We start from the raw sequence: 72,089 nt of genomic DNA on the forward strand, positions 1-72,089 counted from the left end.
CAATCAAAAAACAAAGCCACCGAAAGCACTTGTGAAGTCAACAAAGTCATGGTAGGTGCCCATAACAAAACACACACATGCCATCAAATTTAAGCCAATTCCAACACAATTGAGTCGCCTAGACTTAAATATAATTTTGTTGGGTTTAATATATCCATGAATTTCTTCAATACTTATTTTCCTTCCAACTTTCAGAGTTGTGCAGTGGTGGTGTTTTGGTTGGGGCGGAGTTTTGGTTTCGTAATTGAAGCCAATACCAACGAGAAGAACGTTTTCTGAAATCAAAGATTACGGTATATATAATATTCATCATTAGAGCATCCACAATGGGCTCCCTAAACTATCTCCTTAGACAAATTTTAAGAAGGAATTGGAAAAATACAACTTCAACCATGCTTCCTATTCACCTCCTAAAATAAGGAGACTTCAGAGCTTTTAAATCTGAGGAGAGAGAAATAACTCCTAGTGACTCTATAATCAAGGGCGAAACTATCATATGGGCTAGAGTGGGCTCTAGCCCAGGGACGTTTTTTTTTATAAAAAAAAAAATTAGATGTGGTCGTGCTTAATTTATGAGGGCCAGCGTGGGTTACGTGGCCAATGCATTGGACCATTGGTGGCTGGCTGCTGTTGTCTTTTTATTATTTTTTTATTATTTTAAGTTGTGTGGTCTATTTCCTATACAATAAAGTATTCTAGTTTCCCATTGAATAAAGTATCCTAGTCTGATATGATGAAGTATCCTATTCCTAGCCTAGTTTGTCCTACGCAACTTTATAAGTATCTTAGTCAGTCTAATAAAAAAAGAAGAAGACGATATTCAAATTTATGAAACTTAGCCCTAGCCCTAGCAGTCCCAAAAGAATATTTGCAGCGTTTTGTATTCTGTGCTACCAAAGTCGAGTTCATCGTCAACAAGCGTAATAAAGGTATCTAACTCTCCACAATCTCGAATTATTATTATTTTTTCATTGATTTGTTTAGTATAAAGTAAATTGTGCTGTTTTTGATATGTGTTATTAGATTATAATGTCACATCAGAACCAAGCAAGTAAAAGAGCAAAAACTATTGATTCATTCTTCAAGAAAAAAAATGATGGTGATAAATTAGACAATGACAAGGCTTCTACATTCAATGATAAGGCTTCACCATCAATTGAGTCACCTCATCACACATCTCCCCTAGTTGAACCTAACCAGTTTGATGTTGCTTTTTTGGAACGAGACCCTGGGAAACGTATTCAAATATCTGAATACCCTATTAATCAACGTGATGAGGTTCGATGTGCTTATATCAAAGTTGGGCCTTACCAACCAAAATTATTAGAATATCCAAGGTCTCAGTTTGGGTCGCAATATCGTCGATTTCAATATTCTTGGTGACAGGACCCGTCCCGAATTTCCGGAACCCGAGATTTAACCTGCGGAGACCCCGCATCATACCCACGCCGGGTTCACTCCTTAAATCTATGTCCTCGCTACTATAGAGGATTAAGGGCACGAGACTTTCGTCGAAATTTCGACAGAGTCTCCTGTAAATTGAACATTTCCCCAAAATTTCCACATGCATAAAACACATTTTATAACCCATCCGGCAGCACGCACAATATAATCTCATGCAATTTACACAAATGGCCTTCGACCTTCAAATGATTCTAGCAGAACTACCCACAATGTTTTTACAATAATTTAATGCGTCAAACATGCATAAAACAAATTCAAAATCTATTTACGCACACCTTCACTCACTTAGTCCACAGGACAAGCCTCAATTCAACCAAGTTTTGGGACCAACAACGAGGTCCAAACCAATCCCACTAAGACCACTTAAGTGGGGTCTAATCTGTGGCTGCACCTAGTAACTTCAGGCTGCCTACGCACTCCTACTAAGGGATCAAGCCAGACGTAGCTCTTTCGTATTTATCCTGGCTTATAATATCAAATAAACCATTACCGCCATACAAATTCATACATTCTAGGATTTATCCATCCCAACACACCAAACACAATCACAACATAATCCCCTCATACGACGGGACGCACCCGCCTCAGATGGGTCCAACACGCCGGCTAATCCAAAGACGCGCGACCACACCGGGCTCGCTACATTCTCACCAGCCCTCACACAATCATATCTCCCTTATACGCCGGACGCACCCGCCACGTATGGGGTCCGCAACACGCCGCTAATCCAAAGACGCGCGGCGACCTCACACCGGGCCTCGCTACATTCTCACCACCTCACACAATCATATCTCCTCATACACGATGGGGTCCGCCAACACGCCGCTAATCCAAAGATGCGTGCGACCTCACACCGGGCCCGCTACATTCTCACCAGCCCTCACACAATCATATCTCCTCATACGCCGACGCACCGCCACGATGGGGTCCGCATCAACACGCCGCTAATCCAAAGACGCGTGCGACCTCACACCGGGCTCGCTACATTCTCACCAGCCTCACACAATCATATCTTCCTCATACGCTGGGACGCACCCGCCACGTATGGGTCTGCCAACACGCCGCTAATCCAAAGACGCGCGGCGACCACACCGGGCCGCTACATTCTCACCAGCCCTCACACAATCATATCTCCTCATACGCCGGGACGCACCCGCCACGTATGAGGTCCGCCAACACGCCGCTAATCCAAAGACACGTGCGACCTCACACCGACCCGCCATATTCTCACCAGCCCTACGGGTTTAAAGGCCTCAACATGATCACGACATGGGGGGGTACGTGGGGTAGTGCATATAGCACTGTGAGCTAACATTCAATCGCTTTATTTACCTTTATACATCAACACAATTTAATATAAAATGTAAAATTTCTACTCCTATATAAACCTCAACCCTGGCATAGCATCTGATAATTTCGCAATTTAAATCATATAATAATATTCTAAATTCACGTATAAACCATTTAACTCAACAACGCTCAAGACCTGTCACTAAGGTCATTCTAACCCTTCTGGGATGGTAGAACTACAACAAAAGTCTAGCGGTCAACCTAGGGTCAAACTACCCAAACTTGGTCAAACAGGCCCGCGGGGCCCACGACCTCCAACTTCCGATCCGAAAGTTCCTATAGGTTCTACAGGCTCTAGGACACACGTCCTGCAAGTTTGGTCCAGATTGGACGGTCGGATCGCTAACGATCTCACGATCGGACGGTCACTAAAACTTACCCTTAGGGTTGGCATTTCCGGAGTATTCGGGACTCCGTTTTACGATCCGTTAAATCCTATACGATCCTGGTAATACCTAGATCAACATATTATAACTTCAGGATCATCCAACGGTCCAAACCTAGCGAACCCGGAAAATACGCGATATGCGATATCCGTTCGGAACTCTAACGGTATCCAAAATGAGATCCGAGGACACCTATGCGCTCGTGACATCGAGAGGATTGCAGTGGGACAAAATGCCCCTCAGCTACAGTGCCCACGCGCCGCCACACGCTGGCAGCGTGGGTGTCAAAGCGATACCCATCGCCGGAAAACTTCCAAATCGTGAGCCAAGACTCCTACCCTAGGTAATATACCTAATTTGGAGTCACTTTTGTTCTTGGGCATACCCCAAAGATTGACCGGAGGTGGCCGGGAGTCACTTTTGTTCTTGGGCATACCCCAAAAATTGACCGGAGGTGGCCGGAATCGCGATCGCAAAACCGGCCGAAACCTAAATCGAAAATCAGATGATCTACACTCAAAATTATGCAATCCTACCCAACCATCAGCTAGATCATGAAAAATAGGTAGGAATCCATACCTCAATCACCAGAAACGGTGGCCGGAGGAGGGAGATCGAGCCAGTGAAGTTTCGGCGAAACCGCCAAAACCTGCATTTTCCGGCGACCGAGCGGCGGCCGATGTCGGGAAGGACCAGTCTTGACGGCGGGCCGAGCCGTCCTTTAGACCGGTCCCGCCCACCGCCATGGACGGTGGCCGGAGTTTCAAGAGAGAGAGAGAGAAGCTGCCGTGAGAGAGAGAGACGCGCTGGGAGAGAGAGAGAGAGAGACGGGGCAATTCCGTCTTTTTAACCAAAAATCCATTTTCAAAATATTTACGATTATGCCACTGAGCTTCATTTGATCATATCTCTCTCGTTACAACTCCGATTCGAGCCCACTATGTGTCTACGGACTCATCTCACCGTGCTCTACGCAACGATACAACCGGAATTCCCAAATTCCTTCCGGATAAGAAAATGATTAAAATACCCCTATCCCACGGGTAATTTCTCAATTCCACTTAAATAAATTAAAACATGGGATAAATTTGGGGTCGGGGTGTTACACTTGGTTCTCTCAATTTCCATGGTTAGAATATTCCCCTTCAGAAGATAAAGTCTATTGTTTTCCTTGTTTTATTTTTGGTAATGGTCGTCCTGCATTAACTACTGAGGGTTTTAACAATTGGAAAAGAGTTAATGATGGAAAGAATTGTGTATTTTTGACTCATGTTGGAGGTCCATCTTCATCGCATAATACTTGTGAAGGATGGATGGAGGATTTGATGAACTCATCTCAACATGTCGACAAAGTTATTAATCGACAATCAAAGGAAGACATTTTGAAAAACCGGTTACGGCTCAAGACAACGATAGAGTGTGTTCGATGGCTTACATATCAGGCATGTGCTTTTAGGGGTCATGATGAATCTTTGGATTCTAAAAATCGTGGAAATTTTATTGAAATGGTCAAGCATACAGCAAAGTTTAATGATAAGGTGGCTGGAGTTGTTTTAGAGAATGCCCCAGAAAATGCAAAATATACCTCACCCAAGATTCAAAATGAGATTTTAAATATTCTTGCAAACAAAGTGAGAAAAAAAATTCGTGAAGAAGTTGGGCATGCTGCTTTTTGTATCCTTGTTGATGAATCACAAGATACGTCAAATAGAGAGCAAATGGCTATTGTTTTAAGATTTGTTGATAATGATGGTTTTCTACGTGAACGTTTTTTTGACATTGTGTGGGTTGAAGACACTACTGCGTCAACACTTCAAAAAGAGATCAAGAAAGTACTTGATCTCCATGAATTATGTATTGACAAGATGAGAGGTCAAGGATATGATGGTGCTAGTAATATGCGGGGTGCATGGAATGGGCTACAAGCATTATTTCTTAGAGATTGCCCATATGCATATTATGTACACTGTTTTGCTCATCAACTACAGTTAGCATTAGTTTCAGCATCAAAAGAAGTAGCTACAATTTGGTTATTCTTTTCATCATTGAATTCAATTGTCAATGTCATTAAGGCTTCTCCAAAACGTCATACTGAGTTACAAGTTGTTCAATCAATGAATATTATAGAGCTATTGATTGCTGGTGAACGAGAGACTGGTAGAGGAGCTAATCAAATTGGTACCTTGCATCAACCTGGAGCTACTCGGTGGAGTTCTCATTACGATTCTGTTTGTGACTTAATAGAAATGTATGATGCAGTTTGTACGGTTCTTGAGAATATAAAGGAGGATGAATCCACAGGCTCCTTATGTGGGGAAGCTACTGGTGGATACAATGCGATTAGACAATTCGAATTTGTATTCATCTTGCATCTATTGAAAGAAATTATGGGACTCACAGATATCCTTTGTCGAGAACTAGAACAGAAGTCTCAAGACATCGTGAATGCTATGAACCTAGTTGGTACAACAAAAGATGTCCTTGGAAAATTGAGATTAAATGGTTGGGAAACTTTTATTGGGAAAGTTGATTTGTTTTGCAAGAAACATGACATTGACATGCCTGATATGAATGCTCAATATAAAGTGGGAACAGGTCGTTCTTGTCAACAAAAGGACAACATTATAGTTGAGCATCATTACCACTTTGACATATTCAATGATGCAATAGATTTTCAATTGGCAGAGTTGAACAGTAGGTTCAGTGAAGGGGCAATGGAACTTCTTATTCTTAGTTCAGCTTTGGACCCTAGTGATTCTTTTAAATCATTTAATATTGATAAAATTTGCAGCCTTGCAGAGAGATTTTATCCTCAGGATTTCACTCCAAAAGAGTTACATATTTTGGGATGCCAGCTGAAACTTTATGAGGCGGACGTACCTCATCATCCTGTACTTCAAAACGTGTCTACACTCTCTGAATTATGTCGGGGATTAGTTGAAACAAAAAGGTCAAAAAGATATCATTTGATTGATAGGTTGATCCGTCTTGTGCTAACTCTCCTTGTTTCTACGGCAACTACTGAACGAGCTTTTTCAACTATGAAACTTGTTAAAACAGCTCTTCGCAACAAGATGGAGAATGATTTTCTAGCAGATTCTATGGTTGTCTACATTGAAAAAGAACTTGCTGACAATATCAATTCAGATGTAATAACAAAAGATTTCAATTCTCTCAAGGATCGCAGGGCACAACTTCAATAAGTACACTTTTAATTATGTTGTTGAACATATTATTTAATGCATACTTTGCTTGGTTTATACTTTTATTTGATTTAATGTATACTATTAGCATGGTTTATATGATTTAATGCATAGTTTTATTTTAGTTAAAAAATTTAGCTAGCCCACCGGTCCAAAAATTCCTGGTTCCGCCCTTGCCTATAATTTAATGCTGCTTTATTTAATGAATATTTCAAATATTTAATTAATACTAAGTATTTTTTATATTATTCTTTTAATAGAGATTACTTCAGATTATCTAGCGGGCTTGTGAAGGTTTACATTCCTAGTCAAGCCTGGAGTTGTTATTTGGAGAAGAAAACGAAGCTTATGTAGAACGAATAGAAGGAATGGCAGATAAGATTCTTGTTAATAGCAAATTCACAGCATCTATGTTTGCAAAGACATTCAATAATCTTAACGCATGAGGAATTCAGCCAGCTGTTGCTGTTAATGTGACCAATTCGTATAAGTAACGAGCATGTTTGTATATGGTTTACAGTTTCCTTGATGATTTTCATTTCCTTTCTGTCGATATAGAGGAATAAGAATATAGACTTGGTAAATTTGAGCTTTTGCTATGCTTCGTACCCTTGAATCCTAGCTGTTTCTTGATCCAACTCTGTTTGTATTCCTTTGCTTTCGTCTCTGTTTTGCTCCTTCCCGTTTGGATTGTTCAATGACATCAGACTTACAGAGAATTTGTTGACCCCAATCTCTGGTTTAAAGAGATGTTCCCTGTGCTGATCTAAAAGCCATGAAACGTTCTTTAAAATAGTTTGAAATGTCAAACTTTAAATCTTGACCACATATTCAGATATGATTCTGCCCAATCAATAACCTTAATTGCTATAGTTCGACAAAAGAACGTATCTAGGCAAAAACAAACATGAAAGATTCAGCTCCAAAAGTCCCTCAAGGCTTTCAAATGAAAAATTGCATCCAGCTATCTAGCCGCAACAGAGAACTATATGTACCCAACAGACTGTCAGACTCAAACAATCACTATTGACAGAACTATCTCAAAGCAGTTGTAGACATCCCCCTAATTTTTGCAAACTCCGTTATCACGAAACTCATTTTGACAGATTTATTTAGAAACCGAGTGAAAACTTTGAAGAAAACTAGCATTACATATCACCTGCATTATGTGAAGGTTGCAGAACTCAGTGAAGTGATTGCCTCATGGTTTTAGCTACATTATGTGAAGTTAGAAGTCAGAACCTCCAATTGATTATGCACAAGCATCCGAGGATGGTTGAAAGGAAGCATGCTGCAAAATCCATGACATAACAGTAGAAAACTACTGAACTCTCACCGCCCTATGAATCACTTACATATCGCCCATTGTCATATTGGCACTAAGTTCCAATTTCATTAAAACTTTAAAAACATGCTTGTTTATATACTTGAAGATGGTTTAACGTAGCATCTACACAAATACAAGGTCAACTAACATATAATTACAATCTTCAAGAGCAAGTTGTTCTGATAACCAACAAATAAAATAGTGCAGTGTATGACTATCCAAATTGAATAAAAGCATGCATGCTATGGTATTTCTATGGAGAACCCCAAGCCACCTTATGCCAAAGCATCTTAGATAAAGACTGCCTGAACTCTTACCTAGCATTATTCACAGATGACAAATTCGCCTCAATTTGGATTAGAATCCACAGCTTCAATAGACATACATATTCTAAGATGAGAAAGCTCTTCAGTACTCACAACTGCGCGCGCACACATACGCACACACCAATAATCTCACCTTCTTACTCAATATCAATAATTTCGCTATTTGAGTCATCCTCAGGAATGTTGTATGCTACCCGAATCAAACTATAAACTAGAGAGAAAATGTCACAAAACATTTCGCTATCCTAGATGCTGTTATCTGATTTGGTATCAGATGGCTCTTTTAAAGCAAACTTGTCTGACATACCTGCGAATCGAAACCCTGGATAGATGTTCAAATTTCCTTTGTTATTACAATATATTAGTGCTTAGTTAGTTGTGTGTGTGTGACATATGTCAAGATATATAGAGATGTCAAAATGAATTTAGTTTGACTGAAGGAGCTCAGAAGTTTAGCAGAAAAGGAAGGAGTGTCCAATCAGGTTAACTTCATCACATCTTGCTCAACAGCTGAAAGAAATGCACTTCTCTTCCAATGCCTATGTGTCCTTTATACGCCAAAGGTCCAAATTACACTGTTTTGTTCCGTTTGATGGGATATAGGTTGGAAAATAAAATTGATATGAGATAATCTGATTGAAGACCTGTAGATGGCACAGAGGGTTCTGCTTGGCTATTGCTAAACTGATCGAAGACCCACAGATGGCGCAGAGAATGGGCATCTATGCGCTACGGCATGTGACAGATTCATTCCCCACAAAAATATTTGGTTGGCATTTGAATCAATACCTTGTTGACGTTGCTGGGACGAAAGAAGGCTGAAGACTGCATGACCTTGTAGTATAAATTGTTCAATTTAATCGCCTAGACTTAAATAAAATTTTGTTGCGTTTAATATATCCATGAATTTACTCCGAGTGTGTCATCTTTTATGCCTTTTGTCTTTTGCATGATGTACCATTTTTCTAAAGTTCATCTGTTTGGTCATGTAGTTGAGAGATGGTTGACATGTGAATGAAGAGCGAAGAATGAGATTTTCTGCGAAGGTTATGCTTCTCCTGCAGTGTAACATGAATAGGATGTCAATGTATGTAATGTTAAGATAAGGCTTGACCAGCACTGGAACTCTCAAGCCATGTCTGGCATGCATGCCGTATTAAATAACACCATATATCACTACAAGAAAAAAGGTCATTAGTGACCAATTTCCTTGTGACCACATTAATAATGGTCACAAATACAGTGAATTTAATGACCAATAATACTATATGGTCAGTAAATTGATTAAGACATATTTTTTAATTTTTTAATGACTAAATTTTCTGACCAGTATTTAAATTAGTCACTAAAAACAACTCAAAAAATAAAGCTAGTGACCAACACATATATGCCAAGCTAGCCTTACTTATGCTATTTAATACATCAGTGACCAATTAACTTTTTTAAACTTTATTTTTTGTTTTCAAAACGCGCGTGTTCTGAGCGAGAAGAGCGAAAGCATCCAAGGAAAAAAAGGGAAAAAAGAGCGATCTCAGAGAGAGACCAGCGAGACTAGAGAGAGCAATACCATCTTCTTCGACGAGCGTCGTCCTCTTCGTCTCTTTCGTTTCGATTTCTAAGTTTTCTCCCAATATCATGTGAGCTTTCTATTTCTCTTTGCTTTCAATGTTAGTTTTGATTTCATTTGAGCTAGATTTGAGTACGATTGTGACTCTGAGTCTGATTCTCTATTCCCGAATTCCCTAGTTCTCTAGGTTTGATTTGGTAAATAAAGGCTTTAAGCAAAAACTGTGTCCTTAAATCAGCTAGGTTTTCTTTTGGTACTCAGGCAGAGCTTGATTTTAGGTTCAATTTTGATTTCAATTCTGATTATTGCATTTTTTTTTTATGTACTGCTTGTGTGAATTTCAGTTTGCAGTGGACATGTTCTGATATAAAGTAACAATGCATGTCATGATTAGACTGTTATATATTGTGTTGAATTTCACATTCCATTGATTTTCTGACCAATTTTGTTTGCTTTAGGCTAGTTTCATTCATCTACCTGTAATGCAGTTGACCATGAATTTAAACAGCTTGGAAATGTGGTCCTTTGAACTGATTGTTCTTCTATTTGGTCTTCTTCCAAACCCAAAGTTGGAAACCTCAGTGCTACATTATCATCCCCTCGCCAAGATACAGTTGAGGGTAGGGTGGCATTTTAAACCGAAAAACCGAAAAACCGCAAAAACCAACCGACAATTTACCGCAATGAAACCGCAATCGCGGTAAACCGAACCGCATTTGCGGTATTAAGAACCAACCGCATTTGCGGTTGCGGTTGCGGTATTTGATTTTCAAAACTTGCGGTTACCGCAAACCGCAAAGTATAGTCATACGGATGATGAAGTTGAATTTTACAAGGAAATAGAACATATGACAACTTGTAAGTAATTAGTTTATTTATACTAATGTTATTTTTGCTTCTTCTTATAATAAAATGTACTAAACTATGTTGTTTTATTTGTAAATAACATTGGTGCTCAAACAACACAACGGGGTTCTTCAAATCCACTCACTACCAACACTTGAGTTTGTAACATTGGTGCATTGCATTTTCCTTTTAGTTTGTAACTTTAATTAACTTTGAATTGGATTTTTCGTTTTTGTTGTAACTTTAATTCATTTTGTTTTGCATTTTCCTTTTGGTTTATAACTTTAAAGGATTTGGAATTGGAATGCTTGAGAAGTTTAACTTTAATTGGAATGCTTGGAATTGTAACTTTAATTTTCTTAGGTTGTGAATGCTTGAGAAGTTGAGGAGATTGTGAATTTATATATGTTTGAGAAATTGAGGTTGTGTATTTATTTGGTCTTCTTCCAAAATTGTCATGGGCTATTGTTTCTTTGTGCTGGGTGTGCCAAATTAGGCCCAAACAACACCACATGAAGAGGCAGAAATAAGTAGGGAGATAATTATATAGGGGTGCAAGCTTATTATACGTACAGTGCTAAGTGATGATCATGCAAATTTGCGGTTCGGAACCCAGACAATATGATCGGTGGGAAGGAAATGGCAGATGGGAATTTTTCCGGGCTTAACTTTGAGGATTTGGAAGGCCAAATGCTTTGGGTTCCATTCTGATGTGTCTAGATGGCAGATGGCTACTGCTTTAACCTTCACCCCATCATCGCCTTTCAGGGGGAGAACATAAGCTGCTATTGGTTTTATTGCATGGTAGTAAAACATAGCATAGGGATAGTTCTGTTTATGACACACAACGACATTGTCACCTGCCAGCTTCTTCAATCCCGGCATTGTTGTATACTAGTGCACGGACATGGTGGCTCCTTTTTCCAATACCTCCGTCGAGATTGCTTGAACATTTCTTGTTCTAAGCTTCGAAGTGCTAAAATCAACCATTGATTCTAAAGATGTGGCGCAATATTTTTCCTCTCCCTTAACGCCTGGAGCTTCACACGCTTCGATTGTTTGCTTAATTGTTTTGGCTTCCACAGATGTTGGCTTCACTGAAAAATGGTTGAAAATTTCTGATAGTTTGTTAGAGGAGAAGGGGATCGATTGAGCACTTTCGCGTGGCAGGAAAGTAGCCGTGTTTGAATTTCTAGCAAATTGGAAGTTTGTTGTTGCACCAGGGCGCATGTCCTTCTCCAAGAAGAAAATAGCTACGTTTGTATAATGGAGTTGATTGTCAGTGGGATGATCATATCTCTTGTAATAAAGTACAAGTGCCAAGGGGATATTTTCAGGTTTGCCCTTGTGGTCAGTTGGCTTTCCATTCCCAACAGCATTCATGATATTTGTGCTCTTTTCTTCATTTGTGGAGTCTGCAAATTATATATTGACTTCATAATGGAAAATAAGTAATCAGCCGATTGAAGAGTGAGTGACACATTTGTGAATATGTTGCCATACGTACTCTAGTACCATACTATAATTTCTCATGTACGTTCTTACATGCTATGAAGAGATATCTAAGATTCTAAAGTGCTTAACACAAACCAGGATGCAAAAGTTCACTGATAGCTCTTGGCATCTGTGTGTTTGGCAGGACGGAGTTTCAGTAAAGTTAAGGTGCTGGTTGAGCAGCATGGTTTGCCAATGCCACCACTGCTAGCTGCAACATTAATTCAAACTCTAAATAAAATCGAAGAGAATTACAGGAACACAAAACTTTCGTTTATATAGAGTACAATGAGAGATAATGGAAAAGTTAATCAAATTGCAGAGCTTACACTGAGAAGAGCAAAGATGAGTGGGAGATGAAACCCCATTAGGACTGAAATTAACATAGCAAGAGATGTAGCTAGTGGATATGAAGCAAGAAATTAAAGAAAGTCGGAGCTGGCTCTTATGGTAACAATAGCAACTGGCTTCACCATTTTATAGAGGGGGAAGGGAATTGTTCCCCTGTACGGACGAATTATGAGTGGTACCCAGAAGTAATACTCCACCCACCAATATAGAGCTTAATTACTTCTCACTGCCTCACTCACTTAAATTCATTTGAGGCAAGTGGCACGATGTGATGTATTAGACATAATTGTGAGGGTATACTAGTGATTTACCCTTTGAACTTATACCTAACTTTCGATTAACTCCCTATCTTTTTTTTTTTTAGGAAATTAAAGATATGAACTTCTTTTTTTCACCAATTTCCCCCCTGTTGTCTACATCTCAACATTTCATCCAATTCCCTGTTAAATCATTTTTAAAAAATACTAGTGATTTATCCTTTGAATTTGTACCTAACTTTCGATTAACTCCCTATCCTTTTTTTTTTAGAAAATTAAACATATGAACTTCTTTTTTTCACCAATTTCCCCCCTGTTGTCTACATCTCAACATTTCATCCAATTTCCTGTTAAATCATTTTAAAAAAAAAATTGGAAAAAAGAAGAAAAAAGATAAAACAAAATAAAAACCTTATCTCCTCAGTTTTTTTTCCCTCCTCTAGTTTTTTCTCCCCTCCCCTCTGCCTGATGCTTCTCCCGAGGCCAACCAGCCCCGCCCCCGACTCACCTCCTCCCGCCTCCTTCTCTCTCTCTCTCTCTCTCTCAGCCCTATTCCCTTAGGCTTTAAGGTTTTGATCTACTTTTTTGTATTTCTTCCTTTTGTTCTCTACAAAGTGTATCTCTCTCTCTTCTCTCTTCCCCCTTCTCTCTCTTCACAGACATCAGCACTGCCCACCTTTCACCCGCCCCCACCTCCTTCTATCTCCCTCTTTCTTCAACATCCACAAACTCACCTCCCGTAAAACCCAAAACAGCCACCCAAAAAAAAAAAAATAATATTCAGGATCAAAGCCCTAAATAGCCACCCAAAAAATTTCAAGATATTTATTATTAACCTCACCTTACTCCCTAGGAAACCCAAATAGCCAAACAGCCACCAAAGAAAAAAATTTCAAGATCAAAATTCTAAACAGCCACCCAAAAAATCTCAAGATGTTTATTATTAAATTTTGTTTTCCTCTCTATAACCTTGGCAGGGAGAGAGAGAGAGAGACGCAAAAAGAGAGAGTGGGAGGGAGAAGGAGGAGGGGGTGGGCACATGGGGGAGAAGAGACAGAGGGTGGAGGGATGGTGATGTTGGTGGATGTTGAAGAGAAGGAGGGGGAAAGTGATTGAAGAGAGGGTGGTGATGTTGGTGGCTGCCAAATAGAGGGTGTATATATCATTATTATTTCAATTTTCAATATTTTTAATTTTAATTTATGTATTTATTATTTTAACGTTTGAAATGACCAATATGCCCTCATATTTAACGGAAAATTGGATGAAATGTTGAGGATTTAGACGGTAGGGGGGAAATTGGTGAAAATAAATCATATCCTTAATTTTCTAAAAAAAAGGATACAAGTTCAGGGGGCAAATCACTAGTATACCCTAATTGTGAATCAAATACAATTGTTGCACATGGGAAAAAGGTACCAAAGGTTTTTGAGATAAAACCTCACAGCTGGATTGGTCCATAAAATAAATAGTTAATCATAATGGACTTAAGTGGTTAAATTTGAGAAAATATCGATGGGTATCTTTCCCTAAGAATGGGTGGACGTGTATTGCAACAAGTGGTAAGAGAGCAATAATTGGCCTGGGACACTTGAGTTTTAGGTGCTTCATTAAGGATTGAAGATTTACACAATAGGTTTTCAATCGAGAGGGGGTGGAGAGCCCATTAGGAACAATAATTTTAGGACGACATGTCATCAAAACAAAAAAATTTCGGGCTGAAGCTCTGATACCACTTGTTGGGAAAGATGACGAAAAATCGAAGAGCCAATAAATAAATATGGCACTCCTAGGATCTGACTTCTCCCAGCCTTGTGTAAATAAAATCGGCAAAAATAATACTCTATCTTCCACTAAGAAAAATAATGGGAATACAATAATAATCTCACCAAACACCGGTGGCTAAACTCTCTCTGTTTTTTCTCTCAAGAGGATTTTCTCTCTCACACAAGTGAGGTTTTTTTATCTCTCAAAACTGTCTAAGTTTTGGTTTTCTAAGGGATGCATTAAACTGAAAGAAGGCAATTGCTTTTATAGGCAAACGTTCCTAACTAATTGGTGGCCGTGCATGAAAGAGAATTCTTCTCATTTTCTCTTCCATTCATTTTCTTCAAATTTTCCCGTCCTTTCTTTCATTTTATTTTAATATTTATTTCCTTCTTTTTCTCTCCTCCACTAACGAGGGAAACCCATCAACTATTTCTCACTGATTTTTTTTAAAAAAAAATTAAGTATGGCTGCAGGAATGGCAGATAAGATTCTTGTTAACAGCAAATTCACAGCATCTATGTTTGCAAAGACATTTAAGAATCTTAATGCATGAGGAATTCAGCCAGCTGTTCTTGACGCAGCTGTTAATGTGAATCAGTTTGATGAACCCACCAATTTGTTTAAGTAGCAAACGTACGTTTGTATGGTTTACAGTTTCCTTGATGATTTTCATTTCCGAATTTTATGTGGTAGCTTACTGTTGTTTTCCTGCTTTGATATTTTCCTCCTTGTAGGATAAATTCTGTCAATAAACCGTTTTGAGAGGAAAAAGAATACAGACTTGGCAATTTCTGTTGAGATTTGGATTATCAAGGGAGCTCAAGATTTAGAGAGAGTGAGAGAGGTAGCTAGGAAAACAGAATTTTGGAAAAGTTTTCTGGTGTGATCTGCTGAACCATTGCAGAGATCACGCCCTTTTTCTATTCATTCTAATTCTTTCATTTACATCAGCCAATCATTACCATTGTGAATGTGACACATGGCAGTACAAGGCCTAAGAGCCGTTGGACACTAACTGACTGTTTTACACCTTACACTTGGCATATGAGCTCAAGTCACTTAACTAACATAATGCTTAATGAAGCTAAGAGTAAAAGCAGACTAATTAAATTACTAACTAACAAGAAATTAGCTAGTCAATTTACATTTCAACACTCCCTTCTAAAGTGCTAGCTGATTTCACACCAAGTAGACTTCTCAAGTAGCAGAATCTGTCTCTGTGCAGAGCCTTGGTGAATATGTCGGCAATTTTCTCTTCTCCTTTACAGTAGATCAACTCAATCACACCCTTTTGAATTTCATCTCTAATGAAATGAAACTTCCTGTCAATATGCTTGCTCTTTTGATGAAGTACCGGATTTTTAGCCATTGCTATAGCTGAGGTACTGTCACATAACAGTGTAGTTGCTGTGGTTTCCAAAGTCTTCAAGCACGAATCTAAGCCAAATAGCCTCTGAGGTTTCTTCAGCTGCACTCACATACTTTGCTTATGCAGTTGATAATGCTACACTTTGCTGCTTGACAGAAGCCCATCCAAACGAGCCACTTCCAAACGAAAACGCATACCCAGAGGTGCTTTTTCTATCATCCTCAGATCCACTCCAGTCACTGTCACAATAGCCAATCAATAGTGCAGATTTTCCAGCCAATACTCAATTCCATAGTAAATTGTTCCTTGTATATACCTTAGAACTCTTTTGGCTGCTCCATAGTGCTTCTCAGAAGGGTTATGCATGAACCTTGCAAGTAGACTAGCTGAGAACATAATATCTGGTCTAGTTGCAGTTAGATATAGCAGGCTTCCAACAATTTTCCTGTACAAGCTTTCATCCGCAGCTTCACTTCCATCCTCTCTTTGCAACTTATCAGTGGCAACTAATGGAGTGCACACTGGCTGCAATCTTTGAGTCCGAATTTCTCCAAAAGAGTTTTAGCATACTTCTTCTGGTGTATGAATATGCTCCCTTCAGTTTGTGTTACTCCCATGCCAAGAAAGTGGTGTAATAAACCCAAGTCTGACATTTCATACTTGCACATCATCTCTGTTTTAAACTCTTCCATCATTCTTGTACTACTCCCTGTGTAGACTATATCATCTACATAGATTGATACTATCAAGGCACCAATTCCTTCTTTGTTTCTCACATATAGAGTCGCTTCACTTGAGCTTCTATGAAAACCACAGTGAATGAGATATGTATCAATCTCACTATACCAGGCCCTTGGTGCTTGTTTTAGACCATAAAGAGCTTTTCTCAATCTATACACTTTATCTTCAGCCTCTTCAACCACAAAACCATCTGGTTGATCCACATATACTTCCTCTTCAAGCACACCGTTCAAAAATGCTGATTTAACATCCAATTGCCACAGCTTCCAACCTTTCTGTGCAGCTAGTGCAATGAGTGTTCTAATGGTGTCTAACCTTGCCACGGGTGCAAAGGTTTCATTGAAATCAACCCCTGGTTTCTGTGTGTAACCTTTGGCTACAAGCCTTGCTTTGTGCTTTTGAATGGAGCCATCAAGATTTAGCTTGGTTTTGTAGACCCACTTCACTCCCACAATCGGTTTGTTACTTGGTCTATCAACTAATTCCCAAGTTGAATTCTTCTCTATCATCAACATTTCTTCTGTCATAGCCTTTTTCCAGTCTTCATCTTTGACTGCTTCACTGAAACTTTCAGGTTCAATGATGCTCATCTTGCATTGAGCATACACATCATCCAAACTTTTTCCATTTCCTTGGAGTACGGTCATAAGTTTCAGAGGTTGAAACTGATGAATCAAGTGTAATCTGAATCCATGGTTGCTTGCAGGTCACTGATAGCTTGTGTTCTCAGAGAGATTGCACAGACTGAGGTGAGTCACTTGCTTCTGAATCAAACTCAGATGTCATTGAGCTTTGTTCATCATTCCAAGGAATTGTAACCTCCACTTGTGCCTCATTTGATTCCCAATCCTAAATGGCTTTCTCATCAAAAATAATACTCCTAGACAGTTCAATCTTTTGAGTTCTCAAATTGAATACTCTATATCCTTTTTCACAAATTCCATAACCTACAAATACTCCCTTCTCACCAGTTTCCTCTAGTTTGTGCCTTTTCTGTGAAGGGATGTGAATGTAGCATAGAGAGCCAAAGATTCTCAAGTGTTTGACACCTGGTTTCCTTCCACTAAACTTCTCAAATGGTGTTGTGTTGTCCAAAGCACTTGTTGGACTTCGATTCTGCAAATAAACAGCTGTATTCACAACTTCTACCCAAAACTTGAATGGAATCTTCTTCTCATGCATCATTGTTCTTGCCATTTCTACCACTGTACGATTCTTTCTCTCTGCAACACCATTATGTTATGGAGAGTAAGCTACAGTCAATTGCTTTTCTAAACCCATCTCTTCACAAAACTTTGAAAATTCCAGGGAAGTATACTCTCCACCCCTGTCACTTCTGAGTTTCTTGAGTTTGTAGCCACTTTGAAGTTCAACCATGGACTTGAATCTTTTAAAAATAATGAAGACATGTGACTTGTGCTGCAAGAAGAATATCCAACACATTCTAGAGTGATCATTTATAAAGGTGAGAAAGAATCTGTTGCCTGCAAGAGTAGTAATCTGCATTGGACCACAGATGTCAGAGTGTATCAGTTCTAAGGGCTGTGATGCTGTCCAAACTTTCTCCTTGTCAAAAGGTTCTCTGTGACCTTTTCCTATAGCACAACCAGAGCACACATGCTTTGTGACTTGTAATCTAGGCAGACCTTGCACCATTTCTTTGTCTTGCAGGAGCATCAAACTAGTATAGTTTAGATGTCCATACCTTTTATGCCACAGCCAAGATGACTCCTCAACTGTTACTTTATTAGCCATAGAAGGTTTGACATATTCTAGGCTTAAAGGAAAACATCTATTTCCTTTCATTGGTACACTTGCAATCAAATCCTGCATCTGCCTATCCCTATAAATATCAATCATATTATCACTAAAGACAAGCCAATATCCATGTTCTACCATTTGACCTACACTTAACAGGTTCTCATCCAAACCAGGGACAATCATAACTTCCTTAATGTATCTGGTCACACCCTGCATTTCTATGACCAATGTGCCTTTGCTAGTTGACTGCACCAAATCACCAGCACCCATTTTGACTCTACACTTCACATTTTTATCAATGTTCACAAGCAAAGACTCATGCGAGGTCATATGATTACTACATGCACTGTCAATAGACCACATATTCATATTCTTTCCAATAGTAGCAGAATGACATGCATAAAACATTGTTGCAGGTTCTGTTACCTGATTAGCAAGATTTGCTACTTTTCCAGCCTTGTTTGCTTGATCACATTCCTTAATGTAGTGACCAAATCGATTGCAACCATAGCATTGTGGCTTTCCTTTAAACCAACACTCTCCATAATGTAGTTTATCAAAATGCGTGCATTTTCCCTTAGCTTGATCTGGTTTTCCTCCTTGATTGATAGAGTTCTGAGGTTTAGAATCCCATTTCTTACCCTTCGATTTCCAATTCTTCTTTGGCTTAGCATCACCAGAAGCTGAACTTGACTGGGTTCCCTTCTAATTCACACTCATACTACTTGTAACACCCCGACTCCAATTTAATTCCTATTTTAATTAAATTAAGAGAATTATGAATTTACTCTTGGGTTAAGGGTAATTTTGGTCATTTTCTTATCCGGAAGGATTTCAGGACCATGAGTGGTGTGGTTGCATAGGTGGTACTGAGACGAATCCTTAGACATACGGTAGGCTTGAATCGGAGTTGTAATGAAGATTTGGCGATCAAAATAAGTTCAGTGGCGCTACCGTAATTATTTCAAAGTAAGTTTGAGTAAAAATCAAATTTTCAGTTTTTACCCTTCACTTTCTCTCTCTTCCTCCCGCGTCTCCTCCCTTTGCGTGCGACAACTCTCCCCGTCACTATGCAAACCGAACGGAAACCACCGTGCCGCCGCCGCCACACCGCAACCGCCTCGAGATCGGTCCTGCTTCGACTCGCCGTGAAGTCCCGATCAAGACCCACCCAATTTTCCCGCCGGAAACCTCGAATCCCGCCGCGGGCCGATCGGTTCGAACCGGTTTCCGATCGTTGCGCCGCCGCTCCACCGTCCGCTTCTGTAAAATTGATGGGCTTTCTTCCTCTTTTTACGTGTTCTAGCCGACTGTTGCTTAGGATTGGAACGATTTGGAGGTTTTGGAAGTTAATTTTTGAATTAGGTTTTGGTCGGTTTTCAATTTGAAATTCCGCCGCCAGTTCCCGCATTTAATTGGACCTTGTGGTAGTTGAAGAAGATGCTCCATTCGTCGAGTAGTATCTAGGATTGGAAGGGTGGCTTGTGATTTGGAGATTTTCTCGCCAAAATTTCTCTGACCCACGCACCGGCGCATGTGGAGGCGCATGGGCAAGGCTGGTGAAGTTGCTTTTGTTCCTAATGAGATCCTTAGGTTGCACGAGTGCGTAGGATTTTACGGATCTCAATGCGGACGTCGTTTGACTATCGAACGAATCTTCGCATATTGTGCGTTATTCGAGTTCGATAGGTTCTAACCGTTGGATCGTTTCCAAATTGAAGTATGTTGATCTAGGTACTCTTAGAATCCTATAGGAATTCGTGGATCGTGAATCGGAGCCCCGAATGTTTCGATTCAATAATTCGAAGTTTGTGGGATTAGCGATAACCGTATGATGGGAAGCGATTCCCAAACCTGTAACCGGACCTTAGGATATCCTATTGGACTTACACGCATCGGGAACTTGGGGATTTAAGTATTCTCTTTTGTGAATTCCCGTTTCGAAGTGTATTATATTAATCAAGGGTTCGTATCTCGAAATAGGTACTTCGGTTGATCATACGCAGCAGGCAGGATCCTCTCGGTGTAACACCCCGACCCCAAATTTATCCCATGTTTAATTTATTTAAGTGGAATTGAGAAATTACCCGTGGGATAAGGGTATTTTGGTCATTTTCTTACCCGGAAGGAATTTGGGAATTCGGTTGTACTGTTGCGTAGAGCACGGTGAGATGAGTTCAGAGACACGAGTGGGCTCGAATCGGAGTTGTAACGAGAGAGTTATGATCAAGAAGCTCTGGCATAATCGTAAAAATTTGGAAATTGATTTTTGGTTAAAAGACGGAATTGCCCCACTCTCTCTCTCTCTCCGCGGCCCTCTCTCCTCCTCCGTTCGCGACAGCCACGGTGTGGCCGGCCGTGCTCTCGTCCGCCACCAAAGTCGATGGGGCCGGTACCAAAATGACCGACATTGTCCTCTTCCTACCCGGGTCGCCACCGTGATTTCGCGGAAAACGAGGAGAAAGCTCCGCTTTGATAGAAATTTCGCGGCTTGTTCTCCGTCGTCCGCCACCGACTCGCAAGTGAGGTATGGTTTCTCACCTATTTTCCGAGCTCTAGCTGCTCTGGGTAGGAATTGATCAATTTGTAGCGAGGCAACCCGACGCGGTTGAGGTTTCCGGTTTTGCGATCGCGATTCCGCCACTTCCGGTCAGTTTTTGGGGTATGCCCAAGAACAAAAGTGGCTCCAAATTAGGTGTATTACCTAGGGTAGGAGTCTTGGCTCATGATTTGGAAGTTTTCCGGCGATGCGATATCGCTTTAGACACCCACGCGCGTGTGGCGGCGCGTGGGCACCGTAGCTGAGGGGCATTTTTGTCCCATTGCGATCCTCTCGATGTCACGAGCGCGTAGGTGTGCTCGGATCTCATTTTGGATACCGTTAGAGTTCCGAACGGATATTGCATATCGCGTATTTTCCGGGTTCGCTAGGTTTGGACCGCTTGGATGGTCCTGAAGTTATAATATGTTGATCTGGTATTACCAGGATCGTGTAGGATTTGATGGATCGTAAAATGGAGTCCCGGATACTCCAGAAATGCCAACCCTAGGGTTAGGGTTTTAGTGATCGTCCGATCGTGCGATCGTGAGCGATCCGACCGTCCGATCTGGACCAAACTTGCAGGACATGTGTCCTAGAGCCTGTGGAACCTATAGGAACTTTCGGATCGGAATTTGGAGGTCGTGGGCCCCGTAGGCCTGTTTGAACAAGTTTGGGTAGTTTGACCCTGGGTTGACCGCTAGACTTTTGTTGTAGTTCTATCATCCCAGGAGGGTTAGAATGACCTTAGTGACAGGTCCTGAGCGTTGTCGAGTTAAATGGTTTATATGCGAATTTAGGATATTATGTTATGATTTAAATTGCTGAAATTATCAGATGCTATACCAGGGTTGAGGTTTGTATAAGAGTAGAAATTATATTTTTATATATTAAATTGTGTGGATGTATAAAGGTAAATAAACCGATTGAATGTTAGCTTACAGTGCTATACGACTACCCCACACTTCATATTGTGATCATGTTGAGGGTGGTGAGAATGTAGCGAGGACCCAGGAGGTCGCACGCGCCTTTGGATTAGCCGGCGTGATTGCACTCCCATACGTGGCGGTGCGGCCCGACGCATGAGGAGATGTGATTGTGTGATGGCCGGTGAGAATGTAGCTGTGCCGTGGTGAGAATGTAGCCGTGCCTGCAGAGGTCGCACGCAGCCTTTGGATTAGCCGGCGTGTTGACAGACCCATACGTGGCGGGCGTCCCCGACGATGAGGAGATGTGATTGTGTGAGGGCTGGTGAGAATGTAGCGTGCCCAGGAGGTCGCACGCGCCTTTGGATTAGCCGGCGTGTTGATGTGCCCCATACGAGGCCGGGTGCACGTCCCGTCGTATGAGGGGTGATATTGTGATTGTGTTTGGTGCGTTGTGATGGATAAAGCTTAGAATGTATGAATTTGTGTGGCGGTAATGGTTTATTTGGTATTAGGAGCCAGGATAGATACGAAAGAGCTACGTGTGGCTTGATCCCGTGGTAAGGGTACGTAGGCAGCCTGAAGTTACTAGGTGCAGCCACATATTAGACCCCACTTAGGTGGTCTTATTGAGATTGGTTTGGATCTCGTTGATGGTCCCGAAACTTGGTTGAATTGAGACTCGTCCTGTGGACTGAGCAAGTGAAGGTGTGCATAAATAGATTTTGAAGTTGTTATATGCATGGTTGATGCATTAAGTTATTTTAAAAACTCTGTGGGCAGTTTTGCTAGAATCATTTGAAGGCCGGAGGCCATTTATGTAATTGCATGAGATTATATTGTGCGTGCTGCCGGTTGGGTTATAAAATGTGTTTTATGCAGGTGGAAATTTTGGGGAAATGTTCAATTTACAGGGGAGACTCTGCCAAAATTTCGGTAGAAAGTCTCGTGCCCTTAATCCCATATGGTAAATGAGGACATAGATTTAAGGAGTGAACCCGGCGTGGGTGTGATGCCGGGGTCTCCGCAGGGTTCGTCTCGGGTTCCGGGAAATTCGGGACGGGTCCTGTCACTCGGGGCCTGGCAGCTTGGGATTACCTGTGAGTGGACTTTGTTTTCAAGCATTTGCATGGTTTATTGATAAAAGCTTTGTGCATATGTTTTTAATGGTGATTATGATTTAGTAATTATTTGGTTGATGAATTTGGATATTCTTATACGTATTGGCAATATATTTTGGCTATGGCTATATTTGAGTATAATGGATATGTTTATATGGATTTTGGGATGTCTATCTATATTGTCTATGTATAGAGTATGAGGAGTTGATGTTGTAAGGTTGTGGAAGGATATGAGTTTGAGTGATGGTTGTGAGATATATGAGTATGTTAGGTGAGTACCATTCCCTGGTTATTAGGCTTCCCACACACGTCGTTGGCAGTGCCGGTGGGGTGGGAAGGCCATGAGTTTGGGTCTCACACATGTCGCTGGCGTGCCGGTGTGTGAGACACTTCCCATACGTGTCGCTGGCGCGGCGTATGGGAAGAGTATGTATATTGTTTAGTATTATCACACATGTCGCTTGGCGTGCGGTGGGGTGATGATAATCGCCGCGTAGGACTAGTTATGAGATATGTGAGCTACACGTGTCGCTGGCGTGCCGGCGTGTGAGCTATGGAGTTCCGCCCCGGTTGGACTACTCATCCTCGGACGCTGGTTAGTACTTGAAATCCTGCGTACTAGCCAAACAATCCCCCGGTTGGATTGTTTCCCCGGTACATTAGTATGGAGAGAAGTATATGTTATATTATAGTTATATACTTATATATATATATGTATGGGTTGGCGAGAGTTGCATATTTTGGGAATGGAGTTGTGGTTGGAGATTTTGAGAGTTATTGGGCTTTGAGATTTTATGTTTTGAGTATTTGGGTTATGGATTGTGAAACTGCATGCTTGAGCATTATTTTTACACAGTGGGGTTACTATGTTGTTTTAAATGCAAACTTTATTTTTGTCCACTCACATATTTCTGTTTTGCGCCCCCCAGGCAGTAGTTGCTCTTGGAAGTGTTTGAGCAGTGTTCGAGCTCAAATCATTCCGTCCGTAGATAGGACTTGTGTAAATTCCTTCTACTCAATTGTTTGTTGTAAATTAATTCTGTTAGATGCTCTGTTATCGCCCATGTTAGGTTGTTACTTGAGGCCGGAGGCCACTTTAGTTTGGATTGTTGTATGTTGAAAGCATGCTGGCAGTTGGGATTTATATTATGTAAATTATGCAGGTTGAATGTTGTTGGTTTTGAGCATTTTACAGGGGAAACTCTGCCAAAATTTTGGTAGGTTGTCTCGGGGTTTAGTAAGTGGGCCCGCATCGGGAGATGTCGGCACTAAGATGGGTCCGCCCGGGGAAATTCGGCGGGTCCTCACATTATCTGAAAGCTCTTTCAGTGGTACTCTCAGCATGCCTATCAAGCCTTCGAGCAAAACCTCTTAGTGCAGCAATGACTTCTTGCAACTCAATAGTTTCACTATCTTTAGTTTGCTCAATTACATAACACACTGGATCAAACTCTTTGGTCACACTTATAAGCAATTTCTGAACCAATCTTCCTCTTGATAAATCTTCTCCATACCCCTTCATTTGATTCACCAACTCAAGCAAACGAGTGAGATACACAGACAAGGTTTCATCATCCTTCATTCTTGTGTATTCAAAATCTCGACGCAGACCCTGTAGCTTAATAGATCTGACCTGTTTATCACCATGAAACTCCTGATGTAGAATGTCCCAAGCACCCTTTGAGGTTTCTTCATTCAAAATTCTGGGGAAAATGTCATCTGAGACAGCCCCTTGAATAATACCCAGTGCCTTAGCATCCTTCATTAACAGAGTTTCTTTCTCTGATTTTGACGACCCCTCTGCCTCAATCTTCTTTCCTTTCGATTCTGAGATTCCAAGTCCCTTTTCAACTAAATCCCAGAGTCCGTGCGATTTGAAGATGGTTCTCATCCGGATCTTCCAGAATTCATAGTTGTCACCATTGAATATTGAAGCCCGAAGATCACCACCACTTGACCCAGCCATTTGAGATCTGAATCAATGAACTGAGTATGAAATTTCACGTTGGATTTCAAAGCTCAGCTCCGACGCCCATTTCCAGATCCAACCTTCGCTCTTGATACCATGTTGAGATTTGGATTATCAAAGGAGCTCAAGATTCAGAGAGAGTGAGAGAGGTAGCTAGGAGAAACAAAATTTTGGAAAAGTTCTCTGGTGTGATCTGCTGAACCATTGCAGAGATCACGCCCTTTTTGTATTCATTCTAATTCTTTCATTTACATCAGCCAATCATTACCATTGTGAATGTGACACATGGCAGTACAAGGCCTAAGAGCCGTTGGACACTAACTGACTGTTTTACACTTGGCATATGAGCTCAAGTCACTTAACTAACATAATGCTTAATGAAGCTAAGAGTAAAAGCAGACTAAGTAAATTACTAACTAACAAGAAATTAGCTAGTCAATTTACATTTCAACAATTTCATCTTTTGCTATGCTTCGTACCCTTGAAAGAGATGTGCTTCAAGTTCCTAATCTAACTGAAACTTCCCTGACAATTGCAGGCAAGTTCCTATCACTGAGTAATCTATTAATCTTACTGACAGACATGTTATACTAAGTTATCAACTAATAGGTAAGAGAAAAAATAATTTATAGGGATATGCGTGTTCTTTCATTACTATATAACCTTGTCGAAAGAATATATGATATTAATAGCCTATCAATAACCAAGCAGAAGCATGCAGTAATCACCTGGTTGTGTGATTAAGCTTTCCCTTTAGGTTCATTTGTGTGTTGAAAGCTTTATGGATCTTGCAATTTAACTACAATATCTTGACGTGGAAAGACATTCTTTTGTTTTTTTCTCAGTAAATTATGAAACATGCCTGTAGATGTTATATCTAGAATTTAGGTGTTACTACTGGATTGCTTCAGATTATCTACGGGCTTGTGAAGGCTTACATTCCTAGTCAAGCCTGGAGTTGTTATGTGGGGAAGAAAACGAAGCTTATGAAGAACGAATAGCAGTAAACTATTATGCTGTTATCTGATTTAACATCAGATGGCTCTTTTAAAGCAAACTTGTCTGACATACCTGCAAATCGAAACCCTGGATGGATGTTCAAATTTCCTTTGTTATTACAAAATATAAGTGCTTAGTTAGTTGTGTGTGTGACATATGTCAAGATATATATAGATGTCAAAATGAAGTAACAAGACTGTCCATGATGACCTGTAGCTTGTAGTCCGAGAAACATCAGCTCCAAAGAAATTGGGTGATCACTCTGTAAAACTTTGTGTTTAACCTGGTATGTATCTCGAGAGGTGAAAGGAATTTAGTAATTGACTGGGGGATAATACGCTTCTTATCTTGCAAAATTTACTCTACAAGGTTGCAAAGAATGCTCTTAGCTCAAAATATTATGTATGGATTATATGAACTGACTAAATAAAAATTCTTGAACAACAAACAACCAGAGCTAACTTACAACATCACAAAATTTTCATTAATGAAAGATGTAAATCCAGGTTTTTTTTAATGAAACAATTAAGCCCCATAGTTTCAGCAAATCTGTATTTAGCTTTAACCAATTTTTTTTTACCGTGTTAGTTTAAACATTTTGGGAAATTAAATCTTGTCTTAATGTACAGTTATGTCATATTGGGATTCTTATGTGTCCGTCACTCACAGGGTTGTATGGGATTGCACTTTGGATTATTGTATGAGCTAGCAGACAAGTTATGTCGAGTCCTTAGTTTCGAATACCCAACCCCGCCAGGCGACAAAAGGAACCTAACACCATTCCCCAAAGTCAAACTTGCTTTTCCCACTTTGTCTTTGCTTCCCCAAAGTCTTCCTCACCTGCAGATATTGTGCACATCGTCTAGTCTAAAACAACTGACATCTCAGAGTATACACACGTTAAAGAGGGTTAAACAAACGATTTTTAAAAGGACAACCACGTCACTATGCATTAAAAACCGACGTGGTAAGCAATTACAATGTCACACAATTGGATCCTCATGACGTAGTGAAAGAATTAACCACGTCCATTATTTTATGCACATCGATGTTGAAAATATAATCCACATCGGTTCTTTTCCTGTCCATGCCTTCAATATAATTTTTAACGTCAGTCTTTAGCAAGAGCAGTCGTGGGTCGGTATTAAGTAGTATTGTGTCATTTTAAGATGGTCAGACATCGGTTCTGCAGCAAGAGCTATGTCTAACTCTGTCCAATGGGTTTTTTAAAATAATTTAAACAACGATTCTCACAAAAGACAGACGTGGAATATGGTTAAAACGGTGTTGTTCTTCTACATTGTGACGTGGTTAATCACATAAGAGACAGTTTTTTTAGATGTGGGATGTGGTTAATGCATTTTACGGCGGTTACTGCGCGACTATTGACATGTAATATACTTTAAACGTCTATTCGTTTCTTCGTGCGTTGTCTTTTATATTGTAGACGTTAGTGTCTTTTTTTATTTAACGTAGTATAAGTTAACCACGACGGTTTCTAAGTTACACAAGTCTATTTTCCTTCAATTAGGGACGTGGAAAATTATCTATACGTCGGTGCTTATTTTGATCTTGACATGTAATGCTCTTTAGACGTCTCGGTTTTAATAAAACCGTCATCTAATGTTGTTGAATATTTCATTTTAGGCTATATATATAGTAATTAGACGTTGGTTTGTAATATTTTTCGATGTTGAATGTATTAACAACGTCGATTAATAGCCGCCGTTGTTTTATATATCAAAAGATGGCGGTCGATTTCATGAAGGTTTGAAAACCTTCTAGACGACGGTGGTTTCCCGTCGTCTATTTCGATTTTTGTAGTAGTATCGAAATCAAGTGGAGATGAACTCCTTCTCTAAGCAAACGAAACGTTTGCAGGAAAAGAAAGATAGAAAGAGAAGGGGCAAAAATGGAAGAGCAGAAAAGGTTAAGTGGAGGCCATTTTCGGCAATTTACTGCGCTTAAGAGAAAACAAAATTGAAAACAACAGTTAAGTAGGGGTACAAACGTCATTTCACTATTCTTAATGAACAGCTTAGAAACAGTGAATTGTGAACTCAGTTTTAGTATATATATAATTTGTTTTGTTAACTTATCAATTAACCAGGTTTCACTACATATGGACGGACTACGGCAACTATTACTGCAACAAGCGGCGGAACAAATGGAAGGTGATTTTGAAGCAAGACTATATTTGAACACACCTTGGCAACTATTTTATGTCATTGCAGCTGCTGTTTTCTTCTCATACATATAAATTGTCTGCTCTGTTGTCTCTGTTACTTAACTTAGTGTTCAAGTATTTTAAAGATCGATTGAACCAACGTTGAATTATTTGTTTGATGTAAGACCAAATATATAATTTTTAACAAATGTATCAGGGATAACCCTTGGCACTGAGAGTTTGAATCGCTCATTTATATACAAACAGAGGAACCTCCACTTCCCTAGTTTATTTTTTTTGGCTCACATTAAATAACTATTTTTGGGCTTGTTTGGCCATGAGTAAGGAAGGGCTTGCTTGCAGTTGCAGTGCTCTGTGGAGCATACTTCAAAGTAATTTTCATAGGCACAAACACTCACTCCTTTTTTTCTTTTTTCGTTCTTTTTTTTTTTTTTTCCTTTGACGAACAGGGGGAAAAACCCCAGAAAAACAAACTAACAGACTACCAGTCAATCACTCTTATTTTACTTTAGATAAACACGTACATGACCAAGAGAAATAATAAATTCCGCTGCTGCCTCGCTGTCTGATAGCATAGATTCAAGAATTCCACTCTTCACAAGCAATTCCACATCCCTGGCACTGTCGACCAGGCGGTCCATGACGAAGACATAATCGTTGATGTAATGATCATGGAGCTCACACTGCTCATAGGCAATAAGATTGCGGAAGAAAATTTCTGTTGAACCCCGTATTCAAAGTTGTGGAATTTTGAGGATTCCATTCTCAAATTGTATGTCAAATAAGTTTTTATCTTTAACCATCATAAACTTGACTCCAGCCTGGTGTAATTTTGTTGCACTTGATATGGTTAAAGTTTTGAGTTTTCTTCTGGTTGGAAGATCAGATGGTAAAGGTCGATGACATTTTAGCACAAAGTCAACAAAATGGTGTATTTTAGTCAAAGAGTGGGAGAGTTTTTTCAAAATTTCGTCAAATGGCCTAATGTACACCCTATTGTGGAAGAAATCATGGGTTAGCTTAATGAGGGATGTTTCGAGAGGAATTGTATTGTTGGCATGGACTAAGAAGTAGAGAACTCGAGGATAAAGATTGGCACCTGATTTTAAAGCAACAACATGTCGTATATAATGTCCCTCTTCCTTAGCATCCATGGTTTTCCAAATATTCGGTCGTTTTTCCTTTTGTAGTGTTGGAAAAGAAGCTCTGAGCATGACCTCAAAGATAAAAGTGGCCGTTTCTGTGGGCTGACTTTTTTTAGGAGCTTTTGTAACCCACTTTTTCACTATCGCGACTAGGGCATGGCATTCAAATCGGTAACTTGGTCAAACCGCCCAAACCAAACCAATGGTTTGGGTTGATTTGGTTTTTTTTTCAATTTTTTTGGTCATCGGTTTGAACCTAAACCAAATCAAAATATGTGGTTCGGTGTACGGTTTGCAATATTCTAAACTACGGTTTAACCAAACCCAACCGATAGTATTAAAAAAAATATTATATATAATATTAGGGCAATGATTTCCCCACTCCTATTTTATCCACTTACACTCCTTTTTAGTAATAAAAAGGAGTGTAAGTGATAAAATAGAGAAAAATGAGTGGAAATCACCACTCTAATATTATTATAAGACATATAATAGTTTCAATCTTTTCTTTTTCTTCTCTCTCCATCTTTCCGTTTCTCTTGTCTCCATCAGTCCCTCTCTCTCTTCTTTTTTTCTCCTTCTTACGTCTGTCTTCACTCCCTCTCCCCCTCTCACTTTTTTTTCTTTCTTCTTCTTCTTCTCTCTCTCTTCTTTTTCTCCTCTTCTTCTCCATCTCTCCCTCTTTTTCTTCTTCTTCTCCTCTCCATCGCTTTTATTTCTTTCTCTCTCTCTCTCTCTCTCTCTCTCTCTCTCTCTCTCTCTCTCTCACAGAAAGCCAAAAAACCCAAACCAAACCAAACCAACCCACCAAGTCCGGTTAACCGAAGTGGTTGGTTTTCATCAATTATGGTTTGGTTTTGGTTTCCAAAATAGCCAAAAACGAGGCTTACGGTTCGGTACTCGGGTTGAGCCCAAAACCGAGCCAACCCAGACCGAACCCACCCCTAATTGTGACCCACTTTTCCACTATGTGCTTAGTAAAGAGAAAAATAAGAGAATGTACGTTGAATATGGACAAATACAGAAAAATTCAAAACTAAATGTACATTGATTTTCAATAATTAAAGCTAAATACCGAAATATTCAAAACTTACCTATATGTAAGTACTCTTGATGTCGTCCAACACTTGCCTATTATTTTTGTACATGTGTCAAACTGTAATTTGCAGGAAAGGGGTATAAAACATGTCCAACACTTTATAGAATACAATATTAATGTCTTTATTATTTTTATTTTTATTTTTATTTTTATACAAGAAATATTGGGGAAGAGGGGATTTAAACACATAATATCTCAAGTGCATGGGTAATTGCTCTTAACCACTAGAGCTAAAGCTCTTTGTTATCCATGTATTAGCATTAATAAGAAATATAATATATATATATATAGATTAATATCTCTTCATAAATATAGCATGCTTTATGAGTACAAGTTGAAGTCTATATAGTTACAAGAGAAAACATGATCAGGTTAATTTCAAGCAGTTTCTGTAATCTGCGTTTTTTAGGCAACCCGACCATTAATCCCAAAAACTTCATCTCATCATATATCTTACACCACATGAAGAGGCAGAAATAAGTAGGGAGATAATTACACAGGGGTGCAAGTTTATTATACGTACAGTGCTAAGTGATGATCATGCGGATTTGTGGTTCGGAACCCAGACAATATGATCAGTGGGAAGGAAATGGCAGATGGGAATTTTTCCGGGCTTAACTTTGAGGATTTGGAAGGCCAAATGCTTTGGGTTCCATTCTGATGTGTCTAGATGGCAGATGGCTACTGCTTTAACCTTCACCCCATCATCGCCTTTCAGGGAGAGAACATAAGCTACTGTTGATTTTATTGCATGGCAGTAAAACACAGCATAGGGATAGTTCTGCTTATGACACACAACGACTTTGTCACCTGCCAGCTTCTTCAGTCCCGGCATTGTTGTATACTTGTGCATGGACATGGTGGCTCCTTTTTCCAATACCTCTGTCGAGATTGCTTGAACGTTTCTTGTTCTAAGCTTTGAAGTGCTAAAATCAACCATTGATTCTAAAGATGTGGCGCAATATTTTTCCTCTCCCTTAATGCCTGGAGCTTCACACTCTTCGATTGTTTGCTTAATTGTTTGGGCTTCCACAGATGTTGGCTTCACTGAAAAATGGTTGAAAATTTCTAATAGTTTGTTAGAGGAGAAGGGGATCGATTGAGCACTTTCGCGTGGCAGGAAAGTAGCCGTGTTTGAATTTCTAGCAAATTGGAAGTTCGTTGTTGCGCCAGGGCGCATGTCCTTCTCCAAGAAGAAAATAGCAATGTTTTTATAATGGAGTTGATTGTCAGTGGGAGGATCATATACGTTGTTATAAAGTACATTTGACAATGGGATATTTTCAGGTTTGCCCTTGTGGTCAGTTGGCTTTCCATTCCCAACAGCACTCATGATATTTGTGCTCTTTTCTTCATTTGTGGAGTCTGCAAATTATATATCCACGTCATAATGGAAAATAAGTGATCAGCCGATTGAAGAGTGAGTGAGAAATTTGTGAATATGTTGCCGTACGTACTCTAGTACCATACTATAATTACTCATGTACTATGTTCTTACATGTTATGAAGAGATATCTAAGATTCTAAAGTGCTTAACACAAACCAGGAAGCAGAAGTTCACTGATAGCTCTTGGCATCTGTGTGTTTGGTAGGACGGAGTTCCAGTAAAGTTGAGGTGCTGGTTGAGCAGCATGGTTTGCCAGTGCCACCGCTGCTAGCTGCAACATTAATTCGAACTCTAATTAAAATCAAATCTCACAAAGTGTAATTAATTAGTGGATGACACTTAAGTACTAAATAAAATCGGAGAGAATTATAGAGTACAATGAGAGATAATGGAAAAGTTAATCAAATTGCAGAGCTTACACTGAGAAGAGCAAAGATGAGTGGGAGATGAAACCCCATTAGTACTGAAATTAACTTGGCAACAGATGTAGCTAGTGGATATGAAGCAAGAAATTAAAGAAAGTCGGAGCTGGCTCTTATGGTAACAATAGCAACTGGCTTCACCATTTTATAGAGGGAAGGGAATTGGTCGAATGATGAGTGGTACCCAGAAGTAATACTCCACCCACCAATATAGAGCTTAATTACTTCCCACTGCCTCATCACTCACTTAAATTCATTTGAGGCAAGTGGCACGATGTGATGTATTAGACATAATTGTGTGGGTGTACTAGTGATTTATCCCCTGAACTTATACCTAACTTTCGATTAACTCCCTATCCTTTTTTTTTTTCAGAAAATTAAGGATATGAACTTCTTTTTTTCGCCAATTTCTCCACTGCCATCTACATCTCAACATTTCATCCAATTTTCTGTTAAATCATTATAAAAAAATTTGGAAAAAAAGAAGAAAAAAGATAACACAAAATAAAAACCGTATCTCCTCAGTTTTTTTTTCTTCCCCCTCCCCCTTTTGCCCGTTGCTTCTCCCGAGGCCAACCAGCCCACCCCCGACTCACCTCCTTCCGCCTCCTCTCTCTCTCTCTCTCTCTCGTCACCCTATTCGCTTAGGCTTTAAGGTTTTGATCTACTTTTTTGTTTTTCTTCCTTTTGTTCTCTACAAAGTCTCTCTCTCTCTCTCTCTCTCTCTCTCTCTCTCTCTCTCTCTTCACAGACATCAGCATCGCCCACCCTTCACCTGCCCCCTCCTCCTTCTATCTCCCTCTTTCTTCAACATCCACAACCTCACCTCCCAGAAAACCCAAACAGCCACCGAAAAAAAAAATTATTCAAGATCAAAACCCTAAATAGCCACCCAAAAAATGTCAAGATCTTTATTATTAACCTCACCTTACTCCCCAGGAAACCCAAACAGCCACCAAAGAAAAATAAATTCAAGATCCAAATCCGAAACAGCCACCCAAAAAATCTCAATATGCTTATTATTAAATTTTGTTTTCCTCTCTGTAACCAGGGGGAGAGAGACGCAAAAAGAGAGAGTGGGAGGGAGAAGGAGGAGGGGGTGGGCACATGGGGGAGAAGAGACAGAGGGTGGAGGATGGTGATGTTGGTGGATGTTGAAGAGAAGAAGGGGGAAAGAGATCGAAGAGAGAGTGGTGATGTTGGTGGCTGTCAAACAGAGGGTGTATATATCATTATTATTTCAATTTTCAATTTTTTAATTTTTAATTTATGTATTTATTATTTTTAATGTTTGAAATGACCAATATGCCGTCATATTTAATGGCAAATTGGATGAAATGTTGAGGATTTAGACGGTAGGGGGAAAGTTGGTGAAAAAAAAAAAGTTCATGTCCTTAATTTTCTATAAGAAAAAAAGGATAGAGGATTAATCGAAAGTTAGGTACAAGTTCAGGGGGCAAATAACTAGTATACCCTAATTGTGAATCTGATGAACCCGTCCCGAATTTCCCGAACCCGAGATGAACCTGCGGAGACCCGGCATCACACCCAAGCCGGGTTCACTCCTTAAATCTATGTCCTCGTTTACTACTGAGAGGACTAAGGGCACGAGACTTTCGCGAAATTTGTGAGTCTCCTATAAATTGAACATTTCCCCAAAATTTCCACATGCATAAAACGCATTTTATAACCCAACCGGCAGCATGCACAATAAAATCTCATGCAATTTACATAAATGGCCTCCGGCCTTCAAATGATTCTAGCAGAACTGCCCACAATGCTTTTAAAATAACTTAATGCATTAAACATGCATATAACAATTTCAAAATCTACTCACGCACACCTTCACTCACTTAGTCCCCAGGACAAGCCTCAATTCAACCAAGTTTTGGGACCAACAACGAGGTCCAAACCAATCCCAATAAGACCACCTAAGTGGGGTCTAATATGTGGCTGCACCTAGTAACTTCAGGCTGCCTACGTACCCTACTAAGGGATCAAGCCACACGTAGCTCTTTCATATCTATCCTGGCTCCTACTATCAAATAAACCATTACCACCATACAATTTCATACATTCTAATATTTATCCATCACAACTCATCAAACACAATCACAATATCACCCTTCATACGACGGGACGCACCCGGCCTCGTATGGGGCCTGTCAACACGCCGGCTAATCCAAAGACGCGTGCGACCTCATCACTGGGCCTGGCTACATTCTCACCAGCCCTCACACAACCATACCTCCCCTCATACGTCGGGACGCACCGGCCACGTATGAGGTCCAACACGCCGGCTAATCCAAAGACGGCGTGCGACCTCCTGGGCACGGCTACATTCTCACCACCACGCTACATTCTCACCACCATCACACAATCACATCTCCCCTCATCGTCGGGACGCACTGCCACGTGTAAGTGCATCAACACGTCGGCTAATCCAAAGACGCGTGCGACCTCACCGGGCCCGGCTACATTCTCACCACCATCACACAATCACATCTCCTCATACGTCCGGGACGCACCCGCCACGTATGGGTCTGCTCAACACGCCGGCTAATCCAAAGACGCGTGCGACCTCACAATGGGCAGCTACATTCGCACAGCCCGGCTACATTCTCACCAGCCATCACACAATCACATCTCCTCATACGCCGACGCACCGCCACGTGGGGTCTCAACACGCCGGCTAATCCAAAGGCGTGTGCGACCTTCCCGGGCTGGCTACATTCTCACCAGCCTCGCTACATTCTCACCACCATCACACAATCACATCTCCTCATACGTCCGGACGCACCCGCCACGTGTATGGGTCTCAACACGCCACTAATCCAAAGACGCGCGGCGACCTCACACCGGGCTCGCTACATTCTCACCAGCCCGCTACATTCTCACCACCATCACACAATCACATCTCCTCATACGTCGGACGCACCGACCACGTATGGGGTCTGTCAACACGCCGGCTAATCCAAAGACGCGTGCGACCTCACACCGGGCACGCTACATTCTCACCAACCCCGCTGGCTACATTCTCACCAGCCATCACACAATCACAATATGGGGTACGTGGGGTAGTGCGTATAGCACTGTAAGCTAACCTTCAACCGCTTTATTTACTTTTAAACATCCACACAATTAATTATATAAAATATAAATTCTACTTCTATACAAGCCTCAACCCTGGCAAAGCATCTGATAATTCTGCAATTTAAATTATATAATAATATCCTAAAATCACGCATAAACCATTTAACTCAACAACGCCCAAGACCTGTCACTAAGATCATTCTAACCCTCTGGGATGATAGAACTACACAACGAAAGTCTAGAGGTCAACCCGGGGTCACACTACCCAACTTGGTCAAACAGGCCCGCGGGGCCCACGACCTCCAAATCATGATCCGACAGTTCCTATAGGTTCTACAAGGTCTAGGACACACGTCCTGCAAGTTTGGTCCAGATCGGACGGTCGGATCGCTCACGATCGCACGATCGGACAGTCGCTAAAACCCTCACCCTAGGGTTGGCATTTCCGAAGTATCCGGGACTCCGTTTTACGATCCGTCAAATCCTACATGATCCTGGAGATACCCAGATCAACATATTATAATTTCAGGACCATCCAACGGTCCAAACCTAGCGAACCCGGAAAATACGCGATATGCGATATCCGTTTGGAACTCTAACGGTATCCAAATTGAGATTCGAGCACACCTACGCGCTCGTGACATCGAGAGGATCACAATGGGACAAAAATGCCCCTCAACTACAGTGCACACGCGCCGCCACACGCGCCGGCAGCGCGTGGGTGTCTAAAGCGATATCGCATCGCCGGAAATCCTCCAAATCGTGAGCCAAGACTCCTATCCTAGGTAATACACCTAATTTGGAGTCACTTTTGTTCTTGGGCATACCTCAAAAATTGACCGGAAGTGGCCGGAATTGCGATCGCAAAACCGGCCGAATCTCAATTCGTAGATCGAGCTACTTAGCCTCAAAATTTATGAAATCCTACCCAACCATCAGCTAGATCATGCAGAAGGGATGAATTTCCATACCTTGATTGCCAAAAATGGCGGCCGGACGACGGAGAACGGCCGCGGTTTCTGTCAAAACCGGCGCTTTCTCCTCGTTTTGTAGCGGCGGCTAAGCGGCGAGACCCTGGGGTAGGAAGAGGACGGCGGCCGGTCATTTTGGTACCGCCCGTCGACTTTGGTGGCGGACGAGAGCACGGCCGGCCAAAGCGTGGCGGCCTCCATTATCGCGAACCAGCGGAGGAGAGAGGGACACGCGGGAGAGAGAGAGAAAATGACGGGGGCAATTCCGTCTTTTAACCAAAAATCCATTTTCCAAAAATTTACGATTATGCCACTGAGCTTCTTTTGATCATATCTCTCTCGTTACAACTCCGATTCGAGCCCACTACGTGTCTACGAACTCATCTCACCGTGCTCTACGCAACGGTACAACCGAAATTCCCAAATTCCTTCGGGTAAGAAAATGACTAAAATACCCCTATCCCACGGGTAATTTCTCAATTCCACTTAAATTAATTAAACATGAGATAAATTTGGGGTCGGGGTGTTACAGAATCAAATACAACCGTTGCACGTGAGAAAAAGGTACCAAAGGTTTTTGAGATAAAACCTCAAAGCTGGATTGGTCCATAAAATACATAGTTAATCATAATGGACTTAAGTGGTTAAATTTGAGAAAGAAAAATACTAGGGAGACCAACTTTAGATATCTAACTTATGTACCAACTCTAATAGAGCAGGCACCCATTGTATTGGTGGACTCCACCTCTATTGTAGAGTTGACAATATCTAAAGATTAATCTCCTAACATGACCCATAAAATATCGATGGGTATCTTTCCCTGAGAATGGGTGGACATGTATGGCAACAAGTGGTAAGGTCGTCTCCAACCTAAGGACCTAAACCCAAGAAAATGAAGGGCCAAAATTTGAGAAAACTCAAATTTGGACCCAAATACCAATCCAAGTATTGCATGGACCCAAAACTATTTAGTGGAGCCCACACTGACGTGGCACAACCCATGTGCATAAGAAAACATTGGGGCCCGTGCTGGGGCCAGCTCTTGTTGGGTTTGTCTGTTGGGCCATGCCACTTGTTTGCTCCTAGTGAGGTGTCGGTGCAACTTGTAATTCAAATGTCTCCTTTTTTGGTTTTTTAATATAAATCTAATAGTAACTTTAAAAAGTGACTGGGCCACACTACTGACTTTTGGAATAAAATTACATTTATGGAATTTCAAATTTTTTTAAGTCAAATTGTTCAAAAAATTAAATTATGATGTTATTGAAAAAGATTAAATGAAGAAAAGTTTTCAATAAAAAAATATTAGACTTAAACTATTTTTAAACAATTTAATAAAGTTGTGGATTTAAAATTTGAGTCCGTAGGGTTGTAAGTAAAAACAATTTGAGTTCGGGCAAAACCCAAATAGTCACTTTTTGGAAGGGGAAAATTTGGGTTTCACCTCTCATGGGTTGGAGAAGACCTAAGAGAGCAATAATTGGCCTAGGACACTTGAGTTTTAGGTGCATCATTCAAGATTGAAGATTTACACAATAGGTTTTCAATCGAGATGGGGTGGAGAGCCCGCTAGGAACAATAATTTTAGGACGACATGTCATGAAAACAAAAAAAAAATACGTCCCTATATATTTAGAGGGTACAATTATTGGCATGAGCAATCCTACAATGCATCCTCTAGATATTTTCCCTTTCCATTATGCTTTATTAATTTTACTTGATTTTCCTTGGTTCAGAAAATTCCCAGAAAACAAAAGATCTTATAAATCCAGCTAACCATGTTTCAGCTCTAGTCAATGACTTGGAGCACACAAAATCTACTTCACACTTTGTAAGAGGGCATGCAGGTGTATGGAGGATTGAGCAATAATCTTTATTTCATAATATATATGATAATAGATTGATTTTTATTTTATTTTTTCACTCCATATATATATATATATATATTAAAATTGGAAAGCCTCCTGGCCTACACATATTGGTCTTGTGGTGTAGGTGGTGGCTAAGGTGATAAGTATTGCGCAGCCTCCCCTTCCTTGTTTGATTAGGAAAGCTTTCAGACGTCATTTTCTTCTGGATTGCTGGTAACATCTGCATTACTCCATTTTCTGTCTTCTTCATTGTCTCCCAATTGTGATGAACAGCCAAAGATGTCTGCCAGTTGTGGATATGGTTTTCGTCTTGAAAGAAACCCAAATAAAGAATCTTCAAATTAAGGTATATAAGATGATCTACAATCATGCTCCCTATTTTTAAGTTAAAATTTAGCTAAAAACACACAAAAGCTATTTTAAGAGCTCTTTATAAAATTTGAACTCCAATCATACTCCCTATTTTAGAGAGTCATAAATACCTTAATTATTTTTGAATTCAATATAATTGGTACATTTGTATACAAAATAATATAAAAAAATAATTTCATTTAATTAAAAGTTTAAAACATGCATAAAACAAAGCAACATTAAATTATAGGGAGTCACTAAGAGTCATTTCTCTGGCCTCAGATTTAGAAGCTCCTAGAGGTCTTCATATTTTAGGAAGTGAATAAGGAGCATGGTTGGAGTTGTACTTTTCCAATTCCTCCTTAAAATTTGTCTAAGGAGATGGTTTAGGGAGCTCATTGTGGATGCTCTAAACTTAACCAATTAAAGAAACCCAAAAATCTTTAGTACGACATAAGATATGCTATCCACGTCTCACTCATGTTTTACTAGAGTTAGAGCATTCACAATATGCTCCTTAAACCACCTCATTTGACAAATTTTTGGGAAGGAATTGGAAAAATACAACTACAACACCATACTCTCTATCGACCTCCTAAAATAAGGAGACCTCTAGGAGCTCCTAAATATGAGGAGGGAGAAATGACTCATAGTGGCTCCCTATAATTTAATGTTTCTTTGTTTTATGCATAATTTAAACTTTTAATTAATGCTAACTAACTTTTTATATTATTTTTGTATATAGATTAACCAATCAAATTAAATTAAAAAATAACTACAGTATTTAGGGAGTATGATTGGAGTTCAAATTTTATAAAGAGCTCCTATAATAAATTTTTTGTATTTTTATCTAAATTTTAACTAAAAATAAGGAGCATGATTGTAAATGCTCTTATAAGACTTCACTATATATATTTTTTTTTGTTGGTCTGCCTCCCACCACTACTTCAAAACAACAAGAAGAACAAATATTCATTAATTAATATTTTTTTAAAGAGGGCTAGTCTAATATAGGCCCTTATAATTTCTATTTCCTAGACATCAACCTAATTATTTCAAAATCTATGTATAAAACCCAAATTCAAACTAAAAATGCTATAAAAGGTCATAGTTCTCCTACATATTTACATTGTTTGCCATAAGTCAACCTGACAGTTTTTATTATGGGGTAGAACCTCAACTAAGAGTGACTTAAAGCAAAAACGATGGAAACTTCCAATTTCCACTAAAATTAAGGACACACATATGATGAATCTGAGCACCGCAGAGAAATTAATTTCATTAAAAATTCGTAGACATAAGAAGTTTGTAAAGTAGAACACCTTGTAGATTATTGTAGAAATTATGTGCTTCCGAAATCTTGGGCGTCTATTAAATATATTAATTTGTGCATATTTTTCTTCCTCACGTTGGCTTTATCATATTATCTGGTGTGCCTTGTGCACCTCTTTAGTGTTCTTTTCAGTGATCATACTACTATTTCTCACTGATTTTTTTTTCCAAAAAATTAAGTATGGCTACATGAATGGCAGATAAGATTCTTGTTAACAGCAAATTCACAGCATCTATGTTTGCAAAGACATTTAAGAATCTTAATGCATGAGGAATTCATAGATTTGATAAAAGTCAGGAGTAAAGACAAAAAAACTAAATTATCAAGAGTAAAACGGGCAAAAAAGAGTAGATTAGTACGAAGAGAGGGAAGAGAAAAGACATTTTTAAGGAAAAAAAAATTGTGAGAACGTAAAGGAAGAGGAAGAGAGCTAGTATGATAGATAGAGAGAGAATCTCCTTTACCAAGAAATCTTAAGAAGACAACAAAGGTATTTGCACCTATTTGATATCATGGTTGTTTAATATGTTACATCTTTATGTCCAGGTTTTATTTTATTGTCATTTTCCAGATTTATTGCTAGCTCAACACACACATTATTTTGAGGAGGATATATAGGAAACCTTTAGACTTCATAGAAGAAATTACAACTGGTCTGATTCCATATCTTGGCTTTATCATGTTTATCTGATGTGTTTTGTGCACCCTTTTAGCTTTCCTTTGCAGTGGTTGTACTACTATTTCTCACTGATAAGTATGGCTGTAGGAATGGCAGACAAGATTCTTGTTAACAGCAAATTCACAGCATCTATGTTGGCAAAGACATTTAAGAATCTTAACGCATGAGGAATTCAGCCAGCTGTTCTTTAAACAGCTGTTAATGTGAATCAGTTGACGAACCCACCAATTCGTATAAGTAACGAACATGTTTGTATATGGTTTACAGGTTCCTTGATGATTTTCATTTCCTTTCTGTCGATATACCGTTTTGAGAGGAAAAAGAATATAGACTAGGAAAATTTCAGCTTTTGCTATGCTTCGTACCCTTGAATCCTAGCTGTTTCTTGATCCAACTCTGTTTGTATTCCTTTGCTTTTGTCTCTGTTTTGCTCCTTCCCGTTTGGATTGTTCAATGACATCAGACTTACAGAGAATTTGTGTAGGGTTGACCCCAATCTCTGGTTTGAAGAGATGTTCCCTGTGCTGATATAAAAGCCATGAAACGTTCTTTCAAATAGTTTGAAATGTTAAACTTTAAATCTTGACCACATATTCAGATATGATTCTGCCCAATCAATAACCTTAATTGATATAGTTCGACAAAAGAACGTATCTAGGCAAAAACAAACATGAAAGCTTCAGCTCCAAAAGTCCCTCAAGGCTTTCAAATGAAAAACTGCATCCAGCTATCTAGCCGCAACAGAGAACTATATGTACCCAACAGACTGTCAGACTCAAACAATCACTATTGACAGAACTATCTCAAAGCAGTCGTAGACATCCCCCTAATTTTTGCAAACTCCGTTATCACGAAACTCATTTTGACAGATTTATTTAGAAACTGAGTGAAAACTTTGAAGAAAACTAGCATTACATATCACCTGCATTATGTGAAGGTTGCAGAACTCAATGAAGTGATTGCCTCATGGTTTTGGCCACATTATGGGAAGTTAGAAGTTAGAACCTCCAATTGATTATGCATAAGCATCCGAGGATAGTTGATAGGGAGCATGCTGTAAAATCCATGACATAACAGTAGAAAACTACCGAACTCTCACTGCCGTACAAATCACATACATATTGCCTATTGTCATACTGGCACTATGTTCCAATTTCTTTAATAACTTAAAAAACATGCTTGTTTATATACTTGAAGATGGTTTAATGTAGCATCTGCACAAATACAAGGTCCATTAACATATAATTACAATCTTCAAGAGTAGGTTGCTCTGATAACCCGCAAATAAAATAGTGCAATGCATGAAAATCCAAAGTCAATAAATAGAAGCATGCATTCTATGGTATTTCTACGGGAACCCCAAGCCACCTTATGCCAAAGCATCTTAGATAAGACTGCCTGAACTCTTACCTAGCATGATTCACAGATGACAAATTCTCCTCGATTTGGATTAGAATCCACAGCTTCAATAGACATACATATTCTAAGATGAGAAAGCACTTCGGTACTCACAATAGCAACCCCCACTGCGCGCGCGCATATACACACACACACACACCAATAATCTCACCTTCTTACTCAATATCAATAATCTCGCTATTTGAGTCATCCTCAAGAATGTTGTATACTGCCCAAATCAAACTATAAACTAGAGAGAAAATGGCACAAAAGAACCACAAATGTGTACAAAATTGAAATCTTGACAAAATCCCCATTACCATTCAAATTTGTACATTGAATACTCAGATTAGCAATTTGATTAAACTCAAAATGAAGCCAAAGAAATTTGCACACATAGGTGTGGGAGCGATTTTCATCCCACTAGAATATTCGCCGAAGATTCCTTCATCTTCTCCGCTTCTCTCTCTCCCTGCAAAACAGATCAGAATCAAAGGACCACACCCGGGGGGTGTTGGCCAAAGGCCCTCCGATGCCTAAGTTAGGTTGAGTGTTTCAAGGAAAACCAAGTGGCCGGAGCCGTGTGTGAGAGAGAGAAAGAATATGGTGGCTAGAGTTTTAGAAGGAATTCAGACGTACCTCAATCCTTCTGCGTAGCCAAGTATTTATAGGGGGCCTCGGCGAGGTTGATGGGGTTGGTGTAGTTGGTGAAGTTGGTGTGGTTGGTGTATTTAGGGATTAGGGATTTAACCAAATCCCTAATTAAGGCGATGATCAAATACATCCAATTTGAATTCTGTAACCTCCCAATTAATTCAAGTAACTCCCAATTAGGTTAGGTAATTCTCAATTAGGTTAGGTAACCCCCAATTGGTTCAAATAATTCCCAAATTGATTGGCCTAATTATTTGACCTAGGGTGAGATATTTTGCTTCCACAATAGGTATTTCGTATATTCAAACAGATTGAATACAATACTTTTATATTCCAAATGTTAGGCCCCGTTTTGGCCCAAGATGGCAGAAAAAACTACTGTTTTGAGACTTTGAATTAGAATTTGCGGAGAATTGGAGACTTTGATTCCATATCTTGGCTTCAACATATTCATCCGATGCGTCTTGTGCATTTTTTTAGTGGTTTTTTTTTTTTTTTGCTGTGATTTCTCACTGATTATTTTTGGGAATTTGAAATTTGTGACCCTTGATTTCTTAATACATGAAAGTTATTATATCTAGTCTAATATGAATTAATAGAAAAGATTTTTATAACATGAATAGGGCATCAACGTATGACTTGACTGTTATCAATTTCAACATTTTGCTCTTCACAACTCAATGCTCTGTTATTTTTTATGGAGCTAATGAATATGGATAAAGTGAGACGGAGAATTGAGTTTCAAAGGGTAAAGTGTGACAAATTGAGTTTTAAGTGGCAAAGTGAGATTCAAATTGAGTTTCAAGGGCCATATCAATAATCAATCCTTTCAAAATTTTACATTGTGCCATTTGTGTAGAAAGGACTTCTTTGTGAATGACTGCTGCTTGTCAGTGATACATGATATTTTTTTTATGTAGTTGCCTTCATGATGTGTGGTTATGGCAGCTTACAAACCTGTCATTTTGTGCAACATTGGGGGCCCTAGAGACAGTTAAGAACAGTGAAACATGATTTCTTTGTGATTGTAACCCAAGAGAGTTCTCCCTTGGCTATGGCTAAACTTATCCAAGACCCGCAGATTGCACGCGACGGCATGTGACAGATTCATTCTCTACAAAAATATTTGGTCAGCATTTGAACAAATCAATACCTTGTTGACGTTGCTTGGACGAAAGAAGACTCTACTGAAGACTGCATGACCTTGCAGCATAAGTTGTTCAATTGAATCAACTCAGAGACTGATATATTAATTTGTTGGGTTTAATTATCCATCAATTTACTGAGTGTGTGTGGCTATTGGTGAAGGGATTTCTAGATTAGTTATGTTTTATGCCTTTCGTCTTTTGGTCCTGTAGTTAACAGATGCTAGTGGTGACTTGTGAATGAAGAGAGAAGATTTGCTACGAAGGTTCTGCTTCTCCTGCAGTTTAACATCAATAAGGACGCCGATGTAATGTTGGATAAGGCTTGACTCCCACTGTCATTCTCAGGCCATATATATTCCCAATTCCATGAAAAATTATCACCATTAGTCACGGCAACAACTTTTGAGTACTTTGAAAATTTGCATTGTTTTCAAGTATTGTTGCTCTTATATATTATATATGGGTAAGGATCGGGAGATACACATAAAACCACACTTTTTTACACATATCTTTAGCCCTTAAATCTATCCCAATCTAACGGTTCAGAATTCATTTAAGATGGACTTAATTTGATTTCATGTATATTTCCCAACAACTTATTCACTCTTCCTCTACCTGTGCAGCTCTGTTCCTTCCGCAACTCCCTCTGTAATATTCTCTTAACCTGAAGCCATGATGGTAGATAAGATGCTTGGAAAATATCTTATTGCACCAATTAAGATAACTATAGTGAGATCTCCCCTTACATGTTCAATGAAATCCAATAGGGGATATGATTTTGGGCTACAAGTACTCGGATTTGAGTCAAGTTTAATTTGAGATCGTCCCACCCATCATGGAACCCATTAAAATGGGAATCCTTTGGGTTCAAATTGTTGAGAGAATTTCCCTTAATTACCATTTACTGTATCAAAATTTCTTCTCTCATCAGGTCTCTTGTTACAAATTACAATATGAGTTGGTTCAAATCGAATTTTGGTTGAATGGTTTATAAAGTTGTCGACGTTGCTGTAGTATTCAGTTGAGTCGCATAGACTTAAATATAATTATGGGGGTTTCATATATCCATGAATTTACTCCGTGTGTGTCATCTTTTATGCCCTTCGTCTGTTGCTTGATATACCATTTTCTAAAGCTCATCTGTTTGGTTATGTAGTGGACAGATGGTGGTTGAGACTTGTGAATGAAGAGTGAAGAATAAGATTTGCTACGAAGGTTCTGCTTCTCCTGCAGTGTAACATGAATATGATGTCAATGTATGTATGTAGTCGATAGTAACTGCTAGAAGGTCCAGTCCTCTCATCGTGCTTTCGACCTAATGTGGTTTACAATTTTGGCTACATTAGTTGAAATCTCTCTTCGACATATAGAAGGGGTTTGAAGAATTTGTATTATATGGTTATGGTTGTTTGCCAATTTCTCACTTTGAGGACTTTGAAGGCGTTGTGGACTTTAAATTAAGTAGATCAAGTCATCTCCTGGTTGCATTAGTGGGAATATCAATTCAACCAATATAGGGCTTTCAATATCAATAATTTGCCCTCTGTGGTGGTTGTTTGCCAATTTCTCAATTTTCTGTGATGTTTGCATCCAGGGACTAATCAATTGAACAATCTAAACAAAACCCAAAAAGCAATTACATGTTTAAATTTGTTCTCTCATTGCGTGTGCTTGTGCATGGCTTAGTAACTTAAATACATGAACAATGGTGAATACAACCCAATTCGTTTCATCATTAGCTCATTCATCCCATTCAACAATACAAACAAAACCCACAAAGCAATTATACAAAGAAATTATTGTCTCTCTCAGTCTCGGTGCTTCTGCTTTCTTTAGTAACTTAAAGACAAGAACAAGTGATCAGACCCATTTCAGTTCATCACCAACTCATCCAATTTCACATCCCAAACAAACCCAAATTAAGAGCGATTATTTAGAAGCAAGATTAGTGGCAGACATGCCCATATATCTCAGGCCATGTCACTCTCAAGCAAGATTAGTGAAAAATATTCATCCGATGTGCATCTTTTTAGTGTTTTTTGCTGTGATTTCTCACTGATTATTTTTGGGAAGCTCTCCAAGTTGAAATTTGTTACCCTTGATTTCATTAATTTACAAGGTTCTTTGCCCCCCATCTTTGATGAATTTCACAAACCTTGTAGAACTACACTTGGAATCCAATCCAACAACTTGGAAGGAGATATCTGCATGCTTGATTTTTCCAGACTTAATAACTTTACTGGTACATTTCCAATAAGCATTTACTCATGTAGGTCCCTGAAAGCAATTCAATTGACTTTAAATCATCTACAGGGGCAAATACAACCTCAGATTCTTTCATTGAAATACTTGTCCTTCATCTCAATTGGTGGCAATAGATTGACCAATGTCACAGTAGCAATGAAAATACTAATGCGTTGCACAAGTCTTCGCACACTCTTCCTTTCAGAATCCTTTTTAATTGCATTGCTTTGAAGCTAACTAAAAGAAAATCAAAAAATTTAGATGCAACTTTCACAGAACTGCCTTTTAGCTTGCAGCTTGCTCAAAATTACACTACAAATGCAACATCCGCATGCCAACATCCAAACACCCGCCTCCCAGAATCATTGTCCACAACTCAACACAATTCACTTAAGCTATCAATATATTCGGCAAGTAGTTGTTAACCTGTCCCCACTCAGAGGGTTGAACATTATTGCTCTACCAAGAAACGTTATTATCATAGTTGCCTTCTTGTGTGGCAAACAACTTTGAAAGAATGACTATCCTCCAATTTTGAATTTTCCTAGAAGAATCATCAACAAGAAAACAACTTTGAACATGAATAGGACTTCAATGTATAATGTTGGATCAGGCTTGACTGCCACTGTCACTTTCAGGCCACATCTATCTGGCAAGAAAAATAACACCATATATCTTCCAAATTCCATGAAAAAATATCATCATAATGAAAGAAAACACCAATGAGGGAAGGCACACGTCAAACGTGTGGAGATAAGATACTCATCAGAAGACAAAGATGAGTTCTTAGAAGAATCATCAACAAGAAAAACAACTTTGAACTTGGACTTTGAGTGATTAACATGGAAGATGAGCTCATATCAGTTATCAGCTGCCTTAAAAATAAAAGGAAATAGTCAAAACATATTCCAGTTTGAATTCAACAAGGACTCTCTTGATCACATATATCACGGTCAAGTCCTCTCCTGGTGGCCCAAGGATTCTCTTTCTCAATTTGCGGTGATGTTTGCATCCAAATCTGAAAACGCATTAACTCGTGCTGTTAATAGGTGTGGGAGCCATTCTCTTTCTCTTTTTTTTTATTACTGTTAAAAAAAATCATGACACATCCTATACAGCTTATAACTCGACCAGCATGGATATTGGCAAGGGAAATCTCTCTGCAATAAACAAGTTGTAAGACATTCGCAATTTAATTCAACGGTCATAAAGTAACGCAACCAGCATGGATACTGGCAAGGGAAATCAGATATTTCTTGTGCTTGAAAGCGAATGATATAAATTTCTTAATGTCCGGTATTGACCAAGTGGTGAGCGAAGATGGAGAAAATTGTTTAAGATTGGAATAGGTCAACTTTTCGATCCCTTATAATATATATAGTTAAAAATACAATTCATGAAGCCAATAGAGTCTAGTTTAATGGAAAACGATCTTGATTTGTAAATCAGTGATATTAATTTCAAACTCTCATGTCACATTCACAGTATGTGCATGTGAGAAAACCCCCTCTCTCCAATAACGCTTGTATATATAAAACAAAAGAACAAAAAAGAAAAAGAAAGATACAATTCATGAAAATATCAGCTCCCAATCCCTATAAAACAAAAGAAAGGAACCTAACACCATTCCCCAAAGTCACACTTGCTTTTCCCACTTTGTCTTTGCTTCCCCAAAGTCTTCCTCACATGCATATAGTTTTATCAATCAAAAAACAAAGCCACCGAAAGCCCTTGTGTCAACAAAGTCATGGGAGGTGCCCATAACAAAACACATCACATGCCATCAAATTTAAGCCAATTCAAACACAATTGAGTCGCCTAGACTTAAATATAATTTTGTTGGGTTTAATATATCCATGAATTTACTCCGAGTGTTTCATCTTTTCTGCCTTTCGTCTTTTGCTTGATATACCATTTTTCTAAAGTTCATCGGTTTGGTCATGTAGATGACAGTTGGTAGTGACTTGTGAATAAGGTCCGGTCCTCTCATTGTGGCCCTCTTTAGACCTAATGTGGTATACAATTTTGCTACATTAGTAGATAGTAACTACTAGAAGGTCCGGTCCGCTTATCGTGGCCCTCTTTAGACCTAATGTGGTTTACAATTTTGGCGGGGTCTGAAGAATTTGTATTGTATGGTTATGGTTGTTTGCCAATTTCTTACTTTGAGTACTTTGAAGGCCTCGTGGACTTTAAATTAAGTAGGTCAAGTCCACCCCTTGTGGCATTAGTGGAATATCTCTTAAGACCCAATGAGGTCTTCTCTTTGGTTTCATTAGTAGGAATATCTCTTCAACCACACAATTTAAATTGTGGTTGTTGTTTGCCGACTTCTAAATTTGCAGTGACGTTTGCATCCTTTCAAGAATCATTGCTCTTATATATGTAAATACCTGTGAGCAACGGCACATACACAAAGAAACATGCTAATGCAAGCTTATAACCTAATGGCTCATGCCTTCCTTCTCTTCCTCTTATTCTCTTACATTATATCTACACATATTCATGCCTGCAAACAAACTGAACGCAGCTCCCTCCTGTCCTTCGCCTCCACTTTATCTTCTTCTCCTTTAAATTGGACATCCATTGATTGTTGTCATTGGAAGGGCATCACTTGTGATCAAGATGGTTGGGTCACCCATTTGCTCTTGCCTTCCAAAGGGCTCAAAGGAGGTATCTCTCCCTCTGCACTTGCAAATCTCACGCATCTCACCCACTTGAACCTTTCCCATAATTCACTATATGGTTCACTTGAAACTCAATTCTTCTTGTCTTTGAATCAACTTGAGATCCTCGATTTGAGCTATAACCGTCTTTCTGGAGAGTTACCACTTTCTCTACCATCTAGCAGTATTCGGACAGTTGATTTGTCCAGCAATCACTTCTTTGGTGCAATTCCATCTTCATTCTTCCAACAAGCAAGCAACTTGACTAGTTTCAATGTCAACAACAATACCTTCACAGGGTATGTCCCATCCTCTATTTGTCTCCATTATTCTCCCTCCCTTAGGCTATTGGATTTTTCTTCCAATCTATTTAATGGCCACCTTGCTCCTGGGTTAGGGAAGTGTTCTGAATTGAAGGTTTTTCGTGCCAGTCACAATAACCTCTCAGGGTTACTTCCAGAAGATATCTATAATGCTACTAAACTTGAAGAAATTGCATTGCCTTTCAATTCACTACATGGAGCGATTAGTGATAAAATTGTCAACCTCACCAACCTTGCCATCCTTGACCTCTCCTTTAATAATTTTGTGGGCGAGCTTCCTCTCAATTTGGGCAAGCTCTCCAAGTTGAAGTTTGTGACCCTTGATTTCAACAATTTAGAAGGTGCTTTGCCTCCATCTTTGATGAATTGCACAAACCTTGTAGAACTGCGTTTGGGAAGCAACAACTTGGAAGGAGATATCTCCATGCTTGATTTCTCAAGACTGAGTCAACTTACTAAACTTGACCTAAGGGCCAATAACTTCACTGGTACAATTCCAGTAAGCCTTTACTCATGTAGGTCCTTAAAAGCCATTCGGTTGGCTAAAAATCATCTAGAGGGACAAATACAAGCTGAGATTCTTTCATTGAAATCCTTGTCGTTCCTCTCGCTTGGTGGCAACCGATTCACCAACCTCACATGGGCAGTGAAGATATTGATGAGTTTCAAAAGTCTTCACACACTCTCGCTTGCTGGTTCCTATGAAGGTGAGGTAATGCCATCAGATGATGACATGGTTGATTTTGACGGATTCCAAAATCTTCGGCTATTGAATTTGGCTGGTTCTAACCTCAATGGTCAAATACCTTTATGGTTATCAAAGCTCAAGAATCTAGAGCTGCTGGAACTGGGTTTCAATCAAATCACAGGGCCAATTCCAAGTTGGTTGGGGACTCTTCCTAGGCTGTTTTACATAAACTTGTCAAACAATCGAATTTCAGGTGAATTTCCAAAGACACTTTGTAGACTACCAAGGTTGCTTTATGGACCTAATATTGCATCTCAAGCAGACCAATATGAATTTGAATTGCCTATCTATGGCCGCAGCAGCAGCATAATCGCAACTCAAACTTTTCCAACACATATATTGGATTTTTTTGCAGCAACGATACTGTTATCTAAGAATAACATTGTTGGTGATATACCTACTGAGATCGGCCAATTACAGCTTCTCCAGGAGTTGGATCTTGACTCTAACAACTTCTCTGGCATCATTCCAGACCAAATATCGAACCTGAAAAATTTGGAAGTTTTGAACCTCTCCATGAATCTCTTGTCTGGAATAATCCCATCGTCATTGGCGAGCCTTAATTTCTTAAAAGAATTTAATGTCTCATACAATAACCTCGAAGGATCAATACCAATAGGCACCCAGCTCCAAAGCTTTGAAGCTTCTGCGTTTGAGGGGAACCCAAAACTTTGTGGTGCGCCACTTCTAAATAAGTGCGAACCAAATAAGGGCATTGATGCAAATAACAAGAACAACAAAGACGTGCACAACGGGCTCCATCAACTTCCATGGTTTTATATATTTGCAGCATTTGGGTTTATAGTAGGATTTTGGGGAGTTTGTGGTTCTTTAGTTATTAACAAGACATGGAGATATGCGTATTTTCGATTCATAGACAATCTATAAGATATGCTCCTCTATGTGATGATAACAGTCCCTCTCAACAGGATGAAAAGAAGGCTTAGAGGCTAGATATATATTATTAATATTATACTTTTAATTTTGCATTTTCAGTTTGCTTTTCCCTTTTTTTTTCTTTTTTTGTTTTGTTTGTGTTCTTCTTCATTTCTTGTCATGACAGATTCACCTGAAAAAATTTCCACATAAAAACGCTGCATTGTCAATAGACGGACCTCTTCCATAAAGTGAGAGGACCGTCACCCACACTAGATCACCCTGCACTATCTATCCTTTTTATTTCATTGCAATAGCACAGATTCTATTTCCCGAAATGCTAGGAAATGGTTATCCTTTTCTCTCGGTATGCTTGCCATGTGGCATCATCCAGAATCATGTATAAGTATCTAATAGCTGGTACAGAGAGGGGTCACGAATGCCTTTCCTTTAATTTGCTTCTTTGTTTTCCTTTTCTGAATCTGCGAACCTATCATGAAGCCCTGAAAGAAAACAAATGCAAATAACTACCCAGAATTTAAAATCAACCATACATTTAAAAAGAATGAAGAAGAAGAAGAAGACTCTCTCTCTCTCTCTCTCTCTCTCTCTCTCTCAAAAACCAAAGACTTAAAATCGAAATGAAAATTCATGACTTATAGCCAGCGTCGACAAAATAAAGCAGATTGAGGAGCTTTGGCTGGGAGGGCGTGCTAATTCTTTTCCACTCATTTATCCTCTTCTCTTCTTCAAATTCTTCTGTGCAAGAAGTTGAGAACTGAGAAAGATCACGACCTGTTTTTGGTTCGAAACTGAAATGGGTCATATCATATTAAACTCGGCCAAAACCCAATACCTTATAGCGCTCGGATCAAGTGAGAATATTATATGAGGATCAATCTCAACCTTCCAATGTCATCTGAATGGCTGAAGAGAAATTGCAAGCTTACTGTAGACATGGATACGCTGCACTTACCTCTTAGTCCACGTGTCCTGGTGCGCCTTTTCCAATAGTGCTTCTTCCTTCCTTCCTCTGTTTACCAGAGAAACCCCAAAATCTTTCTTCCTCCCATTAATTTCCACCCCAAAATCTTACAACCCAAAAACTACCACATTCTCCTCCCTTCATCTGCCTTCTTATCTTCACCTTCTTCACTCCAACCTATCAAAATGTTTCAGTCGCTATCCAATACCACTCTCTCCAAATCGAGGGTCTCAGCCCTCATCCAATGGTCCAGCGTCAATTATTCTTCCAAACTCAACTGGATTTGCGTCTACTCACCCCTCCCTCACACCATGACAACTTCATTAGCTACAAGTTCCTCTCCTCCAGCCCTACTCAGAAATCTGGGTAGCTCTGAACAAGTTGTCAAATTTCTCAAATTTAGGTGCATTCGTTTGAAATTTCTCAAATTTTCGATAGCTCTGAACAAGTTGTCGAGTTTTGTGAATAATAAATATTGGGCTCTTTCTATTGAATAACTCCATGTTTCACCTAAATTTCGTCTCTTTGAAAAATCAAACCCCACAAGAAGCTAGAAATTGCAATTGAACTGAGATCTTTTTAGGATGGGTAATATATTTGGAGCTTCATCAATATACCCAAAATATGGGCTGAAATTATATAAAAAAAACCCTACATGAAATGTACTGTAGAAACACACCCAAGATCCATTTACTACATATGAAATGAGTGTTGAAGTTCCTGTAAATTACATGTCTGCCATTGATCTACTTAAAACAAGCTCAACACAAAAAACTCAAAAAAAAAAAAAAAACCCAAAATAAGCCCAGCAAGCCCAAAGTACGTTGTTCATACCATATCATAGAAGTACATTAATAATACCATGTCATAGAAGTACATAATGAAGACATTCAGAATTTCATTTTGGAGTGGAGGAGCTTGTGCTAGGGACATTTTTGTGTATGGGAGCATGAGTTATATCCAGCACAAAAATGATAAGAACTACTCTCTCACTTGTCTGTTAATATATTAGTATCTCTATGATAACATATGTTACCAATATGAAGTATCTGTAAAAGTAATCACTTAGCCCAAAGGGAAGGGAAATTGCTCCAGTTGTGAATGATCGGACGATGCAGCCATTGCACCAATCAAGATAAGAAAGAAAATTCAAGAGATATTAATGGCCTTTCTGTCTTTCGCAATTTATGAAGATGTTGTACTTAAGCCACATTGTTAAGTTAGCAATTAAGTTATAAACTGTTGGGGCAGTCATTACCATGGTTTAATTCTTTTTCTACCTTTTTGCTCCTGGGAAATGATATTGTGGGGCTAATTAGCTAACTGGAGTTTGGGGATCTCTTAGTTGGATCAGGTCTCTAAAGCTTGTTTGATTTTTATTTTCTAATTCTGTGTAGTTGCTTCTGCGGGGGGCATTGCCCTCCCTACCCCAGTTCACAAAGAAAAAAAAGACAGTGTTGGTCTCTAGAATTCGACGATGAAAATTTTCCTCTTAGGCAGTCAATTAATGTAGCCTTGGAAGTTCGCATAATTGCTTTTTGAATGCTGGGTATGATAGTAATTGCCTTTTTAATACTGATATTATAGTAATCTTAAACTGCCATTCTGTTGTACATTTACCTGTTTATTAGTTTGTTTTCAATTAGTTTTTCGGCAATCAAGTACTCATTTATACATGATTGTCTGCTTTCTAGTTATTTTTTGCTTTGGCAGGAGAACCTTTTATTAATGGTGAAGTAGTACCATATGATCCCAAGTACCATGACGAATGGATAAGAAACAATAACCGAGCAAATGAGAGAAACAACCTCAGATTCTTTTATTGAAATACTTGTCCTTCCTCTCAATTGGTTTGGTGGCACTAGATTGACCAATGTCACAGGAGCAATGAAAATACTAATGAGTTGCACAAGTCTTCGCGCATTCTTCCTTTCAGAATCCTTTATAACTGCATTGCTTTCAAGCTAACTATAAGAAAATATAAAAAATTAGATGCATATGGATTACTGACTACTTACTTTCGATGGATATTGTATTCAAACAATATTTGTAATTAACGAGTTTGGAAACAAAAAACATTAGTTTGTTACTAATCATGGAGGTAACAAAGAATTGATGTTTCTAATCATGTTTGATTACCAAAAGAACTACTGCCTTCTTAATGTCCGGGATTGACCAAGTGGTGAGCGAAGATGGAGAAAATTGTTTAGGATTGGAATAGGTCAAATTTTCGGTCCCTTATAATATAGTAATAAAATACAATTCATGAAGCCAATAGAGTCTAGTCTAATGGAAAACGGCTGAAATTACCTGTAGGATAACCAAAAATGCCTAGAGGGGGGTGAATAGGCCAATTTAAGATTATAATCAATAAATTAAAGGGGACGGATCCGTGGCACTACGTTTTTGACACAATTTTTGGGCCATTAGATTACTCCACTTTCAATGGTTGAGATTAAATATTATATGGCAAGTAGTTTTAATTTTTTTAAATAGACAATCATTAATTTTATTTTCTCTCTCATAAAAATAAAAGGAAATGTTTCTCTCTCCAACCTTTTTGCTGGAAGACGTAATCTAACAAGACCCGTCCGGAATTTTCCTGAACCCGAGACGAATCCTGTGGAAACCCCGACATCACCCCAATGTCGAGCCCACCACTAGACTGTAACCTCCTTTTCAAAAGGAGTAGGGCACGAGACTTTCTGCGAAAATTCGGTAGAGTCTCCCCTATAAATTGAATAAGCCCAAAATTCTCACCTGCACAAAATCACAATTTATATATCCCAACCGGCAGCATGCACAAGATAACAACACGCAATTAGTCTAATTGGCCTTCGGCCTTCAAATGCTCCAAAACAAACTACCAACACATTCCTTAAGCCAAATAATATAATCATTTACTTTCCCAGCCATTAGAATACGAGGCTCCAACCTCCTAACATAACTGCATCTCACTTTCACCCAAATTCCGGGACCAACGACAAGGTCCGAATCAACCTTACTAACACAACCTAAGTAAGGCTTCACCCGTGGCTGCACCTAGTAACTTCAGGTTGCCTACGTACCCTTACTGAGGGATCCAGCCACACGTAGTTCTTTCGTATTAATCCTGGCTCCTAATATCAAATAAACCATTACGGCCATACAAATTCATACATTCTAGGATTTATCCATCACAACTCACCAAACACAATCTCATAGCTCCCCTCATACTTCAGGACGCACCCGGCCACGTATGGGGTCTGTCAACACGCCAGCTACTCCTACGACATGTGTGACCTCAACACAATATCAATATCACCCCTCATACAACGGGACGTACCCGGCCTCGTATAGGGTCTGTCAACACGCCGGCTACTCCTACGACAAGTGCGACCTCAACACAATAACAATATCACCCCTCATACGACGGGATGCACCCGGCCTCGTATGGGGTCCAACACGCCGGCTACTCCTACGACACGTGCGACCTCAACACAATGACAATATCACCCTCATATGACGGACGCCGGCCTCGTATGGGAGTCTGTCAACACGCCGGCTACTCCTACGACACGTGCGACCTCAACACAATAACAATATCACCCCTCATACGACGGACGCATCCGGCCTTGTATGGGGTCGGTCAACACGCCGGCTACTCCTATGACACGTGCGACCTCACAAGAATATCTCACCGTCTGCGGTGGCGGACGTGATGGTGGTGGCCCAAAACCCGGCGGTAAACAGATAGGGGCTGTTTCTGCGCGAGGAGGAGAGAGAGACGCGAGAGAAAAGAGAGAGAGAGAGCTGAGGGCATTTTGACTTTTTATCAAAAATCCCTTTTCCAAATAATTACGATCGTGCCACTGAGTTTCATTCGATCGTAACTCTCTCGTTACAACTCCGATTCGAGCCCACTACGTGTCTACGGACTCATCTCGTCGTGCTCTACGCAACGGTATAGCTGAAATTCCCAAACTCCTTCCATATAAGAAATGACCAAATTACCCCTATTCCAAGGGTAAATTCGTAATTTCTCTTAAATAAATTAAAATAGATAATAAATTTGGAGTCGGGGTGTTACATAATCTCTCCTGCCTCTTTAATATCAAATATTTATTAGGGTCTAATAAATAAAGAATCTCACCAAAAACTAAATACCCAAACCACAACCACATTCGCACGCCTCTGTCTCTCTCTCTCTGTCTCTCTTTGGGAGTTTCACTAAAACACCCAAAATGGGGGCTGAAATTATAAAAAAACCCAACACCCAAAACACTTTATAAACACACCCAAAACTCATCATTACACACACTCAAAATCCATTTATAAACACACCCAAAAAATATACAATTGTTGATTTTGGGTGTGTTTCTATGTTTAAATAGTGTTTGGGTTTTTTTATAAATACATGTCTAGGATTGGGTTTATTTATAAATTTGTATATGTGATTAAGGTCTAATAAGGACTCTTTTCAGTTTATCCTTCTTCTTGCACAGCATATAGGCAACCATGAATTCATCTTCAGTATAGTTCTTTTATGTCAAAGCAATTTCTCATATCTGAATACAATATTGTCTCATCAAAATGTTGGAGCACACACAAGATATTTCCTCCAACTCTCAGTGCATATCTTTGGTATGTTACCTTCATCTGAGATTTTTTTTATCTTCTTGTTTTTTTATCGTTGTTGTAGCTCTTCCTGTAGACAATTAGGATTGCTGAATTTTTTATTTTTTTTTATAAATACGATGTTATATGAAAGTTTATATGATGTTAGGATTGCTGAATTATTGGGCCATTAAGAATTCTTATGTTAAAAAATAATTCGTAGTGCCATTAATGATTGTCTTTTAACATAAGAATTATTTTTTAAAATCAGTATGAAAGAGTTTACAAATTTGGCTCATGGTTATAGTTCAAAGAGTTTCACATGCAAACAATGTCAATAGCATCTCTCCTCAGATTGATACCAATTTGAAAAGTTGTCAAAAACCACAAGATTCAATTGCTTAACCTATAGATCATAACTTTTTACAACTGATTCATGAAAAAATAATCTAAATCAAGAAAACTAAGTTGACTATTTGAATCATAATTCATCAAAATTGCATTCCTCATCATAATTGTATTCGTCATTGTAACTGAACCCATTAAATTCGTCATTTGCAACGTACGTCATCTTGGCCTTGTCCGGCTTCGACATCTTAATTGTATCCATTACTTTCATGCTTAAACTCATCATCACGACTGTTCTTCTCATTTGACAATTGCATATCACCATGACTGCCACAATTAGACTTTGTGCCTTCTTCAAATGCAGGTGCATAACCTTGATTTTACACATGAAGAAAAAGTTAAGATGAATCAAATTCGGTATCTATCAAAAAGTTTTGGCAATTACTTGCAGAGAGATACCTCCATTTTCTAAAACCTACCAGGATTTCTAACTAAGAACTACTTTGCAAAATCATTATAAAATGGCCAAAAAAAAACTTTTAACCATATGGGGTTTGCACAACATGAATAAAGCAAGATTGATTCTAAAATAAGAGATATAAAAGATGCTTACAAGCTCTTCATTTAATTTATCCAAAGCATCATACTGGATTTTTGTTTTTTGAACTCAGCCTCTGCAAGAACAAAATGTCACATTAGTTTCTATTAAATAAATTATAAGTAGCACAAACTAAAAATTAAGCACCAAAAATCCCATAAACCAGTTCATTAACTTACATTCTTAGTATCCATCACAGTGGAAACTTTGACATCCTTTTCTGGCCTTTTTTGCAAGAGCAGCTATCTTGGCCATTATGGCTCGTTTTCTACTCTTTCCCTGCCAATTTTATAGTTGCATATGGGGATTAATGAATAAGACTCAATGCTGGTGGTAAAACATACACAGATAATCAAATGCAAATAAGACTGAAGTGAAAACTTTCAACACAGTTCTGCAGAGTGGCTCCAATAACAAGTAAGAACTCTAATAAATGGCAAATAAGCTAGATGAGACTTCCAAGTCATTAATTAAGACTTTAAATCCAAACAAAAACAAAGAAATTGTGAGAGAAAGTAAGAATTAAGTACAGAAAAGACATCTGACGGACCACATATCGACGTCGGTAGAGTAATGAGTTGAACCGAGTAGAACTTCCGGTACTCTGTACCAGAGAGTAACAATCTCGTGCGTGTAACTCTTGCGTGGTACAGTGAAGGCGCAACCGAGTTCAAGATCGGAGATCTTCAAAATCCCTCTTTCCTTGTCCAGAAACGATGGCGTTATTGGAGAGGAAGGAGAGAGAGAGAGTCCCTGTGATTTGTGGTTTAGGTAGGGTAGGGGTTGGAGTGGTGGTGGTGTTGAGGGTGGCTCTAGGGATGAGAAGGGACCGGAGAGAGAGAGAGAAGAAGCAGAGGCAGAGGAGGAGGCATCAATTCTCTGTAGAAGAGAGAGAGAGAGAGAGAGAGAGAGAGAGAGAGAGAGAATTAATTAATGGGAGTTTCACTAAAACACCCAAAATGGAGGTTGAAATTATAAAAAAACCCAACACCCAAAACACTTTATAAACACACCCAAAACCCATCATTACACACACTCAAAACCCATTTATAAACACACCCAAAAAGTTGACTTTGGGGTTGATTTTGGGTGTGTTTCTATGTTTAAATAGTGCTTGGGTTTTTTTATAAATACATGTCTAGGATTTGGTTTATTTATAAATTTGTATTAATTAATTAAAGATAATTAACGAGATGAGAGAGAATGAATTCTTAATTAATATGGTATCAGAATTTTAATCCCAATATATAAATATGAATGAAAGAAAAAAAAATATTGTTTTGTCATGTCAGATCTAATCTCAACTATTAAAAATGGAGTAATCTAATGGCCCAAAAATTATGTCAAAACTTGTGTAAAAAACGTAGTGCCACAGATCCGCAAACTTCGGTAGCAGGATTAATATGGCTTATCAATCCTAAAACGTGCTGAACATAAAATAAAGAAACATGCAAAAAATTATTTTACGTGGTAAAACCCCACATCTAGAGAAAATCTACGGGATTCCTCAGTCCAACACAAATCCACTATAGAATGATGATTATAAGAAGTATTCACACACTTATCTTAGACACATTCTAGATAATGTTTACTGACTTCTTCACAACTCAACTTTTGTCATGGGATGATCTTCGACACTCCTTATGTTGAAAGCAATACTGGTCATGATTGCTTCAAGCTCGCCAGAGGAAAACCACCACCACGGTCTTGGTGCCCTCAACCGTATAAGTCACTGACATGCATATAAATGATGAAAGTATATAATAAATCACCAAGTAAACAAGGAACACTTGATGACTTATTTCAAAGATATGCACAGGCAGCTTTTTCTTAAGAATTATATATGCTAGAAAAACAATATGTCAAAAGTTGTCTGTTTGAAAAGCAAGGCATCCGTTTTAATCAAAGCTGGTTCTCTCTAGTAAGAGAGAAACCCAAGACTCCACTAATTCTATCCCAAAATGACTATCAAACCTGATCCAATATAAACTCATAGTAAGGACGTCAAAACTGGACCACAAATGTTATTCAATTTTGACTATTAGTTTTGATTCAAAATGGGCACAAGGTGAAAGACGTCAAAAAAACATGGAGACCACTAATACTATTCAATTCGTCAGCTTATGCAAGAATTGTTATTCAAGATAACAATCTTTATCGAAAAGACCAATTAGGTATTAATAAAAAGTGCTCCCCAATTCGAAGATGATGAAAACATAACATTTTAACTTAAATTAAAATAGAGTCCAACAAGGAAAGAATCTAAAGAGATAAAATCTATACAAATTTATAAATAAATCTAATCCTATTAAAAATAGGACTAACATAAAAATATTTGAGTGAAAATAACTCAAACTAGGAATCCTATAATGAATGCATGATTATGTCATGATTTACCTGAAATCAGTTTCCTCATATCGATCAAGTCACACTTCGAAAATCCGGGATTGAATGTGCTGCACCAAAAGTTCCAGTAAAAGATATTCACACCCTAATTCCCGACCTATACTAGAGTCTAGGAAATGACAATACAATTTTCATACTAACAACGGCCTTGATTTGTAAATCAATGGTCTTAATTTCGAACTCTCATGTCACCTTAACAATATATGTATGTGAGAAAACTCCCTCCACAATAACGCTTGTATATATAAAACAAATCAACAAAAAACAAAAAGAAAACTACAATTCATGAATATGTCAGCTCCCAATCCCTATAAAACAAAAGAAAGTGTTACATAAAAACTTGGGGCCAAAATCTTCTCAAAGTTCCAAAATAATTAAAAACAGGTTTTTGGCAGATTGGCCAGTACAATAAGATAGGCACAAAACATCTTACGTATGCCATACGGTCACTACAGATCATGGAATTTTATGCCTTTGGGCTTTAAAAAAGTAATCACATCAGAATCCTAGGATAGGATTTACACATGAAAAAGATTTATGCTTGTCCTCTACAAATTGCCTCATTTATATTAATTGTATTTTGATATCATCAGTGACATAAAACATAAGAGCAAAAGAATATTGAACTTTTGGGAATGTCCTTCAATGAGGGAAAAGTAATTCCCCCCCTCATCATATTTTGAGAAACATTAGAAATTCCTTGGTGAACTCTCATGAATTAAACAAATCCAACAGTTCACCAGGGTAAATCAGTGGGCAAATCCTCTTGGTATGCCCTAACTCCCACAAAAATAGCATATTGGGCCGCTGCTCAAGCTTGGTTTACCCCCTTGAATGGAATTAGGGCAATCCTTTGCAAAATGCCCCACCTGCCCGCAATCGTAACATGTCAACCCATGCTCGGAGGGAGTCCTAGCTGTGCTAGATGCAGGCTCTTGCTCAAAATCGAGTCCATCTTTGGGCGAGAACAGATCTCCACTACGAGCTGGATCCTCGTCCACGACCATCCACCACTAGCGTAGCCGAACTAGATCCTCCTCTCTTGGATGGACCCGACTTGGGCCACCCAATCCTCGCACATCTCTCCGTCTTCCTGCACCCAAGGCACATGTCCTAGATACTCTGCCAGCTTGAGCTAAAGCTCTCATGTTGGGATACGTGCTAGCGGTAACCACGACTGAATCTCCCACCATAGACCGCCTTCAAAACGCTCTGCACCGGTCCTCTTCAGAGCCACTAATTCCGGTGCAAACCTCGACAGTTCATTAAACTTGTGCTCATATTCGGCCACTGACATTGATCCTTGCTTCGATACAAAAACTCTGTCTTTTTGGCATAGCGATAGGAAGGTGGATAGAACTGATCGTAAAAGATTCTTTGGAATTCCTCCTGTAATAGCAGTTGGATTCCCATAGCCCCTTTTGCAGCTTTCCACCAGTGATAAGCATTCCCTTTTAGCAGAAAGGTAGCCAAACAGACTCTATCTTCATCGGGACACTCTAGTACCTCAAAGATCCGCTCCACATCAGTAATCCAGACTCACCTCTGCGGATCTGGGCCACCCATGAACTCTTTGGCTCCGAGTTCCTTCACCTTTTTAATTTCCGAACTTTCTGTACTACGCCTCCCGCAAAGTAGTAGTCATCGTGCGGGTGAATTGACTCAAGACATGGCGCAAGTCCAAGGCATTCTCTCCGGCAGTGGAGATGGTGGAGAAGATGGAACTGGAGGTGAAGGAGGTGGTGACGGGATGGTGGTGGAGGATTTGGGCCCCATCTTTGACCACGACCTCGTGTTCTTGGTCGGCGCGTTGCCATGGTTCTACACAAAGAAACCATCGAATCATTAGATCAACAATGCAGCAAAAGTGCAAGTGTCGAAGGAAATCTGAACCTAATGCTCGATACCAAGTGTGACAGGACTCGCCGAATTTCAAACCGGGCGGACCGCTTTAATGCCGACATCACTGATGCCGGGCCCACTTACTAAAAATCCAAGACATCCTACCAAAATTTTGGCAGTAGTCTCCCCTGTAAAGTGCTCAAACCCAACAATAATCAACCTGCATAATTTACATCATAATAAATCCCAACTGCCAAAGCATGCTTTTAACATACAACAATCCAACACAAAATGGCCTCCGGCCTCAAGTAATAGCCTAACATGGGCAGTAATAGAGCGTCTACAGAATTTGTTTACAACAAACAGGGAGTAGAAAGAATTTATACAGACCCTATCAATCGACGACAAGCTTGGAGCTCGTGACTTGCTCGAATGCCTTGAAACAACTACATGGGGGGCGCAAAACAGAAAGATGTGAGTGGACAGAAATAAAGTTTCACTTTAAATCAACATAGTAACCCCACCATGTAAAAATAATGCTCTAGCATGCAGTTTCACAATTCAGAGATCAAAAACTCAAACACATTATCCCAAAGTCCAAAGCAACTCCACAACTCAAATCCACCACTCATTTCCCAAATATATGCAACTCTCAACCCGTAAATACCCATATATATATATATAGCTAGGACTCTAATATAATATATACTTCTTCACTCCATACTAATGTACCGGGGAAACAATCCAACCGGGATTGTTAGCTGGTACGCAGGATTTTCGAACACTAACCGGCGTCCGGGATGAGTAGTCCAACCGGGGCGGAACTCCATAGCTCACACGCGACGCCAACGACACGTGTAGCTCACAAATCTCATATCAAGTCCTACGCGCGCAGACAGATCATCACCCCACCGCACTGCCAACGACGTGTGTGATGATACTCAAGCAATATACATACTTTTCCATACGCGGCACCGCCAACACATATGGAAAGTGTCTCACACACCGCACGCCAACGACATGTGTGAGACCAGTAATCTCATGGCCTTCCCACCCCAACGCCAACGACGTGTGTGGGAAGCCTAGTAACTAGGGAATGGTACTCACCTACCATACTCATACATCTCACAACCATCCCTCAAATTCATATCTTTCCACAATCTCACCACAACAACCTCTCATACTCTATACATAGACAATATAGATAGCCATCCCAAAATCCATATCAACATAATCATCATACTCAAATATATATGTCTATACTCAAAATATATAGCCAAGATACATAAACATATTCAAAACCACCAACCAAAAACCTATTAAATCAAAGTCACCATTTAAAATATAATCACAAAACTTCCATAAATACAACCATGCATATGCTTAAAACAAAGTCCACTCACAAGTAATCCCAAGCTGCCCGGCCCCGTGAGGGTCCCGCTGCTGCGAGTGATCAACCGAAGTACCTATTCCAAGATACAAATCCTTGATTAACATCACGTACTTCCAAAACGGGAATTCACGAAAGGAAATACTTAAATCCCCAAGTTCCCGGTGCGCTCACGTCCAAAGGAACATCCTAAGGTCCTTACAGATTGGAATTCGCTTCCCAATCGCACGGTGATCGCGATTTCCCTAAACTTCACATTATTGAATCGGAACATCCGGGGCTCCAATTCACGATCCGTGAATTCCTGCAGGTTTCTAAGAGTACCTAGATCAACATACTTCAATTTGGAAACGATCCAACGGTCAGAACTTATCGAACCCGGATAACGCACAATATGCGAAATCCGTTCGATAGTCAAACGATATCCAAATTGAGATCCGCGAAATCCTACGCACTCGTGACAACCTAAAGATCTCAACAGGATGAAAAATAACTTTACCCACCTTGCCCACGCGCCGCCACACGCGCCGGCAGCAAGCGGTGTGTAGAGAGATTTCCGGCGACGGAAAATCTCCAAACCAACGTTCACCCTTCCAATCCTAGATACTACTCGAAGAATGGAGCAATTTTTCCAACTACGGCAACGTCCAATTCGGACGGCAAGTGGCCGGAATTTCAAATTGAAATCCGGCCAAAACCTAAGTTTCCAATTCAAGAATTTAACCTGCAAATCTATCAAAACCTATCCCACAGCCAGCTAGAACACATAAAATGGATGAGAAACCTCACCTTACCCGTCGAAAATGGTGGTGGAGGAGAGAGATCGAGCGGCTGGAAGTTTCACAACCCGCCACGCTTTCGCAATTTCCGTGAGTCCCAAAGGTTTAGGGTGCTGGCGGGAAGAGAGAGGGAGAGGTCATGCGGTTCGAACGGACCGGTCTCGTCGGACGGGTGGTCGGAGGTGGCGGTGTGTGGTGGTTTCTGTTCGATGAGCAGAACTCGGGAGGGGAAAAATCGCAAGGAGAAGAAGAAGACGCGGGAGGAAGAGAGAGAAAGTGAGGGGTAAATGTGAAAAATCAGATTTTACCCCAAACTTACTTCGAAATAATTACGGTTCTGCCACCGAACAAGTTCTGATCGCTAAAGCTTCGTAAAATCTCCGATTCAGCCTACCGCTGTCTACGGTTTCGTCTCAGTACCACCTACGCAACCACACCACTCACGGCCCCAAAATCTTCCCGGATATGAAAGTGACCAAAATTACCCTTAACCCAAGAGTAAATTAATATTTTCCCTTAATTAAATTAAAATAGGAAAATAAACGGAGTCGGGGTGTTACAAGATAGGCTCTAAGTTTGTGAGTGATATGTCATGTATTTCGAATTTATATATGCTGAACTACATAGTTGCTTCTAGCTATAATTTAGCATTGTCTACTGAGCAATTACCTTCATTAATCTCTGCTTACAATTCCGCCCTTGAAGAATCAATTCTTCAAGTATCGAATTCATAGACTTCTCCATCTTTTCTCCTCTCACGAGTAATCCTTGCCATATTTTTTTCTTTAACCTGTTCTGCTGTCATTGCTCTTTTCTTTGCCCTCTCCTTTGCCTTTTCCTTTTTCTTCTCAAAGAGCCCGCTGAAGCTCTTGGAGATGTAATTTTTGCTTTATCTTCTCATAGCTATCCCAACAGAGCTCTTGCTGTCCGCTAAACACGTCTAAGTGAAGAACGCATTTTTGCCTTAGACTCCGCGCTACATAACAGTCCTTTTTCTTGTCAAATTTTTTGCCTTGGACTCAATCTCTCAGAGCAAGAAATAACTTTAAACAAAGAAAAAAAAAACTAAAATAGAAAATGTATATTTCATCAAAGATGTGCTGCAACCTACAACTATTGGCTTCTATTGGTCACATTATGTTCATGAAACCAAAAAAATCATGTTTACTTGTTCAGCAGGTCTAAAAAACCTTAAACTGACAAGACCAGCCCCGAATGTGGGTTTTTTGTTTGGATGGATGTTGAATTTCCACCTAGAGAGAAGGCTTTGGTGAGTTGGCTACTTAGAAGATTGAAGGAACTTGAAAAGGACGTTGGGCATCGTCAAGCAAGAGAAACAAAGTTAATGGGTTGGCTTATTCTTTCATGGGGTTTAGTAATGGTGGTTTTGTTTTGGCAATGTCTGTAACAACTTGGCGCAAAATGTGGCCATTTCAATGGAGGAATTAGGCAGATTGTACAAGTCTGTATTTTGCAACTGTATGTAAAATATCATGTCTTGGTAGCTATGTAATGATGGAGGAACATGGTTTCCATTTGCAACTGGATGTAACAATGTATTGGTACTTATGTAATGAATGTGGTTGTTGAACACAATGTGGGAGTTACTTATTGGATTTTGACCTTATAAGTAATGGTATGAAAAGCATTACCCAATGAACAGTACCACAAACACTTGCAACAGTTTATAACAGACAATCATAGGTTTTATAACACTGATCAAATCCTCACAGTTTATAACCAGTTTATAACATTACTAATAAAGTTCTTAATAGTCGGACTTGCAAAATAATAGTTCAATCAAAAGCCCATTTCAAAGGGTTGTCCTTAACACTTGTCCTTAACAGTTGTACATGCAAAACAAAAGTGGAATGAACAGGTCTTCATAAGAGACATTTTAACAAAACACAAAACACTTCCACATGATCAAAATCTCCAAGGCTGATAACCATCCAACAAATCCTTCCGATTGGTAAATTTCTTCCTCTTGGCAGGAGATTTGAACCTCTTTTTGCTTGGACCACTGATAAAAGGGTGTGATAAGCTTGCACTTGGTTGAGATCCTTGCACAAATTGAGAAGTTTAGGTAGGTTGAGAACTTTGGCTATGTTGAGAATTTTGGTCAGTTTGAGAAACTGGACAAGCTTGCACAGATTCAGTTCCTTGCACAAATTGAGAGCCTTGCAGAGTTTGAGAACCTTCCTTCTTTTTGGGAAATTTAATCCTCTTTGCATGAGACTTAAACCTCTTTTTTTTGGGAGTGTTTGAAGCTTGGCCAGTTTGAGATGCTTGGGCAGGTATTGAAGGTGGGGCTTTGAGAGGTCAGTGGGCTGGAGGCGCTTTGGGAAGCTTGGCCTGTTTCAGAACCATATGGAGTTTGAGAACACTGGCCAGTTTCCAACCTTCTTCTCACCTACAAATTGAAAAGGATTCCAATTTACATCAACTACATCTCATACCTCATCCTCTTAATATCAATAAAAATAAATGAGGCTTACAGTTTGCTTGGCTGTTGATTGTCTTGTAACCCTTTTGGTTGATGTCGTATCTTGGGCAGATTTCTGAACCTTTCGTTTACATGGGACCTAACATAAGAAGAGAATCACTTGAAAATAAATAAATAATAAGCATCCAAAACAATCAGATTTCTGAGCCAAGTATCGACACCTGTTTCAAAGGAGGTTTTCGTATTGAATCTAGGCTCCTTTTGGACTCTTCTCGATTGCAGTCCTGGTTTTGTTAGCCTTTCACTATAATCAGCATGACGATCGGGTCGAACAGCCTATATTAGTGTGATTGCTTAGCTCCCATGTGCTACTATTATGTGTTAATTGATTTAGTTTGTCCTTGAATTGGTGACCTGTGTGTTTCTTCAACATTTTAATTTGATATTGGTTGATAGGAATTTGATGTGTTTGTAGTCTGTTGTTTGGATTATTTGAGGTTTTCGTCAGTGAAATTTCTGATCATGGAAATACACAATTGGGTTTTTATTGTTTTGTTTAGACATTTGTATGAGTGGTTTTGGATATTTCCGATAAATCTCTAGTTACTATATAACCTTGTCGAAAGACCATATGATATTAATAGACTATCAATAACCAAGCAGAAGCATGCACTAATCACGTGGTTGTGATATTAAACATTAGCCTGTAGATGTTATATCTAGAATTTAGGTGTCACTATTGGATTGCTTCAGATTATCTAGCGCGCTTGTGAAGGCCTACACTCCTAGTCAAGCCTGGAGTTGTTATTTGGGGAAGAAAATGAAGCTTATGTAGAACGAATAGCAGTAAACTATTATGCTGTTATCTGATTTAGTATCAGATGACTCTTTTAAAGCAAACTTGACTGGCATATGTGCGAATCGAAACCCTGGATGGATGTTCAAATTTCCTTTATTATTACAAAATATTAGTGCTTAGTTAGTTGTGTGTGTGACATATCTCAAGATATTATAGAGATGTCAAAATGAAGTAACAAGACTGTCCATGATGACCTGTAGCTTGTAGATCGAGAAACATCAGCTCCAAAGAAATTGGGTGATCACTGTGTAAAACTTTGTGTTTAACCTGGTATCTCGAGAGGTGAAAGGAATTTAGTTTAACTGGAGGATAATACACTCTTCTTATCTCTGGTTTTTATTTCTAATTCTGTGTAGTTGCTTCTGGGGTGCATTGCCCTCCCCACCCCATTTCCCAAAAGAAAAAAAGACAGTTTTGGTCTCTAGAATTTGATGATGAAAATTTTCCTCTTAGGCAGTCAATGTTAGCCTTGGAAGTTCGCATAACTGCTTTTTGAATGCTGGGTATGATAGTAATTGCCTTTTTAATACTGATATTATAGTAATCTTAAACTGCCATTCTGTTGTACATTGTCTACCTGTTTATTCGTTTGTTTTCAATTAGTTTTTGGGCAATCAAGTTTTCATTTATACATGATTGTCTGCTTTCTTGTTATTTTTTGTTTTGGCAGGAGAACCTTTTATTAATGGTGAAGCAGTACCATATGATCCCAAGTACCATGAGGAATGGATAAGAAACAATAGCCGAGCAAACGAAAGAAACAGACGCAATGACAGACCTCGAAATTTTGACAGATCAAGGAACTTTGATAGGAGGAGGGAAAATATGCAGAACCGAGATTTTCAGAACGGGGGTCAGCCTCCTATGCCTAATCAAGCTGGGCAAAATCCTGGGCCTAACATGCCTGGACCTGCCAACAGCATGAGGACTCCCAACAATATGGGCCCCCCAACCCCCGAACGCGGGTCTAATGGCTCCCCACAACAACGTGGGTCTACCGTAGTGTGCAGCAGCCAAACAACTGGAGTGGTGGGCAGCCCAACAACAATAGCAATCAGATGCCTCATAATTATAATCAGATGCCGCCGCCACTGCCTAACTACAATCAGATGCCTCCCAACAACATGGGAGCTGAAAAAGATAGGAATTACAGCTGTTGGAATTTTCCAAAATGGGAAATAAAACTAGCTGATAGACAGCTAAGCTAACAGCTGTTACTAAAAATGGGAAGTCCCCAAGTTCTTCGATTTCTTCATTCTCTTCATTATCAATCTGCAGGATTGTCATCTGCAGCTTGATTTAAGCTTAGTATGCAGCTTAATTCTCAACACAAATAACATGGGAGGTCCACTGCCTAATGCAGGATGGAGGGGTGCTGGTAAGCATGGAGGCTGCTCAAGATGTGCTGTAGGTTTTTTATGTCACCGGTCTGGAATGATATTTTGTTTGTCTTATTGCTGGGTGCTAACCTGGTTGCCTTTTTATCTGAATATGATTACACTTTCAGGGTCGAATCTGATTGGATTAATCATATCTTTGCTTTGCTACTTGGTACTAGTCATGTCATGTCATGTCATGTAGTGCACATATTTGCAGAAAGCAGAAGACTGTTTAATGAAACCACTATGATAGGGCAATGCTCTCTTTTTTTTCTTCTATTAGTCATCCTCCTAATCAATTGAAAAATCTAAACAAAACCCAAAAAGCAATTATATGTATAATTTTTTCTCTAGGTGCTTGCGCTTGTGCTTGGCTTAGTAACTTCAATACAGGAACAATGGTGAATACAACCCAATTCACTTCATCATTTGTTCATTCATTCCATTCAACTATACAAACAAAACCCATAAGGCAATTAGACACAGAAATTATTCTCTCTGAGTCGCGGACTCGCGGTGCTTCTGCTTGCAGCTTGCTTTAGTAACTTAAAGACAAGAACTAGTGATCAGAACCCATTTTCAGTTCATCACCAACTCATCCAATTTCACATCCGAAACAAACCCAAATTAAGAGCGATTATGTAGAAGCAAGATTAGCGGCAGACATGCCCATATATCTCAGGCCATGTCACTCTCAAGCAAGGTTAGTGAAAAATATTCATCCAATGGGCATCTTTTTAGTGTTTTTTGCTGTGATTTCTCACTGATTATTTTTGGGAAGCTCTCCAAGTTGAAATTTGTGACCCTTGATTTCAACAATTTACAAGGTTCTTTGCCCTCATCTTTGATGAATTTCACAAACCTTGTAGAACTACACTTGGGATCCAATCCAACAACTTGGAAGGAGATATCTGCGTGCTTGATTTTTCCAGACTTAGTCAATGACTTTACTGGTACGTTTCCAATAAGCATTTACTCATGTAGGTCCCTGAAAGCAATTCAATTGACTTCAAGTCATCTAGGGGGGCAAATACAACCTCAGATTCTTTCACATCAAGACATCTTGGGGGGCAATTCAATTGACTTCAAGTCATCTAGGGGGGCAAATACAACCTCAGATTCTTTCACATCAAGACATCTTGGGGGGCAATTCAATTGACTTCAAGTCGTAACTGCATCGCTTTCAAGCTAACTAGAAGAAAATCAAAAAATTAGATGCAACTTTCACAGAACTGCCTTTTAGCTTGCAGCTTGCTCGAAATGCGACATCTGCATGCCAACATCCAAACACTCGTCTCCTAGAATTATTCTCCACAACTCAACACAATACACTTGTTCCTGGTGGGGCTCATTTTATAGCTATCAATATATTTAGCAAGTAGTTGTTAAGTTGTGCCCGCTCAGAGGGTTCAACATTATTGCTCTACCAAGAAACTTTATTATAGTAGTTGCCTTCTTGTTGGGCAAACAACTTGGAATAAATGACTATCCTCCAATTTTGAATTTTCTTAGAAGAATCATCAACAAGAAAACAACTTCGAACTTGGACTTTAAGTGACTAACATGGAAGATGTGCTCGCTGGTATCAGTTATCAGCTGACTTAAAAATAACATCAATGTATAATGTAGGATCATGCTTAACTGGCACTGTCACTCTCAGGCCATATCTGGCTGGCAAGAAAAATAACACCATATATCTTCCAAAGCTTTGTCTTGGCAGGATTGCGCAATCTGCCGGTCTTGGATAAGTTTAGCCATAGCCAAGGGAGAACTCTCTTGGGTTACAATCACAAAGAAATCATGTTTCACCGTTCTTAACTGTCTCTAGGGCCCCCACTTAAAACTTAATTTGTCACACTTTATCCCCTGAAACCCAATTCTCCGTCTCACTTTGTCCATATTCATTAACTCCATAAAAAATAACAGAGCATTGAGTTGTGAAGAGCAAAATGTTGAAATTTCATGTTATAAAAATCTTTTCTATTAATTCATATTAGACTATATAAAATAACCTTTTAAGCTAAATAACCATCTATGAAGGAAGTGAAAGAGCAATCTATTTATGGACTGGCATGATCTAATGGCACTGCATATGTACCGTAGAAGGTGCCTTGTTGAGTACAAGAACTCACGAACTGATTAATAAAAAAAAGTGTAAATCCAAACAAATTATCATCACAGAAATCAGGAAAGTTTAAATTGACAGCTGGCAGGGCATCAGGAAAGTATAATGTTTTGGTCTTTTTGGTTACTTTGGAATGTATTGTGAGTTTTTTATTTTTATTATTATTATTTTAAAATAAATATTTTGTAAGAGGATTCCTCACATATGAAATCCTGACTCTGTCACCACCCTACCCTTAGCATTTGGTGCCTTCGTTATTGTGCCACTAATAGCTCACGACCACTAATAGTTGTTGTTTTTGGCCAACGTATGCAATGATTTGGCTCTAGTTGTTAGCCTTTGGTATAGATTTAGAGCTACAAAGCGGGGGATGATGCCGGGTTGCGTCACATAAGGGTTTAGCCAATATGGCGTTACGGTTCTCTTCAGGTTGCCTCATAGGATGTGGAGCGATGGTCTTGTTTCTTAATTTGTTTTAGTCTAATAATTCTCATGAACTCTTTAGTAGTTTGATGTGGTTTGTTTTATTGGCCTTTCTCTTTGGCTTTCAATACATATTTTTCGTTTCTGTCGTTGCTCTGTAAATCTTTATTGCATGTTTAAGTACATGTATTTCTTGTTGGTGATTCAGGGATTTTAAGCATTTTTTGGGTTGTGCATATTCTCTCCAAATCAATTCAACTACTTGTTGCGTTTAGTCATTGGAGAAGTTGTATTCATATTTAGCACCTTATTTGCTTTGTATTTGTCTTTTTAATCTTATTAATAAAATACTATCGCTCTTTTGTCAAAAAAAAAAAAAAAAAATCACAATGTAATTAATATTGAGGTTTAATGAAATTTTACATCATCTGTTAAATAGGTAATGTAACACCCCGACCCTGTTTATTTTCCTATTTAATTTAATTAAGGGAAAATATTTAATTATTCCTGGGTTAAGGGTAATTTTGGTCAAATTCTTCTCCGGGAAGATTTTGGGACCGTAAGTGGTGTGGTTGCGTAGGTGGTACTGAGACGAAACCGTAGACAAAGTAGGCCTGAATCGGAGATTTAACGGCTTTGGCGATCAAAACTTGTTCGGTGGCGTAACTGTAATTATTTCAAGAGTTTGCAAAATCAGATTTTCAGCTTTTACCCCTCACTTTCTCTCTCTTCCTCCCGCAGTACACTCTCTCTCTCCCTCCCGTTTCTCTCTCCCCGATTTTCTTTCTCTCTCTTCGATCCTCTCACCCCGCAACGGAAGAGCCGCACCGGTCCCGCTCGACTCACCTTGAAGCCCCGATCACAACCCACGGTTATCCCGACCGGAAAACGCGAAATCCGCCGTGTTATCGATCGTTCAAGTCGGAATTTTCACGGCGTTGCGCCGCCTCCGCCGTCAATCCGGAACCAGGTGAGGTTTCTTCTCCTTTTTACGTGTTCTAGCTGATGTTGGGTTAGGATTAGATCGAATTTGAAGTTTGGAACCGAATTGGATATCTAGGTTTTGGCCGGATTTCAATTTGAAATTCCGGCCACTTGCCGTCCGAATTGGACGTTGTCGTAGTTGAAAAAGTTGCTCCATTCTTCGAGTAGTATCTAGGATTGGAAGGGTGAACGTTGGTTTGGAGATTTTCCGTCGCCGGAAATCTCTCTACACACCACGCACCGCCGGCGCGTGTGGCGGCGCGCAAGGTGGGTGAAGTTGTTTTTCGTCCTGTTGAGATTCTTAGGCTGTCACGAGCGCGTAGGATTTCGCGGATCTCAATTTGGATATCGTTTGACTATCGAACGGATTTCGCATATTGTGCGTTATCCGGGTTCGATAAGTTCTGACCGTTGGATCGTTTCCAAATTGAAGTATGTTGTTGTAGGTACTCTTAGAAACCTATAGGAATTCGCGGATCGTGAATTGGAGCCCCGGATGTTCCGATTCAATAAAATGAAGTTTAGGGAAATCGCGATCACCGTGCGATTGGGAAGCGAATTCCAATC

The 72,089-nt window shown here is 39.4% G+C and overlaps 2 protein-coding genes, 3 long non-coding RNA genes and 3 pseudogenes across 6 annotated transcripts; 3 read left to right on the forward strand and 5 right to left on the reverse strand.

Annotated features, from left to right (window-relative positions):
* The first annotated feature begins 4,513 nt into the window (after positions 1-4,513).
* LOC103326149 (uncharacterized) lies at positions 4,514-6,403 on the forward strand. The gene is made up of 2 exons (XM_089048703.1): positions 4,514-5,105; positions 5,199-6,403. The coding sequence occupies exons 1-2, from the start codon at positions 4,514-4,516 to the stop codon at positions 6,401-6,403; spliced, it is 1,797 nt and encodes a 598-aa protein (XP_088904829.1).
* Positions 6,404-6,812: 409 nt separating this feature from the next.
* On the reverse strand, positions 6,813-8,950 carry LOC148918771 (uncharacterized). Its single transcript, XR_016125425.1, has 2 exons — positions 7,563-8,950; positions 6,813-7,169 (listed from the first exon to the last, which is right to left on the reverse strand). It is a non-coding gene; the product is annotated as an uncharacterized LOC148918771 (long non-coding RNA).
* Positions 8,951-11,042: 2,092 nt separating this feature from the next.
* LOC103326148 (BURP domain protein RD22-like) lies at positions 11,043-12,461 on the reverse strand (annotated as a pseudogene). The gene is made up of 3 exons (XR_016125422.1): positions 12,293-12,461; positions 12,060-12,174; positions 11,043-11,884 (listed from the first exon to the last, which is right to left on the reverse strand). The product of XR_016125422.1 is annotated as a BURP domain protein RD22-like (transcript).
* Positions 12,462-28,240: 15,779 nt separating this feature from the next.
* LOC148918772 (uncharacterized) lies at positions 28,241-29,470 on the reverse strand (annotated as a pseudogene).
* A 1,014-nt stretch (positions 29,471-30,484) lies between these two features.
* On the reverse strand, positions 30,485-32,546 carry LOC103326087 (BURP domain protein RD22-like). The gene is made up of 3 exons (XM_008228294.3): positions 32,005-32,546; positions 31,742-31,856; positions 30,485-31,563 (listed from the first exon to the last, which is right to left on the reverse strand). The coding sequence occupies exons 1-3, from the start codon at positions 32,041-32,043 to the stop codon at positions 30,737-30,739; spliced, it is 981 nt and encodes a 326-aa protein (XP_008226516.2). The 5' UTR covers positions 32,044-32,546; the 3' UTR covers positions 30,485-30,736.
* A 15,477-nt stretch (positions 32,547-48,023) lies between these two features.
* Positions 48,024-50,481, forward strand: LOC103326147 (tyrosine-sulfated glycopeptide receptor 1 pseudogene; annotated as a pseudogene).
* A 5,945-nt stretch (positions 50,482-56,426) lies between these two features.
* On the reverse strand, positions 56,427-57,201 carry LOC148918773 (uncharacterized). Its single transcript, XR_016125424.1, has 3 exons — positions 57,069-57,201; positions 56,905-56,965; positions 56,427-56,664 (listed from the first exon to the last, which is right to left on the reverse strand). It is a non-coding gene; the product is annotated as an uncharacterized LOC148918773 (long non-coding RNA).
* Positions 57,202-67,790: 10,589 nt separating this feature from the next.
* On the forward strand, positions 67,791-69,538 carry LOC148918774 (uncharacterized). Its single transcript, XR_016125423.1, has 2 exons — positions 67,791-68,693; positions 68,860-69,538. It is a non-coding gene; the product is annotated as an uncharacterized LOC148918774 (long non-coding RNA).
* The last annotated feature ends 2,551 nt before the right edge of the window (positions 69,539-72,089 follow it).

The sequence above is a fragment of the Prunus mume genome, linkage group LG3 (genome assembly GCF_029339155.1).
Source record: "Prunus mume cultivar Tortuosa linkage group LG3, ASM2933915v1, whole genome shotgun sequence".
Lineage (NCBI taxonomy): Eukaryota > Viridiplantae > Streptophyta > Magnoliopsida > Rosales > Rosaceae > Prunus > Prunus mume.

Coding starts and splice junctions, on each gene's coding strand:
- LOC103326087 (XM_008228294.3), bottom strand. CDS start 32,043: ATGGGGTTTCATCTCCCACTCATCTTTGCTCTTCTCAGT. Junction 31,857..32,004: donor TCATCTTTGCTCTTCTCAGT/GTAAGCTCTGCA, acceptor TTAATGTTGCAG/CTAGCAGCGGTGGCACTGGC. Junction 31,564..31,741: donor CAGTGAACTTCTGCTTCCTG/GTTTGTGTTAAG, acceptor TATAATTTGCAG/ACTCCACAAATGAAGAAAAG.
- LOC103326149 (XM_089048703.1), top strand. CDS start 4,514: ATGGAGGATTTGATGAACTCATCTCAACATGTCGACAAAGTTATTAAT. Junction 5,106..5,198: donor TGGTGCTAGTAATATGCGGG/GTGCATGGAATG, acceptor AGTTAGCATTAG/TTTCAGCATCAAAAGAAGTA.